This window comes from Carcharhinus amblyrhynchos, chromosome 3 (genome assembly GCF_965287045.1).
Source record: "Carcharhinus amblyrhynchos chromosome 3, sCarAmb.v2.hapA, whole genome shotgun sequence".
Lineage (NCBI taxonomy): Eukaryota > Metazoa > Chordata > Chondrichthyes > Carcharhiniformes > Carcharhinidae > Carcharhinus > Carcharhinus amblyrhynchos.
This window is the reverse complement of record NC_137326.1, coordinates 60,701,590-60,753,084: the sequence shown is the minus strand read 5'-3', so window position 1 is coordinate 60,753,084 and position 51,495 is coordinate 60,701,590. Positions and strand designations below refer to the sequence as shown.

Sequence of the window (51,495 nt, the reverse complement as noted above, 5' to 3'; positions counted from 1 at the left end):
GAATTCCAGAGATTCACCACCCTCAAATGATGGAGAAATATTGGGAAGGTCTCAGAGCTGCAAATGATCAACTCTGACTAAATGGAGGTTTCCTCACACTCCAGCCAGTCTTAGGAGCGCTGCCTTCCTAACCCCACCTGTAAAACAACAAAACTATTTACCCTGTTGCAAAAACAGAAAATGCTGGAAAATCTCAGAAGTCTGACAGCACCTGTGGAGAGAGAACAGAACCAACATTTCAAATCAGGATGACCCTATGTCAGAGCTGTTTTTGTTTCAAATTCCAGCATCCGCAGTATTTTGCTTCTATCTTTACCCAATTGGATGGTGCTAGGCTGTCAGCCAAACAGCCTCTTTTCCCCATTTTCAGGACTTTTATATCCTTGAAAGAGAAATGGTTAAAGAAAATGATAACATAAGCATTGTCCGTTAATGTCCTGATGAGTTTTTTCCAGGTCGCCTTCGATTCCTGTAGACTCCAGGCTAATCCTGGAGGGTTGGCAACACTACATTGTATTCAATCTGGAGAAGGTGCAAAAGGAGGAAGTCTGGAGAAGTGCTAGAATCTGTGGTGACTCCAATCTGTATCAAGAGTAAGAAAGAGTGTGGGGGAGAGTGTGATTGTAAGTAATAGGAGCAGTGATAGCCATTCAATTCCTCAAACCTGTTCTGCCATTCAATAAGATCGGATTTGGCTTCAACTTGGGAGAGGAGGGAGGGTCAACAATGTGTGGAACAAGGTAGGGTTAACACTGTGCAAGGAGCGAGGGGGGGTTAACACTGCAGGGACTGAGGGAGGGTTAACACTGTGTGGGAGCGAGGGAGGGTTAACACTGTGTAGGGGCTGAGAGAGGGTTAACACTGTAGGGAGCAAGGGAGGGTTAACACTGTAGGGAGCGAGGGACCGTTAACACTGTGCAGGGACTGAGGGAGGGTTAACACTGCGGGAGGGTTAACACTGTGTAGGGACTGAGGGAGGGTTAACACTGTGCAGGGAGCGAGGGAGGGTTAACACTGTGCAGGGACTGAGAGAGGGTTAACACTGCAGGGACTGAGGGAGGGTTAACACTGTGCAGGGACAGAGAGGGTTAACACTGCAGGGATTGAGGGAGGGTTAACACTGTGCAGGGAGCGAGGGAGGGTTAACACTGTGCAGGGACTGAGAGAGGGTTAACACTGCAGGGACTGAGGGAGGGTTAACACTGCAGGGACTGAGGGAGCGTTAACACTGTAGGGACTGAGGGAGGGTTAACACTGCAGGGACTGAGGGAGGGTTAACACTGCAGGGACTGAGGGAGGGTTAACACTGCAGGGACTGAGGGAGCGTTAACACTGTGTAGGGACTGAGGGAGGGTTAACACTGTAGGGACTGAGAGAGGGTTAACACTGTGTAGGGACTGAGAGGGGGTTAACACTGTGCAGGGACTGAGAGAGGGTTAACACTGTGCAGGGACTGAGAGAGGGTTAACACTGTGCAGGGACTGATAGAGGGTTAACACTGCAGGGACTGAGGGAGGGTTAACACTGTGCAGGGACTGAGAGAGGGTTAACACTGTGCAGGGACTGAGAGAGGGTTAACACTGCAGAGACTGAGCGAGGGTTAACACTGCAGGGACTGAGGGAGGGTTAACACTGCAGGGACTGAGGGAGGGTTAACACTGCAGGGACTGAGGGAGGGTTAACACTGCGTAGGGACTGAGGGAGGGTTAACACTGCAGGGACTGAGGGAGGGTTAACACTGTGCAGGGACTGAGAGAGGGTTAACACTGTGCAGGGACTGAGAGAGGGTTAACACTGTGCAGGGACTGATAGAGGGTTAACACTGTGCAGGGACTGATAGAGGGTTAACACTGCAGGGACTGAGGGAGGGTTAACACTGTGCAGGGACTGATAGAGGGTTAACACTGCAGGGACTGAGGGAGGGTTAACACTGTGTAGGGAGCGAGGAAGGGCTAACATTGTGTAGGGAGTGAGGGAGGGTTAACACTGTGTAGGGAGCGAGGGAGGGTTAACACTGTGCAGGGACTGAGGGAGGGTTAACACTGTGTAGGGAGCGAGGGAGGGTTAACACTGTGCAGGGAGGGAGGGAAGGAATGACCGAGGGAGGGTTAACACTGTGTAGGGAGGGAGGGAGGGTTAACACTGTGTAGGGACTGAGGGAGGGTTAACACTGTGCAGGGACTGAGGGAGGGTTAACACTGTGTAGGGAGCGAGGGAGGGTTAACACTGTGCAGGGAGGGAGGGAAGGAATGACCGAGGGAGGGTTAACACTGTGTAGGGAGGGAGGGAGGGTTAACACTGTGTAGGGAGCAACAGAGGGTTAACACTGTGTAGGGAGCGAGGGAGGGTTAACACTGCAGGGAGGGAGGGAAGGAATGAGTGAGAGAGGGTTAACACTGTGTCGGAAAGGAAGGAACGAGTGGGGGAGGGTTAACACTGCAGGGAAGGAGGGGGAGTTAATACTGTGGGCTGGCTGTGAGAAGGTAGCTGTTTCCATTTCTGATTGGATCAGTGTTTTTTGTGGGTGAGGCTATTTCCCCTAGCAACTGATCCTACTTGTACAGACTTGTTCAGCCTGTTTCTGAGGAGTTCTCCCAGCCAGCAGCTTTCATTCCAGACTGCAGACCAGATCCTTCAGTAAGTACCCGGCAGACTCTCTCAAGCTGTGGGTGTTGCAGATAATGCTGATATTCCTTATCCATTCCCAGTTTTTCCTGTCGTGTGTACTTTAGATCACAGTTAGCAAAGAGTGATGTATCTCGGCCAGATTGGTAACAAAGGCAACTTCCCTTCCCTGAAGGATACGAGTAAACTATTTGAAAAGAAAGACTTGCATTTATATATGATCTTTCATAGTGCCCAAAGCTTTTTAACAGTGTGTGAAGTACTTCTGAAAAATAGTTAGTCATTGTAAATTTTAATGGAAGTCTAACTGCTTCCTGTTGATTTTTACAGATTCCTGTTTTTTAATGAGTTCAGTTTCTCCACAATCAGGGCGGTGGGATTTGAAGTTTTCTGGATTACTAGACTAGGCCTCTGCTTGAGTGTTGTGAGTTAAAAGGTGCATTCACCCTCGATTTCTAAATACCTCCAGTGTGACCAACATTGGCTGAAATGTGGCTGTGCCATTGCTTTCTAATTTAATCACTGTGCTCCCAGTCCAACAACATCTTGATTTTGAAATTCTTACCTTTTTTTCAATCCATCCCTCCCTATCCCTCTCATTGCTTCTATCCCGAGAACCCTCTGAGATACCTGCACCCTGAATTCTGCCCTCTGATTTTAATCCCCCCACTATTGACGGCTGTGCCTTCAGCTGCCATAAACTACCTGCCTGCCTCTTCACTTCCCGTGTTAACCAGGGCTCGGTTGGTGGCTGAGTCACCTGGTTCTGGGTTCAAGTCCCACTCGAAGCCTGAGCACAAAAATCAAAGCTAGAACCCGAGTTACAGAGGGAATGCTGTACCATCACAGGAGCTATCTTTCAGATGAAACGTTAAAGTGAGTAACCAGCCTGTCTGTCCAATTGGGTGAATGCAAACGATTTACTGACACTATTTCGAAGAAAAGCAGGGGAGATCTCCCTGATGTTTTGTCCAATAAACCTCTCAATTAACAGCAGATTTTCTATTCATTATCACGTTGCTATTTGTGGGAGCTTGTTGCCTACAAATTGGCTGCTGTGTTTCCTACATTTCTATAGTGACTGCACTTCTGGAATGATTGTGAAACATTTTGAAATATTAAGTGGTGATTAAAAACTGTTATGAATACAAGTCTTGATATACTTAAAAGCTACATCTTTATCGATGCTATAGACGCCCCGTCCTAATATCTCCTTATGTGGTACAGTACCAAATTTTGTTTACTAACACTCCGGCAAAGTGCCTTTGGCTGTTTTAAACTGTTAAAGAGGCTGTGTACGTGTAACTGTGGATAGGCCCAGTCCTCTCTCCTCCAGCCAAGGCAGCAGTCTTTCCAATAGCTACAGTATTATCAGAAGCTGGTCTCGAGTGTGGGGGATGCGGAATTCTGGTTGCAGTTATCAGGAGAGGGGGGGGGTCTCAGGCTGAGTGGGGGTGGGGGGGGAGGTGGGTGCGGTAGTCTCGGGCTGTGGGGGGGTGTGGTTGCGGTTGGGATGAGTGAAATTGCAACGTTCTGATCTCGAGGTGATTGGGGGAAGTGCGGGGAGTCTGATCTCAGTTGGCGGGTGCAGGGTCTGGTCTAGGTGAGTGGTGGGAGGGGGGAGAGTTCTGACCTTAGGGTGAATGGAGGGGGTTTCTGGTCTCAAGGTAAGTGCAGGATGGTTCTGGTCTCAGGGTGAGTCGGGGAGGAGGGGGCCTGGCCTCGGGGTGAGTCGGGGGGGAGGGGGCCTGGCCTCGGGGCGAGTCGGGGGGGAGGGGGCCTGGCCTCGGGGCGAGTCGGGGGGGAGGGGGCCTGGCCTCGGGGCGAGTCGGGGGGGGGGAGGGGGCTTGGCTTTGGAGAATGGTCTTTCCCCAACTGTTGCTCAAAGATTTTTGGGACGGGAATGTCAGCTGGGATTCGGGACAATAGAATTTCAAACTCATCCACAGCAATCAGTGACTTTTAAGTTCAATGATATTGGTCGCAAGGAGATGGCTGGGGAAGGATTTAAAGGGACATTGTAATGTTGGTCATTAAACTGTGTTGAAAAGGAAGCAGCAAAAATCATCTTTTTTATAATGATGTGGCATACGAACGATATGGTGATGCCATTTACACCCACAGAGCAGTGCTGAGGGCGTGTTTCACCTTTGGAGTTGCTGTCTTTCAGATGAGATGTTAAACTGTCGGTTCAGTTTAATTGGATTAAAAGTAATCTTTAAAAATACTTCCTTGTCTGTAAAGTGCTTTGGGGTTTTTCAAGGTTGCAGAAAGCCTTAACAAACTGCCATTACTTTCATGTTTATATCGCCATGTGTTCAAGCAACAAACAAGCTGATATTCTTTAGGCAACTCTGCCTGTTTCAGATTTTGTAAAGAAGTTTATTAATGCTGTTTACCGATAGAGTTAAATTGAAGATTTGTTTCTGCTTCATGGCGCAAGAAGTGCTCTCTACTGGGGTGGGGCAGCTGCACTGTCAAGGGCTCCACCTGTTTGTTGTCATCAAGGCCTGGTGTGATTCCCTGTATTAAACATCTTGTTCGTTTCTTTATAGAATTTGGGCACTGTGGCGTATTTATAATTCAAAATAAAAGCCCAGAACCATTAGTTGCTGGGATTCATCTATCTGGTGAGCAAGTTGAGGAAGCACATATGTCACCCTGAGGCTGTGAGGGGTATCCTTGGAACCATATATCAGCCAGGGGAAGGGGAATTGTGTGACAACAGGAGTTGTCGTAGCTTTGAGCCCACAGGGTTCAGTGAACAGTGGGCCTAAGCGACAAGGCTGTTTTGATTAACTCTTTTGAGGGTCGACCACTAGGATGAGCAATCTCATTTTTTTCCCTGGAAACTTCAGGAAATGAACGTTAATCCCCAGGGCATTGTGTGGTTAAAAATAATCAGGCAAGACATCACTAGGGCGTTAAAAATATGATGTGTCCTTGTTTATTATTTATAAGAAAGGTATAGGGGGAAAGAGAATTAGAGGCAGGTAATCAGCTGGCAAAGTCCTCCAGGAGTAGGTCCAACTTTCTCGTTTGGTAAGCTGGCATTCACTAAAAAGCATGGAAAACCAAGGTCTGTGTTAATGGGAGACCTCCTCTGGCTGCTATTGAATTGAAGTCAACCTTAAAAGTGTTGAAATAGGCTAACCTCTCAAAATAGTGACAGCGAGAAATGCCGGGGCTCATTAATCGTTAAGAATAATTAATTAATGATCAGAACTGAATTGTAGTGAAGTGTAAGAGGCAACAATGATTCTGCTTTGTAAACAAGCTGATTATGAAACCGCTGAGGGATTTGATTTTCTCTACTCCTTTTATTTAGAAAGTAACGCTACCTGATGGGCGGAATCTTCCACGCCCACCAGCAGCGGGAAGCTTGCCGCACAGGGAGACACGATTTGATGTGAAGCCAAAGATTCGTTTCCCAGTGGAATGAACTGGAGCCATTTTGTTCTGGGGACCTTATAAGCAATGCCAGGAAGCCCACTTGGGTGCATTAGCAAGTCATGCATGGTCATTAAACAGCCAGCTTGCCAGGACTAAGTTCTCTCTCCAAATTAGTTTACTTATCAGCAAAAAATTGGAAGGTTCACATTACCGACTGCATTTAAGTGGTGTGACCTGATGAGGTCTTCCATGATTAGCAGCGTTAATGCTCTGTCCCCTTTGGGAGAATGTGTAAATGCCAGCCCATGCTTGAGCCCAGATGGTAGAGTAGAGCAAGTTGTGTGGGAAATAACAAGGGAGGGAAGGGTGAAACAGTAGCCAGGCAAAGGTGGTTGTCTGGGTGACCTTTAAATATAGCACCTGGACCTACAACCCCCAAGGTAACAGAAGGGAATGCGACTTCTGCCCAAACTCGTCATGAGATTCACCATGCTCCTCACAGATGCATTGGTAATGAGCCAAACAGTGCAAGATGGCACGTGACCAGCTGTGCAAGGGAAGAGCAGAAAAGGGCAAGCTGCAAGAAGGTGGATGAAGAAGATGAACAGTGGAAAGCAGGGGAAAGACCGAAGGGAGGGAAGCTAGACCATGATAAGGCTCATGGAAGGGTGAAATCGAAGTGATGGACACAAAATGGTTACCTGGCACACACAACGGACTCTGGGAAGGGACATTAAGAGGCACTGATTTTGGGCACAGACGTTTACACAAAGAGATAAAACCTGTAGTGTTTAAATTGCTGCAGGAAACTGGTCAGATCTTGATGCACCTTAAAACTTGAGATAAAAGCAGACCCGGAACAATGAGTTTGATAACAAGATCAGCCACTGATGGGGGGACATAAATGCATAAATGTGCATGATAAAATGAGTCATTAATAGAGGACATAACTGCATAAATGTATCTACTCTATGTACAATGATGTGTTAACTATCAATGTCTGTATCTGTCTGTTTATAACAATGTGTTAACTGTCAATGTCCGTACTGTCTACTGAACTTGTAACGAAGTGCCAACAGCTAATGTACATACTGTCTATTATCTAAAAAGTATAAAAGATGCTCAACTGCCATTGTGTAGTTGAGAAGGTAGCTGCCAGTATTGCAGAATGCCAGCACTTCTCCCAAAGCTTTGTCCGAGTAAAACTGTTTTGTTGAACCTTTAAGTCTGACTCCGAAGTGGTGAATTTCCCACAACAAATTGGCGTAGTCAGCAGGGTCTCACTACTGGCGGTAAGTTTGATCGATTGGCCATGATTGGCAAACCAGGGTAGAGATCATTGAATCTGTTAGACGGGGTCACAATATAGTTTAAAAGGGGTAAAATTAAGGAGTATTATAGCGATAAGTGCTGATTGTTGATGGTATAGTGATAAATATTGATTGACTATTACTTGTGCTGACCGACTAGAGGACAAGGAAGTGCCTGTCTCAAACGTGCAGCCTTAGACCGTTTGTTAAGAGGGGATATCCCCCATGCGAAGGTCAGATCCCTGAAGTGGGCTTAGAGGCACCAAGGGCACTTTGCCACGTGCTTCACGATCCTAAGGTCGGTTAACATCAAACTCTAGTGGCAAACAAAATAAGAAGTCTCACAACACCAAGTTAACGTCCAACAGGTTTATTTTTTAGCAAAAGCCACTAGTTTTCAGAGCGCTGGCTGCCCCTTCTTCAGGTGAGAACTCTGACCTAGAGCTAGATTCCGATAGAGAAACACATTGCTAGGAAGTAATCGTGGCCATACGATGCATAAAACACATTGCCAAGGAGGCAGTTGTGACTGGGGATAGTGAAGTCTGTGAGATGGCAGATAAAGAAGTTACGAGAGGATCTGCAGGATCTCTTATTTGAAGTACACATGACAGACAGGCGAGTGTTAATAAAGAGGATGCAAAAGGATGATGGGATACTTCTCAGACCTTAGAACAGCAGAGAAAGTGCATAGATGGGAAAAGAGAGACAAGGCAAAGAATGTATTATTAGTACATCAATTAGCGGGACTAATTGAATAGTCGCTTCCACCAAAAAGTGGAGTGAAGATAAAGAGAAGATTAGAGAGAATCCAGAGTGAGGGAACTGGAGAAATGAAACCAAGTGTTAGAGGAGAATCAATGGGGAGGGGAAACTGTTCCTCTACTCACTTATGAGTCCACACAATAGGGACCAACCACCCCTCCAGAGGAATGGGAAGCGCTAGAAAATAACTTTGCGCCGGTAACCCGAGGGAGGACAGACACGCAGCCAACAGCAAATTATAAACCCTTCACCCCAGGTGAAAGACAGCAGATAATGGCTTCCCTGGGTAAATTACAACCTAGAAGCGCAAACACTAAATTCTGGGAAGAATTAGATACAGTTTGGGTAGGAAACCAATTACACCTGAGAGACATACACCAACTGGTCAGGGCAGTCTGACCCGCCATTCCTTCAGCACAATGTTATAGTGGGGGATGTTGGACACAAGTAGTCACCCTAACAGCAGAAATAGATGCCCAACAAGCACCCTTCATCCAGTCTAAGACTGAAGTCCAGAGAGTTTCAGGAAATGCTCCTACTAACCGGAGCAGAATTACAATGACCAAGTGCTAAAGTGGGAAGGAACTGACTATGGGGAACGGTTGTTCCAGGTATACCAGGAATGCTCAGGGCAGCGAAACCCAGGCCGTGGGGATCGAGTGTTCATCCAGGCTTTCAAGGATGGGCTCTAGTGCTCACCAAACCATCCAAAAAATGGGAGTGATTATGTCCCAGGATTATGATGAACTAATGGAATGGGCTAGGGGCATACTGGGAGGAGGAGAGGAGAAATCCCAGACAAGAGTAAGGCAGGAAAGAGTAGCCATTTACAGTAATGGGGACGGGATTAAATCCAAACTGACTTGCCACAATTGTGGCCAAAAAGGGCACTTTGCAAGGGATTGCAGGGTCCCAAGGAGAGGAAACAAGTTTGGAAGCAGTGGCAAACACTGTAGTCACGGTAATAAAAATGAACACACAGAAGCAGTGTGTTGAAACAAACCCCCAACCCGATCCATGACCATAGCAGAACTGGAGGAACCAAGAAACCTCCAAGGTCAGCAAGACTGACGGTCTGCAGCCCCCATTTATAACGGTAAGAAGGAGGGAAGGACTTACGTGTCTGCACTGTTCGGTGGCAGGCAACGTGTGATGCCGGTGGACACAGGAGCATCCATATCTGTCACCGACCTACCCTTACCCACTACAAGTAAAATGATTTACCTAACCGGGATAGGAGGGAACAAAACACTTGCCTACCTGAGCGAGACCACGTTAGTAGAAATAAATAATTTGTATATACCAATGAGGTTTTGTGTGTGTAAAAATAATGAGGGTACAATAACGGGAAATGATTTAATGAAAGAATATGAGATTTTGATAGACCGTGGAAAGGGAGAATTAATCTGGCCAAGACAGGATGGTCAGAAAATTAGAATAGGGAAACTCAAGTCACCTTGAAACTATTAAGATGGCCACAGCCACCACCAGAGATTGGGAATTAGAGGCGGGAGGGTTCGGAGTCATCTGTGCCTCCGTCCCCAGAGGTATGGGCTAAAACAAAATTAGATACCGGCTTAACTAAAACAGACCCAATAAAGGTACCTGGACCAGAGCATAAGCCCCACCGACAATACCCAATAAAATCAGAAGCAGAGAAAGCTGCAGTGGAGGTAGTTAAAGGGTTAGTGGAAAAAGGAATTCTGAGGGAAACCACGAGTACCACTAACTCCCCAACCTGGCCAGTGAGCAAACCTGACGGAAGCTATAGGCTCACGATAGATTACACCAGACTCAACAAAGTCACGTTCCATATTCTAGTTTTCTGACTGTCCTGTCTTGCACCCCATTGTAGCAAGCCCCTCAACAATCCTGAATGGACTGTCATAGGAGCACAAAATATTCACAGTATTAGATACAGTCAACAGATTTTGGTCCCTCCCTTGGATCCCGAATCCCAGGACAAATTCGCCTTTACAGTGGGAGACAAACAGTATACTTGGACTCGCCCACTGCAGGAATTCCACAACAGCCCTGCTATTTTCCTTCGAGTAATGAGGGACATCCTGAACAGGGTAGAACTGCCAGAGGATAGCACAACCCTACAGCATGTAGATGATATCTTAATAGCTTCAGAGTTTGGACTTTAGTAAGTTTGGACTTCATATGAACTTTAGTAAGGCGTTTGATAAGGTTCACCATGGAAGGCTTCTGCAGAAAATGCAGATGTATGGGATTGAGGGTGATTTAGGTAATTGGATCAGGAATTGGCTGGAGGATAGGAGACAGAGGGTGGTGGTTGATGGTAAGTATTCGTCATGGAGTTCAGTTACGAGTGGTGTGCCTCAGGGATCTGTTTTGGGGCCACTGCTGTTTGTAATTTTTATAAATGATCTGGATGAGGGTATAGTTGGGTGGATTAGTAAATTTGCTGATGACACCAAAGTCAGAGGTGTGGTAGATAGTGAGGAAGGGTGTCTTAGTTTACAGGGAGACTTGGACAAGTTGCAGAGCTGGGCCGAGAGGTGGCGGATGGAGTTTAATGTGGAAAAGTGTGAGGTAATTCACTTTGGCAGGAATAACAGATGTGTAGAGTATAGGGCTAACGGTAGGACTCTGAATAGTGTGGATGAACAGAGGGATCTAGGTGCATGTGTACAAAGATCCCTGAAAGTTGGGAATCAAGTAGATAGGGTTGTTAGGAAGGCATACGGTGTCTTGGCGTTTATTGGTAGGGGGATTGAATTAAGGAGCCGCAGCGTCATGTTGCAACTGTACAAAACTCTGGTGCGGCCGCACTTGGAGTATTGTGTGCAGTTCTGGTCCCCACATTATAGGAAGGATGTGGAGGCTTTGGAGAGGGTGCAGAGGAGGTTTACCAGGATGTTGCCTGGTATGGAGGGGAGGTCCTTTGAGGAGAGACTGAGGGATTTGGGGTTGTTTTCGTTAGAAAGAAGGCGGCTAAGAGGGGACCTTATTGAAACATATAAGATGATTAGAGGTTTAGATAGGGTGGACAGTGATAGCCTTTTTCCTCGGATGGAGAAAGCTAGCACGAGGGGGCATAGCTTTAAATTAAGGGGTGGTAGTTATAGGACGGATGTCAGGGGTAGGTTCTTTACCCAGAGGGTGGTGAGGGATTGGAATGCCCTGTCTGCTGCAGTTGTAAATGCGCCTAGTTTGGGGGCGTTTAAGAGATCCGTGGATAGGTTTATGGATGGAAAGGGTTTGGTTTAGGTAGAGGGTCATTGCTTTTTGACTGGTCGGCGCAACATCGTGGGCCGAAGGGCCTGTTCTGTGCTGTTATGTTCTATGAGTTCAAGTCAGGAAGCACTATACCTAGTATTAAATGAGCTAATAACGGCAGAGTTAAAAGTGAGCCCCAAAAAGGCACAAATTGGGAAAGCACAAGTCCTGTACCTAGGACACTTAATATCCCAAGGGCTTAAAGAAATGCCAACAGACCGAAAGGCAGCGGTACAACAAATGCCGCGACCCGTCACCATAAGAGGAGTTAGGAAGGTAGTGGGACTGTTTAACTATAGCCGGAGTTTTATCCCAGAATTCACAAAATTGGCAGAACCTATACAAAAACTAGTTAAAGGGGGAAACCTAGCTTTAAATGCATAGAATGGGGGCCTGAGCAGGAAGAGGCTTACAACAAATTAAAAACAGGACTGATATCAGCCCCTGGACTAGGATTACCAGATTCCAATAACGAGTTCCACATACATTGTAGTAATGAGGGAGGGTTCTATTCCTCAGTGGTAACACAGGAGCATGGCAACAAAAAGAGACCCATAGGTTACTATTCATCTGCAGAAGGGCCGGTAGTCACCGGACTGCCAAAGTGCGTAGCCGCCTTGGATTGCGCCGCCTGGACCGTAAAGGTTAGCAAGCCAATAATAACGACAGGGAATATAATCCTCCACACCAAACACACTTTGGTGGAAATGCTGAATATGGGAAAGCTAAGGTCCGCCTCAAACGTGAGAAGGGCTAAATAGGAAGCTGTCCTTCTACCTCCAAGGAAATCCATAATAAAAATAAGGGACACAGGAAATAATCCAGCAGAAGGGATTTTAGACACAGGAGAGCCACACAATTGTGGGCATATAGATATGGATGTAGAAGGTGGTAGGATAAAGGATGTACCCTTAACAATAGCTGAGGAGACCCTTTTTGTAGATGGTTTACGTAAATATGTGGAAGGACCACCCCAGACAGGGTGGGAAGTAATAAATGACAAACTAGAAACAGTAAGGTCAGAAAGAATTGATAGAGGTCTATCCATGCAAGTGGCAGAACTAGTGGCACTCACAAAGGCGCTAGTTATCTGAAGGCAAGACAGTAAACATATATATAGATAGCCAGTACACATTTGGGATAATACACGACTGCACGACAGCATGGGGTAGAAAGGGGGTTTGTAACCACAGGAGGAACTCCTATTAAACACCAACAACGAATTGAGGCATTGCTAAAAGTTAGTGAGAAACCTCAAGAAGCTGCTGTAATAAAAATTAAAGCGCATCAGAAAGAACCAGGAAGAGATAATCCAGACTGGTTTAATTTCAAAGGGAATCAAGTCATAGATAGAGCAGCGCAATTAGCCTTCGAGCAGGAGACAGTTGGTGAGCTGCCAATAGCAGTAATGGGACAGACAGGAGATGAAATAGATATTCAGGACTTACATGAGGACACCTCAAAAGAGGAAAAGGAGAAGTGGGAAGCATAGGGAGCGAAGAAAGAGCCTGATAATGTTTGGAAATGAAATAAAATAGTGGCACCAGAGTGCATGCAAAACACCCTATTGGAACTACACCATGGACTCTCACACGTGGGAAGAAAGGCTATGATAACTAGTATAGGAAAGGAATGGGAAGAGACATAGCCCGACATTGTCACCAATGTGTGACGTGCGCACAACACAACCCTGGTCGACCCATAAAAATTAAGATGGGACACCAGCCCCGACCAAAGGGACCCTGGGAACACCTGCAAATGGATATCATAGGGCCACTGGGAATACAGATGCATAATTCCCTAAAAGTGGTGTCACAGGTAGATAGGATCGTAAAGAGTGCTTTGGGGATATTGGCCTTTATAAATCAAAGTATTGAGTATAAGAGTTGGAATGTTATGATGAGGTTGTATAAGACATTGGTGAGGCCAAATTTAGAGTATTGTGTGCAGTTTTGGTCACCTAATTACAGGAAGGATATTAATAAGGTTGAAAGAGTGCAGAGAAGGTTTACAAGGATGTTGCCAGGACTTGAGAAACTGAGTTATAAAGAAAGGTTGAATAGGTTAGGACTTTATTCCCTGGAGCGTAGAAGAATGAAGGGAGATTTGATAGAGGTGTATAAAATTATAAAGGGTATAGATAGAGTGAATACAAGCAGACTTTTTCCACTGAGGCTAGGGGAGAAAAAAACTAGAGGACGTGGGTTAAGGGTGAAGGGGGAAAAGTTTAAAGGGAATATTGTGGGGGGGGGGGGGGTTCTTCACACAGAGAGTGGTGGGCGTGTGGAATGAGCTACCAGATGAAGTGGTAAATGAGGGCTCACTTTTAACATTTAAGAAAAACTTGGACAGGTACATGGATGAGAGGGGTGTGGAGGGATATGGTCCAAGTGCAGGTCAGTGGGACTAGGCAAAAAAATGGTTCAGCACAGACAAGAAGGGCCAAAAGGCCTGTTTCTGAGCTGTAATGTTCTATGGTTCTATGGTAAGTATTTCCCATTATATTGAGGCTAAGAGCTACCACAAACTGAACAACTGGATTAACCCCTTATGAACTGATGACAGGAAGGGGATGCAATTACCAGGAAGTATCATAACAGGTGGGGCCGATGTAGGCCCACTAAAAGACAAAATCAAAAGATATGTTTTGGAACTAAGCGCCCAACTAAAAGGGTTGCATAAATTAGTAAAAGATAATCAGGAAGAAAGAGATGCACAGAGAGAGCTCGAAATGCTCACTGATGTCCCAACAGTGGGAAGTCACGTCCTAGTAAAAACATTACCCGAAAAACCAGGGTTTGCACCAAAATGGAATGGGCCGTATGAAGTTATAATTAGTGGAGATACCTTTGCCTGTGTAGACATAAGAGGGAAAAGTGTATGGAAACATTGGACCCAGCTGAAACTACATAAAGAAATGAATGAATGAATTAAAGTGACCAGAGTGCTTTCCCCAAAACAGGTGATGACTGCAAGCAAGAGTAACTGATGCGTTCTGATTAACAATAAAGTTTTTGGAAAATTGTATAATTTTAAGTAATAAGATTGATACTTGCCTGTTGCAGACACGTGTAAGATCACGTATATAATTGTATTATTCTGTGTTGTCGCAACTGTAACCCTGACTGGGCTCAAGGATAACCTAATTTACAAGGCTCATTTACATTTACATGGAAATTGAACTGGATGTTACCCATTAGCCCAATCTGTAGAAGCCTTATTTGTGACCACCCCTGGGTGGACCTCCCATAATTTATATATAGTAGATACCTCAGACGCACCCTTTAAGAGACAAATTGGCAAATATAAAAGGGGTATACAGGGAAGATGTATACAGATCCTGTGTGCAGGGGGCTCCAGGGGTAAGAGGAAGAATCGTAGAATCCTACACTGCAGAAAGAGGCCCTTCGGCCCATCGAGTCTGCACCGACCACAGTCCCACCCAGGCCCTACCCCCACATATTTTACCTGCTAATCCCTCTAACCTAAGCATCCCAGTACACTAAGGGGCAATTTTAGCATGGCCAATCAACCTAACCTGCACATCTTTGGACTGTGGGAGGAAACTGGGGCACCCAGAGGAAACCCACGCAGACAAGAGGAGAATGTGCAAACTCCATACAGACAGTGACCCAAGCCGGGAATCGAACCCAGGTCCCTGGAGCTGTGAAGCAGCAGTGCTAACCACTGTGCTACTGCGCAAGCGTGCTTGGACAATGCAAGCTATCCGCTTTGTTTTTTGGGGTAGGGATGGGGATGTGCGTACGCCTTGGTCCCCAAGAATGTTCCCTGCATACAGATGCAGTGTGTCCGTCAGCACTGTCGGGTAAATAGGGGTCAGTTTACTTGTACCTGTGAAGAGCAGAGATGCCTGAATGTAACCGCGGGGAGGCAGCTCATTTATAGACTGTGTAATGGGACTCATGTCAGCTCAGCTGAATGGACATACCCATTTGATACTTACCAGGTGGTGGGATCAAACAGGGAATCAAGTAAATGGAGCAATTGGCAGAGTACACAAACCAATAATCAGGGCACTAAATGCTACCCGGCTAAGAAAGGATTTGTATTCCTCTTCAACGGCACCTACACAACAGCAACACGAACCCTCCTGATCCTTTCTGCAGTAGGGACAATAGGACCACTCACTGTTCCATGCCCTCAGAAGAGGCATATCCGGAGAAAGATAGTAACCCAAGCCACCAGCAAGGAATTCTGTGCTGATTGGGAAATCCTGGGCACATTGGGACCATCACTGGGATACGGGTTCCTTGGAGCCCTATCTCTGGGGAGGGGCAGCAGGAGTAATTAGTGCCAAAAGTAGAAACCATATTATCTGTGGACTAACAGTCCTGGGAAACAGCACTTCAAAAGCACTGGAGGCTGTTAACCAAGAAACGGCTGAATTGAGATTATACGCACAGCAGGCCTGATATGCAGTAGGCTACCAGTTAGCCCAATGGGGGCAAGTATGCACAATCATAGGAGACAAATTCATTACACATGTTACAGATGAGTCTTACAATATCACCCAAGTCATTAATAACTTCAGACAAGGACCCAAGAAAGGGAGTAGCTGCCTAGAAAGGCTGATGGGGAGATCCTGGGAATCCTAGTTAACACAGTAAAAAGTCTGACAACACCAGGTTTTAGTCCAACCTATTTATTTGATAATATACTCACAAGCTTTCGAGGGGACTGCCTCTTCGTCAGGTGAATGGAGAGTTCTGGCCTCATACAGAGCATATAAAGCACAGACAGTTTAGAGATTACTGATTAAAATGCGAATCCTTACACCTAACCTGCTGTTCAAGACCTGAAGTGGCTGATAATGTGAGTGGAAGGAGCACTGATCACAGTTTAAAGAGATCAGTGCTCCTTCCACTCACATTATCAGCCACTTCAGGTCTTGAACAGCAGGTTAGGTGTAAGGATTCGCATTTTAATCAGTAATCTCTAAACTGTCTGTGCTTTATATGCTCTGTATGAGGCAAGAACTCTCCATTCACCTGACGAAGAGGCAGTCCCCTCGAAAGCTTGTGAGTATATTATCAAATAAATAGGTTGGACTAAAACCTGGTGTTGTCAGACTTTTTACTGTGTTTACGCCAGTCCAATGCCGGCATACCCACATCATGAATCCTAGTTAATGCATGGACTGATCATTCTCATTGCAATAGTAATTGTCTGTTGCCTAATTGTTGGATGTCTTAATGTCTGTTGCAAAGTATTGGTGACATGAATTGTGCCAGGAGCCAGCGTAACCATCGAGGAAGAATAAATGATGGAACCCCCAGAGATAGCAAGAGCTACGAGGAAGGAAAGGAAAAGGTGGACATCTACCTGTGAAGATGCTGCTGTTATTGATCTGTGAATTATTGAATAATAATTCTAACCAAAAGGGGGAGTTGTTAGGGTGAAATCGAAATGATGGACACAAAATGGTTATCTGGCACATACAAAATGGATTCTGGGAAGGGACATTAAGAGGCACTGACTTCGGGCACAGACATTTACACAAAGAGATAAAACCTGTAGTGTTTAAATTGCTGCAGGAAACTGGTCAGACCTGATACACCTTAAAACTTGAGATAAAAGCAGACCCAGAACCATGAGTTTGATAACGAGAACAGCCACTGCTGGTGACATAAATGTATATAACAAAACCAGTCATTGATAGAGGACATAACTGCATAAATATCTACTCCATGAGCAGTGACGTGTTAACTATCAAGGTCCATTCCTGTCTGCTTATAACAATGTGTTAACTGTCAATGTCCGTACTGTCTACTCAACTTATAACAATGTGCTAATGGCTAATGTCCGTATTGTCTATTATCTAAAAAGTATCAAAGATGCTCAACTGCCATTGTGTAGTTGAGAAGGTGGCTACCAGTATTGTGGAGCGCCAGCACTTCTCCCAAAGCTTTGTCCAAATAAAACTGTCTTGTTGAACCTTTAAGTCTGACTCCGAAGTGGTGAATTTCTCACAACACTCACAAACAAGGGGGTCAAAGGAATACCATATTATTTACTGGAAGGAGATGCATAAAGACTCCAGAGGTAGTGAGTAGAAGTCCACATGGGCATGGGCGCTTGCAGATGATGGACTCTGGGGAAGGGTGGCTGAATCAAGGAACAGACTTCTTCCTGAAGCAGCTAGCCTTTTCCCTCTGGGTTGCTGACATAGTGTACGGTCTGGTGAAGACAGGTGGACTGGAGACTGTGCTATAAGTATGCTGGAATGCAATTTAAACATGACGCTGGGACCTTCAATCCCGCCAGCTGACAGTGGACAGGCACATCAGCTGAGGGAACTTGCTTGTGCATAATTAATGAGTTTCTAAATGCAGAATCTGATGTGGGATCCTGTCATGCTTGTTAGTAGGAAAGGTGCTACCAGAACTGCCCGCTATTGCACTTAGTCTCAAAAATGAAGAATTCCATCTGGCCCCCTTCTCTCTCTCTCTCTCTCTCTCCCTCTCTCCCTTTAACTTGCTTTTATTTCCAATTTTCAGCTTGATTCAGCAATGCCACCAAAGAGGAAATCAGCTGCCACCAAATCAGATGCCAAGCAAAAGAAGGTCAAAGTTGAGCCAGAGGAGGACAATGTCAAGTCAACCATTGAAGCTTTAAAAGCTGCTCCGAAAGACCAGATCAGGGCCAAGATTGATGAGCATTGCCAGCTGAGTAGGAATGCATTGGCAACGGTATGTGGCTCCAGTGTTAGTATTCCTGCATACTCATCTATTACTTTGATTTGATCTATTATTGTCACATGTATTAGTATACAGTGAAAAATATTGTTTCTTGCGTGCTACCATTCATTAAGAAGGAAAGGAAAGAGGGCAGAATGTAGTGTTAGAGAGAACGATTAACAATGCGAAGTAGGTCCATTCAAAAGTCTGATGGCAGCAGGGAAGAAGCTGTTCTTGAGTCAGTTGCTACATGTCCTCAGACTTTTGTATCTTTTTCCCAACAGAAGAAGGCTGTCTATATCAAAGTGCCAACATCTCCCACTGCGGCAGAGTTACAAAAATCAGAATATTCCTCCAGAGTTCTGAGTTTTCTGTTGCAATTAAAAGATTTTTTAAAACATCAACTTTTTTAAAAGCACAGTTCCGCAACACCAGCTGCCTACCTGTGTGTAAGAGACTGGCCTGCAAACCCTGACAGCGAGTGCCAGAGATGACATCATGGCCAAACCCAATCCTATCTCTACACTCACACAGGAGTCACAGACCAGTTGAATAGTCTCATGCTGTGATGTGGAAGGCAATGATCGGTGTTGCAGCCAGGCTACACCAGAGATCAGGCAGTAAGGTCAATGGTGAACATATCCATCCGCAGCCTCCTTGTTAATAAAAAATAGGAATTGGTGTAGGGCATTCAGTCCTTTCAGCCTGCTCCACGTGGCTGATCCTCTCTTTTAATATCCCATTCCAGCACTCTCCTTATATCCCTTGGCAACCTTTAGAGTCTAGAAATCTCTTTCTTTCTTAAATATATTCAGTGATTTGACCTCCATAGCCGTCGGTGACAGAGAAGTCCACAGGTTCATCACCCTCTCAGTGAAGAGCGAGTGCCTTATCTCAGTCCTAAGTGGCCTACCAAGTATCCTGAGACTGTGATATCTTGTTCTCAACCCTTCAGTCGGGGGAACAACATTCCTGTATCTAGTCTGTCCAGCATTGTTAGAATTTTATATCCTTCAGTTAAATCCCCTATTAAGTCCCAGTGAATTTAGACCCAGTCAACTCAATTTCTTCTCATACGACAGTGCTGCCATCCCAGGAATCAGTCTGGTGAATTTTCACTGCAGTCCCTCCATGGCAACTATATCCTTCCTTAGATAAGGAGACCAAAACTGCAGACAACACTCAAGGCCCTGTTGAGGCAGCCTAACTCACCACAGATCAATGGTTGAAATATTAGCTGTTAGGTTCACATTTTAGAAATTTCCAAACATTGCCCTCATCAAGGAAACTGAAATAAAAGTACAAGATGTCAGAAACACACCAGTCAACATTAGTGAAGAGGAAAGATGGGCCCTGACATTCAGGATATATACACTGCCTCAAAACTGAATTGACAGCATTTCAGAGAAATTGTACAGCGCAGGAGAAGACCATTTGCCCAGTGTGAATCTGTTGGCTTTGTGAAAGGGCAATTAGTTGGCAGCATGTTTGCCTCCAAGGCAGAGGCTGTGGGTTCAATTCCCACACAGAGACTTGACCAGAAAACCTGGGCTGGGCTGACATTCCAGTGTGGTATTGTGAGAGTGCTGCACTGTCTGAAGTACAGCCCTTATTATGAAACATTAAAATAAGGCCCCATCTGCTCTGTTTGAAGATAAACAGGGGCGTTATTCCTAGTATCCTGGCCATTATTTTTCCATCAGTCAGCATCACATTGCTGTTGTGGGAACATTACAACAGTGACCACACTTCAAAAAAAAGGTATTTGTCCAATTTCCCTACTCTGTAGAACTTCAATTCTTTTTCCTATCAAATATTTTCCTTTCATCTATCTATGAAATAGATTCTCCCTATATCACTGCATAGCACTGCTACCTCGCAGCACCAGGGACCTGGGTTCAACTTTAGCCTAGGGTCACTGTCTGTGTGGAGTTTTTACATTCACCCTGTGTCTGCGTGTGTTTCCTCCCACCGTCCAAAGACATACAGATCAAGTGGATTGGCCATGGTAAATTGCCCCAAGATGTGAAGGTTAGGGGGATTTGCACAGCAAATACCTGGGGTTACAGAAATAGGTTCTGCTTGGGATGCTCTGTCAAAGAGTCAGTACAGACTCGATGGGCCAAATGGCCTCCATCTGCACAGTAGAGATTCTCTGATTCTGTCCATTCTATCAAATTCTCTCCTAATTTTGTAAAGCACTATTAGAACCTTGATTAGGCTGCACTTGGAATATAGTGTTCAATTCTGGTCACCACACTACCAGAAGGATGTGGAGGCTTTGGAGAGGGTACAGAAAAGATTTACCAGGATGTTGCCTGGTATGGAGGGCATTAGCTATGAGGAGAGGTTGGAGAAATGTGGTTTGCTGTCACTGGAGTGACGGAGGTTGAGGGACACCCTGATAGAAGTTTACACGATTAAGAAGGGCATGGATGGAATGGATAGTCAGAAGCTTTTTCCTAGAGTGGAGGAGTCAATTACCAAGGGGCATAGGTTTAAGGTGTGAGGGCAAGGTTTAAAGGAGATGTACAAGACAAGTTTTGGTGGGTGCCTCGCTGCAGGGAGAGGTATTGGAAGCAGATAGTTTTAAGGGGCTTCTTGACACATACACGAATAGGATGGGAATAGAGGGATATTCCAGAAGTGTAGGAATCCTTTGATCAGGCTGTAAAAACCAACCTGATTCACTAATGTCCTTTAGGAAGAGAAATCTGCCATCCTTCCTAGTCTGGCCTACATTCTTCCTAGTCCAGACCCACAACAATGTAGTTTTCAGGGGCTTTTAACTGCCCCTCTGAAATGGCCTAGCAAGCTACTTAATTTTAGGGCAATTAGGGATGGGCAATAAATGTTTGCTGGTGATACTCACTTCCCATGAAAGAATAGATAAAGAACTATTGTGGTAAAGCTCCCCTGAGCCATCCCCATGGTTGGAAAATATGGAGGAATATCAGCCATTGAGCTGAATGTTTCCAAACTTTTGAATTGAGAGGTAATCTGATCAAGTTGTTTAAAATGATGAGTGGATTTGTTAGTGTAGATAGACGGGATAGGGGTGAGGAGGAAAACAGCCTGAGGAAAAAACCTATTTGACCTCATCTTTGCTAGTTTACCTCTTGCAGTTCTCTCCGACCATGACGATATCTGTAGGAGCAGTCCTCATGGATTCAAAGTCCCATCTTCACATTGAGGATACACTCCATCATGTTTAGTGGTCTAGCAACTCAAGACTGGGTGTCCATGAGGTGTTGTGGGCCATCAGCAGCAGCAGAACTGTACTGAACCACAATCTGTAACCTCATGGCCTGGCATATCCCCCACTCTACCATCACCACCAAACCTGGGGATCAACCCTGGTTCCGTGAAGAGGGCAGGAGACCATGCCTTCCATACCCATGACCTCTAACACTTAGAAGGACAAGGGCAGCAGATACCTGGGAACACCACCACCTGCAACTTCCCCTCCAAGCTACTCCTGACTTGGAAATATATAACTGTTCCTTCACTGCCACTCTGTCAAAATCCTGGAATTCCCTTCCTAACAACACTGTGGGTGTACATATGGCCGTTCAAGAAGGTGGCTCATCACTATCTTTTCTTAAGGGCAATTAGGGATGGGCAATAAATGCTGACCCTAGCCAGCAATGTCCACATCCTATGAAAAAATAAAAAGAAGTGGGTTAAGGAGACAATGAGGAGATAGGCTGCAACGGCAGCAAATCTGAAATGGGCAAAGCACAAGACGTTTCAAACAGTGGATAGGGTCACAGTGATGCGCATCCTGGGTAGTTCACTTGCTGTGCCAAGACTAGCTTTCATAGGCCTTAGTTCACACTGACAGGCTTTTCTCATATATATCCACAGGAACGTGGTGTTTCACATTGCACACATCAAGACAGATTGCTTTTGTTACAGGTTCATGAGGACTATGATTGCATGTTGAACCAAACCAACATTGGAAACAACAACAATAAATTCTACATCATCCAGCTGATCAAACTGAATAACTCGTATTACTGCTGGAATCGGTGGGGCCGGGTGGTAAGTAGCAGAGGCAACAAGATCTTTCTTTTAACTTCAACTTTCCCCCACCTCCTTAACTAGTAGAGTGAGGGGGTTGGTGTCATTCTGTTTACCCCGGGGTGGGGTATGGGAGAACTAGGCTGGATGTGGGGGGAGGAGATTCTGGTCCATTATTGGGTCTCAGGGTAGGTTTAGGTGCTCAGTTCAGTTATCAGGGATAATGGTCAGGAGAGACTCTGGGTTGAGATGGGGACCAGGGGGTAAGACTCTAGGCAGTCATTTGTCTTGGCAAGGTGGCCAAAGGTTTCTCCGTGAGGCCTGTGGCTGTACGAGAGAAGCTCAAGCCTCAGGTTAGACTCCAGGGAGTTCGGCTCTCCCACTGTCAGATTTCCAGCCAAATTTCAGTCATGGCACTGATGATGTCATCAAGCCACGATTTTGGACTGATAATAAGGGTCTGCTGTTGATGGAAACCTTGTCATTGGCCTAATTTCTGAGGAGGGAATAGGATCAGAATACCTGGCCCTGAAATTTTAATCCTAATCTGACCCTTTTGAACCCATCAATTGTGGGAGATAACCATTTTTAGATTGATATATGGGCTAATAGAGTGGTTAGTGGTGGGTTTCGTGGAGTCCCACACCCACTGCAATGAGTATCCCAATTAACGCAAAACTCAGAGCTGAAACGGTGGCCTCTGCTCACTGGAACTGTCTGGAGTGGGATTCAAACCTTCTACCTTCTGACTTGGCAGGAATGATTACCCATTTTGGGAATTCAAGAAATTCCGAGAAATGTTGAAATGTGATGACTTGAAGTCCTCTGGGAACCTCTGGTGGATCTCTAAGGTCCAGGGGGCTGAGATCAAAAACCACTGGTTTAGGGAAGCAGTGGTCTTGGTCAGTCCAATCCTGCAGACCTCTGAAAGCACTCTGCTGACTCCCGGGAACCAAACTGCAAATGTGTTACATGCCAGAACCTTCATCATTTATCTTCACAAACGTCAAAATATAACTGCAAATATTTTTTAGCAGTATTTTTTATGGGCTAGAGATCTTAATGAAATCTGATAATTTGGCATTATTCCTTCCTCTGTTGGTCTCTTATGTTCTCTATATTCTGGTTCACAGGACAACAATTTTTTTCACATCCATCTCAGTTTCCTGGAAAATTTTCCAAGCTAGACCTCTGCTCCTTCTCCTGATTCCCATCCGGTAATGCAAAAGAGAAATAACTGAATGCGCTGGAATTGTATAATTAAAATAGAAATGACTGGAAACTCAGCAGATGAAGATTGTCCTGAAAGTTTTAAAGGCAGATTTTTCCAGTTTCCAGTTACCAGGTGAACATTTGACCTTCTTTGTTTTCCCTATCCCCTCCCACTTCACTCTCTCTCTCTCTCTTCCGGTTAGGGGGAACCTGGCCAAAGTAAACTGGGTCCTGCAGTTTCCCTGAATGTTGCTGTGAAGGATTTTGAAAAAAAATTCAAAGACAAGACAAAGAATGACTGGGCGAACAGGGATTCCTTTGTAGCACATCCTGGAAAATACACAATGATTGAAGTTCAGCAAGGCTACGAAGAAGCGACGGTTATTAAGGTTAGTCAAACTTAGATTTTGTCCAATTTTAACTTGCTTTTATGTGGTGTGTGGAGATGAAGGGGGCGGAGGGGGATGTTGGGGAGGAATGTGGGGAGGGGGTATTTTGGACACTGAGTGGGAATGACCCAGAACACGCTGCCTACAGTGGTGATTTTACAAGGAAATTGGATGAGCACTTGAAGGAAATAAACTCACAAGGCTACAGGGGTAGAGTGGGGGAATGGGACCAACTGGATCATTCTTCGGAGAGCTGACATGGACTCCTTCGGTGCCATACTGACACAATGGCAGCTTTGCCGGGGAGAGAATAAATGGCGGATATGGGGTGGATTTTTGTGTTAACCACTGGACAGTAATCTGACTGAGCCGATAGTCCACCAGTGACAGGCTCCCAAACTGGGAAGACAAAAAGCTGTTTATTTTTAATTGGGGATGTTTGGATGAAAGCTTGAAGTCTCCTAGTGCTGGTAGAGAACATAGCTTACAAGAGATGAAGTAATTCAAGAGGCTCTAGCTTTAAAAAAAAACTGTCGGATTGTGTGAGGGTTGGGGGGATGTTTGATGCCCATGGAAAGAATGGGTTGATGTCATGAAGAATCTCAGTTTCAACATGGTGAGGATGCTGGCAAGCAATAATATTTGGGAGTTTAACCAGGTAAGGATGTTTAGAGGAGAAGGGAGGATATAATAAAAAATACAGAGATATGTAAATGTTGTGGTAGTGAGTTTAAAGATTAGAGATAAGAGAGAAATGACTTACATGGAGTTACAGGGTGAAAATGTTCCAGAAGCAGGACTGACCATGGAGAGCGATGGTTGTATGGGAGAATTCTCATGCCATGTATTGTTTGTAGACTGACACAGTGGACGGAGGCTTTGTGGTGAACAAGAAGGTCCAACCTTGCACTTTAGACAAACCAACCCAAGAGCTAGTCACTCTCCTGTTCAGCCACGATATGTTCAACGAGCAGATGCAAACCATGAACCTTGGTAAGTTCTTCAGCCGGTTTCACTGAATTGTTCCAGCATTGAAGGAGACAACTTGCCCATTGTGTTGGCACCAGCTGTCCGAATGAGCAGTTCTCCCTGGTGCCTTATCCCTGCCTTTTTGCCATAAGCCTGCACATTCTGCCTTTTGTACAGTAATCCTTGTAGGAACTCAGACAGTAACTTGCTTTGTAAACTTTGTGGAAAGCACTTAAATGAAACAGCCTGCATGTCTTGCCATGGGCTGAAGTATTCTGGGTCAGTTAGTGCACGAGTCAGGTTTTATTTAAATGTCAGGTGTGGTTTACTAGAAAAGGGAGGAATGACAACACGAGATACAAATCAATATTAGAAAATAGTTTGATATTTGGCTAATTTCCACATTCCAGCAAGGAAACTGAAGTTCAATAAGACAAGTACAGTAAGCTGATTGACCTGAATCTTGATCTTCAGATTCAAGTTGAGCCAGAGATTTGGAACACTGAACTGATTCCCTGCTCCTAAAGTTCATGTAGAGTTGTCCAGATGTCTCCTGCTTGGTGTCTGCAGGTACATGGTAAATTCCCTGGCTCCTTGCTTTGACTTGGTAACTTTGTACAGTGGGTTACCCGCACTCACCAAAGTTTCCATTGACAGCCTTGACACACTGAATGTAAATGCTGTTCCTTCAACACCCTGCTACAAGGAAACGATCTGGACATTATCCCCATTGTTACAGTGCCTTGCCCTGACAACTGTAAGAATCCCATCTACAAAATCATAGAATCCTACAGTGCAGAAAGAGGCCATTCAGCCCATCGAGTCTGCACCAACTCTCTGACACAAGTACCCAGGCCCCCTCCTTATCCCCATAACCCCACTCATTTACCATGGCTAATCCACCTAACCTACCCATCTTGGGACACTAAAGAGCATCTTTACTCTGGCCAATTCACCTAACTTTGGAATCACTGGCAATAATATCTGTTTATCCACCTTAGGACTTTACAAGTATAAGGATCTATTGCAGCAATTCTACAATGCTGCAGTCCTATTGCTGGCATGGAGCTATCCTATAGTTACTTTGAGCATGAGGAAGCTTCTCATTTACAGCAATGGGAGGTTGGGTCACAGTTGTGGCTCAGTCACCTCTGACTCAGAGGTTGTGGGTTCTTAACACACCCCAGAGACTTGAACACAAAATATCGGCTAAAACCCCAGTGAGTGCTGAGGGAATGCTGCACTGTTGGAGGTGCTGCCTTTTGGATGAGAGGTTCAACTGAGGCCCCATCTGCCTTTTCAGGTTAATGTGAAAGATCCCACTATTTCAGTGGGGAAGTTCTCTCCTCTGAGCTGAGCCAACATTTATCCCTAACCAATGGCACTAAATCAGATGATGTAGTGATTATCACATTCTGTTAGTAGGAACATGTGGACAAACTGGCTACTCTATTTCTTGCATTATAACAGGGACTAATTTCATTGGCTGTGGTTTGTAGATACCATATGAATGCAAATTCTTTCTATCTTTTTGTTTAAAATTGCAAGTTAATATACCAAGGGAGTGGCTGATGTATTGGTTTGGACATTGACCTCCATCCCTTTGACCTAAGTTGATGAATGAACTCTTTGTGTTCAGGCTGAAGGGTGTTAACTCCCACATTAAATAAGTTTGGGCAGCTTCTTGTGGCCAAATGCCTCCAATACATAATTGTCCTAATCTCAACACCATTTGATTTTTGGACAAGAAATTACACTGCAAGTTTGTTTGCCCTCTTGGTTGTGTATGAAAGATCCCGTGGCATTATTCTGAAGAAGACAAGGGAGTTAGTTCTCCCTCGTGCTACGGCCAATTTTTATTCTTCAACCAATATCACAAAAACAGTTGATTTGTTTATTATTACCTTTTCACATTAAATGCTGGAAATTTGAAATAAAAAACAGAAAATGATGGACACACAGTCAGTCAAGCAGTATCTGGAGAGAGAAAGAGAAAAACGATCTCAATGACCATTTACCAGAACCTTGTTTTTTTTGTGAATACTGTAGCTTTATGCCCTCCAATTACTGACTGGCCAGTAGAATAGTTTATCCTGCTTAACTTTATCATAAGTCCTCATATTTTGGAACCCATCAACTAAATCTCCTCTTAACCTTTGATAAGAGGAAACATTTATCCTGCCTGATTGTTTTTATCCAAATGCTTGGAACTGGTAAAGTTTGCCATAGTTCCAGGTGACCATAGGCTGCACTCCCCTTTGAGAGGGAGGGCTGACTGGTGGTGACTTAATCTGACGACCAGGTGAGGGGCAAGATTGAGTAGGCAGGGCCTTGTGTATAACCTTGGAACAGCATCTTTGCTGATTGGCAAAGCTGACTAAAGGATTGAGCTTTAAGGCCTCAGGTTTGTTTCCTATTCAAAGCTAATCTTAGCTGAGAGCATTTGGTCTCAGTGCTCCAGATTAGAGAAAGAACAGTTTAGAGAAAGACAGTTAGAGTTCCTGTCCACTCACCCCAGTTTTGTTATTGGACAAGGGTAGAATTTCTGTGCAAGCATTTCTGTGTTCATGTGTAGAGAGGCCAATTGGAAAGTTACTGTGCAGGCTAGTGAATCCTGGTGAAAGCAGTCAGGAGGGGAATGGGGAGACAGCTACTGCTCTGCATTAATGATCATTCTCTTTGCTATTGGCCTGATTAGATGTGAAGAAGATGCCTCTTGGAAAGTTGAGTAAGCAGCAAATTGCCAAGGGTTTTGATGCGTTGGATGAGATTGAGGGAGCCTTGAATCAACGTCAGAACAAAAAGAAGCTGGAAGATCTGTCCTCAAAGTTCTACACTATCATTCCTCACTACTTTGGGCGCAATAGACCCCCTGTGATCGATACAGCTGAAGTGATCCAGGCCAAAAGAGACATGCTGCTGGTATTTGTCATTGAAAGAAGGCCAAAGATTTTTTGTAGGACCATGATTAATGGTAATATCAGTGTGGACTCTAAGCAGGCATCAGACAGAGATAGGGTATTCCATATAACAGGTACCTATTGAGTTGGTAGGTTTTACAAGCCAGTGTTACTTGGCATTCATCTTTTTCTTGTGCCTGTGTTGTCCTCCAGTAACCTACAAAAATACAAATCCAGCAAATCTAACTTGATTAATCTTAACCTTGCCTCATCTTCCCATCAGGAATGTCCTTTAGGGAAGGAAATCTACTGTCCTTACCTGTCTGGCCTACGTGAACCACAGCAATGTGGTTGACTCTCAACTGTCCTCTGAAATGACGTAGCAAGTTACTATTCAAGGGCAATGAGGAATGGCCAACAAATGCTGGTCAGCCAACAACGTACATGTCCCACAAAAAAAAATGCATTCTTCAGTCAGTACGCCATCATAATCTGAAAACTTACCCAGAAACTGTTCAAACTGCCAATTTAGCTGCACGTCACGGAAATTGTTCACCTTCCCAGTGAGATTGTGATGACAACTCTGAGTGGCTAGATCAGATAAGGGCAAAACCAACAGAGAAGGTCCATACCTTATAGCCATAACAAGAAGTCAATCCTGATCACCTCATGTTCTCTGTAATATTTTATTTGTTGCTTGCTTTTTATTGTCAATAGGATGTGTGTAGAGAGATAGAATCATAGAAACGCTGCAGTGCAGAAAGAGGCCATTTAGCCCATCGAGTCTGCACTGACCATAACCCCATCCAGGCCCTACCCCCATATCCCTACATATTTACCCACCAATCCCTCTAACCTACACATCTCAGGACACTAAGGGGCAATTTCTTAGCATGGCCAATCAGCCTAACCTGCACATCTTTGGACTGTGGGAGGAAACCAGAGCATCTGGAGGAAACCCACGCAGACACGAGGAGAATGTGCAAACTCCGCACTGACAGTGACCCAAGCTGGGAATCGAACCCAGGTCCCTGGAGCTGTGAAGCAGTAGTGCTAATCACTGTGCTACCGTGCTGCCCCGGTAGATGGTTATCTCTGATCCAAAGGGTCATCATGCCAGACACCACACCAGATATTTAGAATCATAGAATCTCTACAGTGCAGAAGAAGGCCATTCGGCCCATCAATTGACCACAATCCCACCCAGGCTCTTTTCCCAAAACCCCACATGCTTACCCTGCTAATCCCCTGACAGTAGAGTCAATTTAGCATGGCCAGTCAACCTAACTTGCACATCTTTGGACTGTGGGAAGAAATCAGAGCATCTGAGGGAAACCCACGCAGACACTAGGAGAATGTGCAAACTCCACACAAATAGAAACCCAAGGCTGAAATTGAGCCGGGTCCCTGGTGCTGTGAGGCAATAGTGCTAACCACTGTGCCAGTGTGCCATCCCTGTTGGTGTGAGGGTTCTGGACATGCAGCCTACTGTCAATCTGGAAATCACAAGATAAAATTAAGCTGTCTCTGGCTGGTTTGATTAGTCAGTGTCAGGACTCACTCTTCAGACACACATGTAGTATTGCCACTCGATGCCAGTTCATTGGAACCAAAAGTCATCAGGAGTTGGTTTCTGAAGGGTAGGGGTGTGGGGGTGCTAAGGGTGATGGGGAAGGTGAAGAGAACTAACGTAGATTTCTAAGAAATCATTCGCTCTCTGAGTGTAATTATAAACTTCTGTCTGATTGGCCAGGTGCTTGCTGATATTGAAATAGCTCAGAGCCTTCAAGCTGAGAAGGAGCAGAAAAGCAAGGCTGAAGTTATTGAGGAGGTACCACATCCTCTGGATGAAGATTATAACCTGCTGAAGTGTGAGCTCTCACTCCTTGCGACCAATTCTGAAGAATTCAAGGTAAAACTAGGACTACATCTTACCTGTAGTAAATCTCCCCTCGAATAAATCCTCCAGACCAAACCGAATCTCTAATCAGTTCCCCTGAAACGGCCCACTTCATCTCCAGTCAAAATCCTCCCCCCCACCCCACCCTGAACCAAACCTCTTCTCTAGTAAGTACCCCTGAAATCCCAGCTCCCCCTGCCTCCAGCGTAAACCTCTAAGTCCTACCCTCACCTCAGTAAATACTCCCAAAGTCTCTTTAAACTTAAAATATGATATCAACAGAAGAGGAACCAGAGCAGCCAATCAAATTCATCAGGTAATTGGGTAGCAACCTAAGATACAATAGTGCTGGATCAGTGATTGAATATGTGAGATCTCTGACCATGACCTAGAATTAAAATGATCCTGGTTTCCTAGTTTGAAATAAAGTCCTCAGGACTAGCATGGAACTAACATGTGCCCAGTGCTAACAGAATGCTGATCGTGATCCTGTTTGGTAGAAAGTTTAACATGAGACAAGTAAGCAACTTGCTCACAGGGCTCTTTAGCTTTAAGTCCTTTCTGGCCTCAATGACAATTAGCTAATCTAATGAGACTTTACTTTTAACCACTCAGTTTCTTTGAATAAGGGATGCAAAATTTGAAAAATTTCAAATCCCACTCCAGGATTTGAGCACAAAAATCAGGGCAGGCATTCCGGTGCAATACTGTGGGAGTGCTACACTGTCAGCAATCCTGTAGTATTATTTCAAAGAAGAAGCATGAGGAGGTCTCAGGTTTGTTACAGCTGCTCTGGGAGTGCCTGATGCTGCCACTAGCCGGACTTTCAGAGCACCCTCCATGCTCTCATCCCACGTACTCCCCGCATTGGAGATTTCAACTGCTTCCCGAAGACACGCAAGGCAAACACACCCAGCCGTCTCGTTGTATTGGGCAATGGGACCCTGTGCGAGAACCTGTCCGGCTACGTTGAGGGCATCCTGAAACCCATTGTACAAAGAGCCCCCAGCTTTTGTCGCGACACTACGGATGTCCTACAGAAACTCAGCACACGTGCAGTAGTTGAACCAGGAGCACTCCTCGTCACAATGGATGTCTCGGCACTCTACACCAGCATCCCCCATGACGGTGGTATTGCTGCGACTGCCTCAGTACTCAATGCTGACAACTGCCAGTTTCCAGATGCAATTTTACAACTCATCTGCTTTATCCTGGACCACAATGTCTTCACCTTCAACAACCAGTTCTTCATCCAGACACATGGTACAGCCATGGGGACCAAATTCACACCTCAGTATGCCAACATCTTCATGCACAGGTTCAAACAAGACTTCTTCACTGCACAGAATCTTCAACCGATGCTATACACTAGATACATCGATGACATTTTCTTCCTTTGGACTCATGGTGAACAATCACTGAAACAATTATATGATGACATCAACAAGTTCCATCCCACCATCAGAGTCACCATGGACTATTCTCTGGAAGCGGTTACGTTCTTGAACACATGCATCTCCATCAAGGACAGTCACTTCAGCACCTCACTGTCCCACAAGCCCACAGGTAACCTCACGATGCTCCACTTCTCCAGCTTCCACTCTAAACATGTTAAAGAAACCATCCCCTATGGACAAGCCCTCTGTATACACAGGATCTGCTCAGACGAGGAGGATTGCAACAGACACCTCCAGACCCTGAAAAATGCCCTTAAGAACAGGATATGGCGCTCGACTCACAGATCGACAGTTCCGATGCGCCACAGCCAAAAACCGCACCAACCTCCTCAGAAGACAAACATGGGACACAGTGGATAGCGTACCCTTTGTCGCCCAGTACTTCCCCAGAGCGGAGAGGCTACGATATCTTCTCCGAGCTTTCAACATGTCATTGGTGAAGACGAACATCTCTCCAAGGCCATCCCCACACCCCCACTTCTTGCCTTCAAACAACCGCACAACCTCAAACAGACCACTGTCCGCAGCAAACTACCCAGCCTTCAGGAGAACAGTAACCACAACACCACACAACCCTGTCACAGCAACCTCTGCAAGACATGCCGGATCATCAACATGGATGCCATCATCTCACATGAGAACACCATCCATCAGGTACACGGCACATACTCTTGTAACTCGGCCAACATTGTCTACCTGATGCTCTGCAAGAAAGGATGTCCCGAGGCATGGTACATTAGGGAGACGATGCAGACACTACGACAACGGATGAATGAACATCACTCGACAATCATCAGGCAAGACTGTTCTCTTCCTGTTGGGGAACACTTCAGCAGTCATGGGCGTTCAGCCTCTGATCTTCGGGTAAGCATTCTCCAAGACGGCCTTCAGGACACACGACAGCGCAGAGTCGCTGAGCAGAGACTGATAGCCAAGTTCCGCACACATGAGGACAGCCTCAAGCGGGATCTTGGGTTCATGTCACACTATCTGTAACGCCCACAACTTGCCTGGACTTGCAAACTCTCACTAACTGTCCTGTCTGGAAACACTACACATCCTTTTAACCTGTACTTAATGCTCTCTCCACAAATTGTCTGTACCTTTAAGACTTGATTAGCTATAAGGACTCACATCCCAATCATTATTCATGTAAATTGGGTTTGTGTCTTTATATGCCCTGTTTGTGATCAGACCTTCCACCCACCTGACAAAGAGACAGCCAGTTCCAAAAGCTTGTGGCGTTTGCTACAAATAAACCTATTGGACTTTAAGCTGGTGTTATGAGACTTCTTTCTGTTTTTACCCCTGTCCAACGCCGACATCTCCACATCATGCCTGCCCTGGGAGTACAGGGGATTGATTCTGTTAGTATTATTTTCATTCACGTCATTAATCCCAACCACCTTCCAAAATTCTATTTGGCCTTTAGTGCAAGAGCAGTAAGGATATCTTGCTACAATTATATAGAACCTTAGTGAGCCCGCATTTGGAGTATTGAGTACTGTTTCAATCTTTATACCAGAGAGAGAGTGCATCAAACATTCACCAGATGGGTTCCTGGGATGCCAGGATTGTTATATGAGGAGAGATTAAGGAAACTGAGCCCTTATTCTCTGAAGTTTAAAGGAACAAGAGGTGATCTCATTGAAACAAACTAAATTCTTACAAGCCTTGACAAGGTAGATGAAGCAAGGATGTTTTTACTGGCTGGAAGGTCCCACTCATCTAATGAAAGGGCAGTGCTCCGAAAGCTTGTGCCAACAAATAAACCTGTTGGACTTTAACCTGGTGTTGTGAGACTTCTTACTGTGCTTACCCCAATCCAATGCCACATCTTCACATCATGGAGGGTCGAAAACCAGGGGACACCATTTCAGAATAAGAGCTAGGCAGTTTAGGACCACGATAAAGAGGTAAATCTTTGGAATACCTCACCCTGGAGGGTTGTGGAAGTTCAACCACTGAATCTGTTCAAGAGAGACTGATAGGCTTTGGATAATAAAAACATTAAGGGATATGAAGATAGTAGGAAAAGAGGCATTGAAATACAAGATCACCGATGATCAGGTTGAGTGGTGGTGCAAGATCAAGGGGCTGTGTCCCTAATAATTCTCTGCAGCCTCCTTGTTTAAGTTCTGTTGATGGAGAAGAAGGGTAATTGCGTTCATTGTCAGGTGAAGTGCGAGGGTGGAGCTGACAACACCCCGCTTACTCCAGCCTTTTCTATTGGGGCCCATCCAATGTTTTGTTTCATTGCAGATTATTAAGAAATATGTGGATGCGACTGGCGGTGACTACAGACAAATCAAAATTCTCAACGTTTGGAAGCTGGACAGAGAACAAGAGGTGAGCTTGCAAGCAGTGTTAGAGCTCCACACAGGTTTAGGGCAGGGGCAATATTTGTGTTGTGACTGTCAGCGCCAACACACAGAGAGTAAAGATCAACTGAGATAAGTGTCGCCAGCACCTCTGTGGTCACAACTTGGCCCTTCCTCTCCTCACAGGGCTGCGGAAAGCAATTCCCACTGGAGAGTACCAGGTGACACTGGGGACAAGTTTAATCAATGAGGCAGAAAGGAAAGACAAATCCATAAAAGAATCTCCAGAACAAAGCTAAACTAAAATCAGTTCAATGCTGACTAACAGGATAGGACATGAGGGATTCAGTAATAAAAAGTGAAAATGCTGAAAAAATTCCACACACCTGGCAGCACCTGTGGAGAGAGAAACTGCATTAAATCTTCAGTATGATTTATTCAGAACAGGGTTGAATGAAGGTGAATAGATAAGGTATACTCTGGAGTGCTGCTTTGAACTGCAGGAGAGCACTGAAGTTTGGGGACTGAGGGAATTTAAGGGTTTAATTAAGTATTCATTTTGATTTGAAGGCTAGTCTTCTTTTAATCTGGTGATTGTGATGTGGTGAAAGTTGTTGTTTGGACTGGAAAAGGCTGAGATTTAGACCTGCTTTAAGACAGGGCTTATACGGGCTCTGCTTGTAGCTGCAACTAGTTAGTTAGATAAATGAGGGGTCTAATGGCCACAGTTGTGCCCCTTGTACGTATGTATACATGATTAGGAAATGGAAGGAGATATGTCTGTCGCATGACCTTAGAACTTGTAGGATACTCCCTTTCTCTTGTATCTTTCTTGAATAGTGCTTAGTTCATACCCTGAGAAAAGCATGGAGTATATATCAGTTCTGTTTGTGCAACTAGAACGGAATTAAATCCAAAAATGTTCAGTCTGGAATCTGTTTGAGATTGGATTGAATTTTCGGAGTGTTTGATGGGGAGCTTTACTCTGTATCTAACCCCATGCTACACCCGTCCTAGGAGGTTTTGATGGGGACAGTGGAGATAGTTTTACTCTGTATCTAACCCCGTGCTATACCTGCTGATGGTCATACTGGGAAGAAAAATTTGTAATGATGATCCATTACTCAGGAGAATATGTAAAGGTGGTGAGAGCATGGCGGCGCATCGCACTGCTTTCTCACAGCACCAGGGACCCGGGTTCGATTCCCAGCTTAGATCACTGTCTGTGAAGTTTGCACATTCTCCCCGTATTTGCGTGGGTTTCCTCCGGGTGCTCCGGTTTCCTCCCGCAGTCCAAAGATGTGCAGGTTAGATTGATTGGCCGTGCTAAATTGCCCCTTAGTGTCAGGGGGACTAGCTAGGGTAAAATGCATGGGGTTATGGAGATAGGGCCTAGGTGGGATTGTGGTCAGTGCAGACTTGATGGGCCAAATGGCCTCCTTCTGCACTGTAGGATTCCATGATTTCAAAGAACAAAGAACAACACAGCATGGGAAACAGGCCCTTCGGCCCAACGAGCCCGTGCCGCCATCTTAACAATGTGTTTTTCCTCCTCCACCCTTGTCCCATGTCTATGCTTATGGTACCCCCATTGGAAACCAGATTAAGGGGAGAATAATTTAGGGTCAATTTGTTACACCAATCAGCCTAAGAGCACGGTACTGAAGGAGCTGAGGCTTAAGTGTCACCAGGTGGAGACATTTTCCAGACACTAATCCGAACTATTCCTGTTTCTAGGGAGAGCGTTTCAAGATTCACAATAACATCGAGAACCGGCGCCTTCTCTGGCATGGCACCAACATTGCAGTTGTGGCTGCCATTCTGAAAACCGGGCTGCGGATCATGCCACACTCCGGGGGCCGTGTAGGATGTGGAATTTATTTTGCATCTGAAAACAGCAAGTCAGCCGGATATGGTAATTCAAAGCATTCTAGCTATATGCAGTCCTGATCATCAACACAAAACTCCAAAATCAGGAGGATAGTGACAAATCTCAGGACAATGTAGACAGGCTGATGAAATGGACAGGCACGTGGCAAATGTAATTTCACCAGAGGGGTGAAGTGATATGTTTTGACAGGGAGAGTGAGGGGCAAACTAAAACAAAGAGTCCAATTTGAAGGGGATTATTACAGAGAAAGCTATAGATGTATGTACACCAGGAATATTAATACCTATCTAGTAAATCAAGAAACAAACTCTTTAAGAATCAAGAGATTTGGTATAACAATCGTGATTTTGTTTTCAAACTTAAACCAATGAAGACTGACAGATTGTAGACTTCATTAGTGATTTATTTAATCTCTAACAGATCAGATAAAGCTGCATTTTATATTATAAATGGTTATAAAAGTAGACCTAAAGTGTGGTGCTCAGAAATTCTTTATCTTCATGTATCACTTTTTCATTGAATCTATTTTTGCTTCAGTCCAAATTAAAGCTGATTGACTTGCCCAAAAAGAAGAAGACTGAATTTTGTACTTTTATATTGGTTGGTTCTGTAGTTTTGGTTGTCAGAGAATGAATTCTGCGTGTTAAAATTATCTTCTTTATCAGGTTGACTGATTTCTAGACTCTGGTTTTCTTGGGCCCATATGCTGAAATATATTGGTATAATTTAAAGTTTAAACCCAGGAAGCCAAGGTCACTCTCCTATCACAAGAACTGCAAAATCATCAAATATAAAAGTGGTTTGAGTTGTAAGTGGAAGTCTTATGACTATATCAGGACTCTGTGTGAAGTAGATCTCCATCACCATTGAATCTTCAGCCTGTGGGTCACAGTGGAGGCAAGTTCAATTGGGAATTGGGTCTGAAAAGAGAGAATGTGTAGCAATGGTGGTGAATTGCTTCTTTAGACAGCCAGCACATACAAGATGGACCGAATGGCCTTTTGTGCTGTAATGTAACCATTTGGTGATACAAAATGCCATCCTGGTAACACAAGCCCATTTAAGTAGATAGAAATAGCATTAACGTCATCATGAGACAACACTTAATCATCCAGACTGTAAAATCATTAATTTTCTTGTGTTTAGATGAATATTTAGGTATAAAAATTATATTTTGTATTTTACCATTTTAAATGCACTTCATAAAAATAGATTGTAAAATCAATACTATGAAACTTTTATGAGTGCAACATTATGCATCATACATGTTGGGTGTAGGAAAATATATGAATCATTCAGTAATTGTAACACTGCAATTCTGATGAGTGTGCACTTTCCCTTTCACAATAGCAGGATACTTACATCTTTGGAGGTGTGGGTGGGAAGCAGTGCTGTGCAGAATATATCAAATAAACAGCCAGCAGCAGATTTAGAGACCTGCGGTGTTGGGGGGCAATTTTCACCCAAAAATTCAACGGGCAGGAGAATGGGAGATTTTCCACATGTTTTTTGGGCGTACTTAGTGAGATGGATATTCGGCACTCTGCGTCTCACAAAGTGCCATGGAGGATTCATGCCGGTAAGGGGGCGAGGCCTAATGCTGCACCGGTGTGCCGAGCAGCCACAGCACACGTGCCGATCTGTCAGTGGGAAGATCGGTGCATGTGCACAGACAACTCCCTCCCCCCACCATCACCGTCCCCATTTCCAGTCTCTTCCACCCCACGCCGCTCCGCCCCCCACCCCCCACGTCCCTCACTGGACACCAGTCACGAATCCTGCTACAGGTCCCCACTGATATTTCCCGGCCCATAGGCTTGTTATTCAAGCAAGCTTGAAAAACCATGCCCATGTTCTCTGTAACTATGTTGGTGAGCAACTGATAGAAAGTCAGTAACCCAGTCCTGATAGGGCTTCCCAAATAACAGTCAAAAACAAAATACTGGGAAATAAATCATAGCAGCTGCAGCTTGTTTTGCTTCAATTTTAACCCAGTATAAAGACTGGGCTGGAGTTAATTGAACAGAACAAGATTTAGCAGCTTCAACATATTTCTTGAATTTTGCAGAAGGTAAGTAAAGATTTTCTAAAGCGTCTCCTATCTGAAAGTGATATTCATTGTGTAGAAAACATGTTTCCTGTGGCAAATGTGAGGCTTCAAGATTGCAAAAGAGAGCTAATTGTACTGAAGAACTGGATCCCTTGCATCATGAGAGTTGTCCTGTCTGGGATACTATTCTATAGAGGTGATAAGACAAGTTGGAGAGGCTGTTTAAAAAGTTTAACTGTGTTTAAAAAGACACATGGGTTCCTTGGGTACAAAAGCAAGAAAATTATGTTAAATTAATATAAAACACAGATTAGGGCCCAATTTGATTGTGTTCAATCTTGGGCTTTAGAAAGGATGTCAAAGGCTTGGACAGAATATGGACAGGATTTACTCTGCTGGCACTGGGAATGACAAACGAAGGTTCTCTTTCGAGCTGAGAAAGTTATGCACAGGTTTGATAGAGTTGTTCAAAATCTTAAAGTTGTGATAGAGTACATAGTTCTCAGGCAGCAGAAAGACACAAATTTAAGCAAATTGATAAAAGTTGTAACATGAGGAGAAAAGTGTTACGTGCTGTTGTAGTCTACAATACACTGGTGGAAAAAAATTAAATTATAACTTTCAGAAAGAAATTGGATAAATATTTGAGAGGGTCAAATTTGCAGGACTATTGATAAAGAACTGGGGGGTAGACTAATTGGATTGCTCTCTTACTGACACCATGGGCCAAATGGCCTCCCTTCATGCTGAATCAGTCTATAGCAAAATGAAATAGTCATAGGCCCATCTTTGCCTTACTTTCACTTATTTGTTTTTCAGTATCAGGACTGCCATTTCAGTAGGTGATACCTGGTTTTTTCAGGACCAACCATATAGATATTGGCAGAATATGGATATTAATCTGATACCAGTCAAAGCAGAAGCATAAAATACTATTCTGAAAGGAACGGCTTTTCCAAATGGAACAGAAGATGCTGATTTTCTGTGGGGTATGCTGTGCTAGCACCATGCTCAATGATCAATTCATAATAAAAGAGCCAGGACAATGAATATTGGCAGGATATTTGACTGTGTGAGACATCACAATTGAACCAATTCCTATTCTCATTCACTCTCTGCACATGTGGTTTACAGCAAGCGTCCCTCACTGATGATTAGGAACACAGATCCTGGCTGAAAGCTCTCTTCCTTAGGTGCATATGTGGAAGAATTCTAACAGATGTCTGTTGAAATTGATTTGATTTATTATTGTCACATGTATTAGCACACAGTGAAAAGTATTGTTACTTGCACACTATATAGACAAAACATGCCATTCTTAGGGAAGAGAACAAGACAGTGCAGAATGTAGTGTTACAGTCATAGCTAGGGTGTAGAATAAAATCAACTTAATGCAAGGTAGGTCTGTTCAAAAGTCTGACAGCAGCAGGGAAGAAGCTGTTATTGAGTCAGCTGGTATGTGACCTCAGATATTTGTATCTTTTTCCTGTTGGAAGAAGGTGAAAGAGAGAATGTCTGGGGTGCGTGGCATCTTTAATTATGCTGACTGCTTTTCCGAGGCAGCGGGAATTGTAGCCAGAGTCAATGGATAGGAGGCAGGTTTGTGTGATGGACTGGGCTACATTCAGGACCTTGTGTAGTTCCTTGCAGTCTTGGGCAGAGCAGGAGCCATACTAAGCTGTGATACAACCAGAAAGAATGCTTTCGGTGGTGCATCCATAAAAGTTGGAGAGAGTCGTAGCTGACATGCCAAATTTCCTTAGTCTTCTGAGAAAGTAGAGGCATTGGTGGGCTTTCTTAACAATAATGTCAGCATGGGGGGATCAGGACAGGTTGTTGGTGATCTGGACACCTAAAAACTTGAAACTCTTGACCCTTTCTACTTTGTCCCCATTGATGTAGACAAGGGCAAGTTCTCCTTTATGCTTCCTGAAGTCGTTTTGTTGACATTGAGGAAGAGGTTCACCAGATTCTCTATTTCATTCCTGAAATCTGTCTTATCATTGTTTGAGAGCCGAACTACTGCAGTGGTTTCATCAGCAAACTTGAAAATCAAATTGGAGGGGAATTTGGCCGCACAGTCATAGGTGTATAAGGAGTATAGTAGGGGGCTGAGAATATGGCCTTATGAGACACCAGTGTTGAGGATGATCGTGGAGGAGGTGTTGTTATCTATCCTTACTGAGTGTAGCCTGTGAGTTAAGAAGTTCAGGATCCAGTCACAGAGGGAGGTGCCGAGGCCCAGGCCTCGGAGTTTGGAGATGAGTTTCGTGGGAATAATGGTGTCTGACATAAATATCCTTGTTATCTAGGTGTTCCAGGGCTGCGTGCAGCACCAGGGAAATGGCATCTGCTGTGGACCTGTTGCAGCGGTAGGCAAACTGTAGTGGATCCAGGCAGTCCGGGAGGCTGGAATTGATTCATGCCATGACTAACCTTTTGAAGAACTTCATCATAATGATGGATGTCAGAGCCACCAGCCAATAGTCTTTAAGGCACACTGTTTGGCTTTTCGTAGGTACCAGGATGACAGTCGTCTTCTTGAAACAGATAGATCCATGATCTAGAGGGAGATTTTGGGAAAGTTGACTCTTTCAGAGCTGTAGTCTCGCTCATGGTTTCAAGAATTTAGTTCTGGCTTGGGTGGCGTCTTTGTCCTTAGTCAGATGCTAATTGGTTTGAATCCCAGTGCAGTGACTTAAGTACAGAGGGACTCTTCTACAGATGGACAAGACTTTATACCAAGGGTGCCTATGAGAGGGTGTAAAAGACCCACAGCACTATTTCACAAATGAACAGGGGCATTCTCTTCTGGTTTACCTTTATCCTATACTCATTGTCACTAAAATCAGATGCTTTGGCCATTTATTTTTTATCTCATAATTGGATAATGGTGAACCAGAGCTAATATTGCACTAATATTTCACTGTTCTCTCTTGTAGTTGGGTTTACATCCAAGCAGGTTGGTGTCATGTTCCTGACTGAAGTGGCTTTGGGGAAAGAATATTCCATTTTCCAAGATAACTGCCGCTTGAAATCCGCTCCCAAAGGCTTTGACAGTGTGGTTGCTCGTGGCACAACTGAGCCAGGTATGGACAGTCTACCATCCCATTAATACATCTTGTTTTCCATTCTTCCCCCATCCTCCCCACACCCAGTTTTACCCCTTCCTCATCTTGGGCCTTGCTTGTGACAGTTTCTGATAGCGCCCTGGCTGATCAGTTTGAGTAGACAGTGATTGTTAAGTTATTTAACTACATTCAAACTGAGTCTGGCTGGCAATCCCTTGGGTCTGCAGTGACCAATGAAACATGATTGGGAGATTAGACCAAACTGATGATCTCCTTCCTGAATTCAAGGATCAGTACATCCTGAGATAGATTACACCTGGAACCTTCTAGGTCTCCATGGCCGAACTAGTGCTTTTCATCAAGAGACAGAGCACAGCATCATCTAATCTGGTTATGCCCTGTAACACGCACTGAATTGCCAGAATGTGGTGGATGTGGATTCAGTTATATCTTTCACAAGAAAATTGATTATCAAACAGGAAAACTTTGCAGAGCAATGGGGAAAAAGCAGGGGAATGGCATTTGGTGAGTCGTTTTGCAGACAGCCAGCAGAGACACGATGGCCCAAATGTTCTCCTTCCTGTGTTGATGCCATATCCATGAACTTCAATTGAAGTGTTAGAGATATGAAAGTCTCAGCTGGCACAAGGGTCAAGTATTGGATAAGTAAAAGGAGAAAATACATGCTTTTTTCTTTTCTCTGTCTTGTTCTTTGAAGATTGTTCTCAGGACACGGAGGTAATTCTCGAAGGGAAGAAAGTTATCGTTCCCCAGGGGATGCCAATGCAGATGAAGCTGCAGAAGGACAGCTCCTTTTCTCAGAGTGAATATGTAATCTACAAAGAGAGCCAGGCTCGCCTTCGCTACTTGCTGCAGGTGAAGATCTGAGTGGCCTTCACTCACTGCCAGCGTGAGATCCACACATGATCATTTACCAGGAAGGCTCCAGGTGCCTTTTACCAAAGGAGCAAAATGATGTTTACTTTCTGCTGCAGTTTGGTTAGTGCCACTGTACAGGCGTGGAATTGGCTGCTTTAATTGTTCTTGCTACTTCACACTACAGACACTTACAATGTAAAAGAGCTTTTTCTGGGATGATGAAACTGGTCAGAAATATTCAGGGTTCCCCTTCCATTGATGAGTTTCAGGCAGGTTAACTTCAATCGCATCTCAAGCTACAGCCAAACGATACTGACTGAATCCGTCATCATAATGGTAGTGTTGAGATTAAACAAATTCTGACCATCAGGGACATTTGAAGCCATTGGAATATTAGTCCTTCACTAGCAACTCTGTGGCTATCTGAGAAATGGGAGAACTGACAGGCCTTTCGACCTCTACTCAACCTCTTCCCAGACCCCACAGTAATAACTGAAGTCTGTCCCACTGACCACACTGAGTGACCTTTACTGAACTGATTGGCTCTGCCCCAGGCTTTCCTCACTGACCATATCACTCAGTATGGTCATTCTGGCTCAAGGTCTTCCCCAGACATGCTGCACTAAATTATTTGTAAAATCACTTTTGCTCACTGAGTATTGCCAACTGCAGATTGACGATCCAAGAGCTGTATACGTCCCTCATCAATATAAGCACCTTGACTCTCATACAGCCATCAATAACACTTTCACATGCCTTTCACCTACCCCTGGTGCCTGGCTATGCTGTATTTCCTGAGGAACCAGTCTTTGTGTTCCCTAGCAACCTCCCACAGGCCTACAGTACACCTGCAGCAGATTAGAATATAGAAACAGAATTGCTGGTCAGCCATATTTGGCTGCAAAACTGGACATTCTCCATGACTAATCCTTAATCACACATCTTCCCAAGGATGCACTAGGTAACTCTAACTGAACAAATAGTCTGTCTCTACTACCCCACCAACCAGACATGCTGACATGCTATATTGATGCCTTGAACCTGGTAGATTTGTCCTTCTCATTGTAATCTTGCAAAGAATGGTGCAGGTAGACCTTTGAACTGCAGTTTGCGCTGTTGAGTTGGCAATTGAGATGGCCAGCAGCTTGCCTCCTCTGCTTATGGTTCATTTGGAGGTTGGGGCAGGTATGGCTGATAGCCTGATTCTATGGTAGGTTCACACACAGTAACTGCAAACCCTCTGTCTCCAAACAGCCACCATTAGCTGGGATTTCCCTTGACATTCTGGGTAAAATCCATTGTGAAAGGTACTATAGATGCACACAGGTGTTTGGAAATAGACCTGACTGCAGATTATAACTGTGAAAGGCACCCATCTGAGATTATTTCACTGGAAGGCGTGTGGCCAGATCAAGTGCCTTATCTGTGTACTTTGCATTGTTAATCTGTTGGAAACTGTGATTCCCCTCAGACTGTGGAAGAATTCCTATGCGATTAGATTGTACCCTGATGATCAGTAATTGTAATCATTGTCCCAATTAGATGGGTCTTCTAATGTTTGCACTATTAAAACATTCTCTTATTTTGCACACCACTCTGAACTTGGTGAATTGGTATTCTTTATACAATCCTTTTGCTTCCTTTGGGAGGCATTGGCCTAGACTATTAATCCAGAAACTCAGGTAATGTTTTGGGCACCCAGATTCAAATCCTGCCAATGGAAGATGGTGGAATTAAAAATATTTGGAATTAAGAATCTACTGATGACCATAAAACCATTATCGATTGTCAGGAAAACCCATCTGGTTCACTAATGTCCTTTAGAGGAGAAGTCTGCTGTTCTTGCCTGATCTGGCCTACGTGTGACTCCAGAGTTACAATAACTCTCAACTGTCCTCTGAAATAACCTAGCAAGCAATTCAGTTGTATCAATGATTCAAGAAGGCAGCTCACCGCCACCTTCTCAAGGGCAACTAGGGATGTGCAATAAATGCTGGCCAGCCAGTGACCCCTATGTCCCACGAATGAATTAAAGAAAAAACTGTCTCTCATCCTCCCACACACACCTCTGAGGGGATTATTTTGCAAATCACTCCCCCACATCACATCGAAGCCACCTCAGGCCAACCACCTTTCTTCATGTGACCTAGATAATGAAGGTCAGTAACTTGCTAGATGATAGGAAAAGGAATGTTACAACAGAGTCCAGGCTTGTCTTCACCCTTCCCCTGCTCAAAGGCTCCTGGCCAGGTTAGGAGTTCCCCAACTCAGCTCAGAACCTTAATGTCTCTGCTATGCAGTTCCACAGAAGCACAGTGCCCACTCTGAATTCACTTTCATTCTTTCCTCTCCTTGCACTCACTATCTAGTAGTGAGTAACACTGTCACCTCTAAACTAGGCCAGAAGTTCAGGTCCACAGCAAGATTTGAGCATATAATCCAGGCTGTCACTCCAGAGCTGTGTCGAGGGGCTGCTGCAGTGCCAGAACTGCAACCTTTTCAATTAAATGTTAAGCCAAGGCCCTGTTCATTTTATTCAGAGCATAAATAAGACCCCATAGGGTGCCTGGTTTCCTGGTGGATATTTATCCTTCAAACAGTAATAGTTTTAACAATCATTTCCTCATTCTGGGATTTTGCTGTGTTCTAATTGCCATATAGAGCCATAGAGGTTTACAGCATGGAAACAGGCCCTTCAGCCTAACTTGTCCATGCTGTCCTTTTTTTTTAAAACCCCTAAGCTAATCCCAATTGCCCACATATGGCCCATATCCCTCTACACTCATTGTACCCATATAACTATCTAAATGCTTTTTACAAGATAAAATTGTATCTGCCTCTATTACTACCTGTGGCAGCTTGTTCCAGACAATCACCACCCTCTGTGTGAAAAAATTGCCCCTCTGGACACTTTTGTATCTCTCCCCTCTCAGCTTAAACCTATGCCCTCTAGATTTAGATTCCCCAATCTTTGGGAAAAGATACTGACTATCTAGCTGACCTGTGCCCCTCATTATTTTATAGACCTCTATAAGATCACCCCTCAGCCTCCCATGCTCCAGAGAAAAATGTTTCAGTCAAACCTACCTCTCCTTATAGCTCAATCCATCAAGTTCTGGTAACATCTTAGTAAATAATATCTTACTAAATAACATCTTACTAAATAATATCCTTTCTATAATAGGGTGACCAGAATTGCACATAATATTCCAAGTGTGGCCTTACCAATGTCTTGTACAACTTCAACAAGACATTCCAACTCCTGTATTCAATGTTCTGACTGATGAAACCAAGCATGCTGAATGCCTTCTTCACCACTCTGTCCATCTGTGACTCCACTTTCAAGGAGCTATGAACATGTACCTCTAGATCTTTTTGTTCTGTAACCCTCCCCAACACCTACCATTAGCTGAGCAAGTCCTGCCCTGGTTCAATCTACCAAAATGCATCACCTCACGTTTGCCTAAATTCAACTCCATCTGCCATTCGTCAGCTCACTGGCCCAATTGATCAAGATCCTGTTGCAATTGGAGATAACTTTCTTCACTGTCCACTATGCCACCAATCTTGGTGTCATCTGCAAACTTACTAACCATGCCTCCTATATTCTCATCCAAATCATTAATATAAATGACAAATAACAGTGGACCCAGCACTGAGCCCTGAGGCACACCGCTAGCCACAGGCCACCAGGTTGAAAAACAACTGTCCCCAACCACCCTCTGGCTACTGTCAAGAAGCCAATTTTGTATCCATTTAGATACCTCACCCTGGATCCTTATGTAAGGACCTACCATGCGGTACCTTATCAAAGGCCTTGCTAAAGTCCATGTAGACTGCAACTGCACTGCCCTCATCTACCCTCTTGGTTACCCCTTCAAAAAACTGTCAAATTTGTGAGATATGATTTTCCACTCACAAAGCTATGCTGACTGTCCCTAATCAGTACTTACGTCTCTATATGGCTGTAAATCCTGTCTCTCAAAATACCTTCCATCAATTTATCCACCACAGATGTGAGGCTCACTGGCCTGTAGTTCCCAGGCTTTTCCTTGCAGCCCTTTTTAAACAAAGGCACAACATTTGCCACTCTGCAATCTTCAGGTACCTCACTTGTGACTATCGATGATTCACATATCTCGGCTAGAGGACCTGCAATTTCCTCCCTAGCCTCCCACAATGTCTTGAGATACACTTCATCAGGTCCCAGGGATTTATCTACCTTGATACACTATAAGATTTCCAGCACCTCGTTCTCTGTAATATGTACTCTCCTCAAGACATCATTATTTATTTCCCCAAGTTCCCTAACATCCATGCTTTTCTCAATAGTAAATACTGATGAGAAATATTCATTTAGGATCTCACCATCTCTTGCGGATCCGCACATAGATGGCCTTGTTGATCCTTAAGAGGCCCTACTCTCTCCCTTGTTACTCTTTTGCTCCTTATGTATTTGTAGAAGCTCTTTGGATTCTCCTTTACCTTATCTACCAAAACAATCATTTCATACATTATAACAGAGACTAAGCTTCAGGAGTAGTTTATTGGGTGTGAGATGCTTTTGGACGTCCCAGACATCATATAAATACAAAATACTTTCATTTTTACCTTTGACTAGATGTTGCCACTAATCACGTATATTGCAGTGTCTGAATCCAGAACTGTGTATGTTGCTGGAAAGCCTGTGTAGTTTTTGTTGTGGTGCAGGCTAGTTAGACGGTAATGTTGTAGATGATATATTTTATATGTAGTGACAGGTAACACTGGGAGCCCTGGTCCTCTGTTGAGGAAACATTTGTAGGAAAAATCACGCATTACTGGAGGGGTGCAGGGGTCCGCCCCCATGGGCTGCTGGCAATTAAGTGAGTCTGAATATTCCCCTGCCCTGCTGTTTCATACCTGACGTGAATCAGGCTGTCTCTGAGAACTGAAATACAGTTGTTGCAGGAATTGCAAAGATTCCTCTTGTGTGGGATAATGTAGTCTCTGATGCTTCATCTAAAAGCATACTCAGCCTCTACAAGTTTATGATAATGCAACAGGCTAAAAGAACTCTTCCTCAATTGAGTCAAAGCTATTAACATTTAAGTAATATAAGGCAGCACCTAAGATTCTCATTTAATCAAACTGCTTTGAAAAAGAAAACTGTGTATGTTGTGAACCACTTAGTTACTGAACAAATAGGAACTGTAAAGAGTCGTACAGTGGTTAATCTGAAACAGGAACTGTAAAGAGTTATACAGTGGTTAATCTGAAACAGGAACTGTAAAGAGTTATACAATGGTTAATCTGAAACAGGAACTGTAAAGAGTTATACAGTGGTTAATCTGAAACAGGAACTGTAAAGAGTTATACAGTGGTTAATCTGAAACAGGAACTGTAAAGAGTTATACAATGGTTAATCTGAAACAGGAACTGTAAAGAGTTATACAGTGGTTAATCTGAAACAGGAACTGTAAAGAGTTATACAGTGGTTAATCTGAAACAGGAACTGTAAAGAGTCGTACAGTAATTAATCCTTACTCTAACGTACAGGGACTGCAAAGACCCAGATTCCCCGGGTGATTAAACATTGAACACAGACCCACACTCCCCTGTGATTGCACACAACACAGACCCACATTCCCCGGGTGAGTTTACACTGACAGACCCACATTTCCCAGTGATTATACCTTGCACACAGATGTTAATTCACCAGGTGATCGATCATACACTGACCACAGACCCAAATTCCCCAGTGATTACCCATTGAAAACAGACCCCCATTTCCCAGTGATTATACACTGAACACAGACCACATTTCCCAGTGAGTACACATTGAACACAGACCCACATTTCCCAGTGATTACATCCACCATGCAGACCAACAATCACAAGGTGATTATACACTGAACACAGACTTGCGTTCCCCAAGGATTATACACTGAGCACAGACCCACATTCCCCAGGGATTACACACTAAACACAGACCCATATTCCCCAGGGATTATACACTAAACACAGACCCAATTCCTTAGGAATTATACACTGAACACAGACCCACATTCCTCAGGAATTATACACTAAACAGAGACCCACATTCCCCGGTGATTATACAGTGAACACAGACCCACATTGTCCAGGGATTATACACTGAACACAGACCCACATTGTCCAGGGATTACACACTAAACACAGACCCAATTCCTTAGGAATTATACAGTGAACACAGACCCACATTGTCCAGGGATTATACACTGAGCACAGACCCACATTGTCCAGTGCGTAAATACTAAACACAGACCCACGTTCCCCAGGGATTATACGACGAACACAGACCCACATTGTCCAGGAATTATACACTGAGCACAGATCCACGTTCCCCAGGGATTATACGCTGAGCACAGACCTACATTCCCCAGGGATTATACACTGAGCACAGACTCACATTGTCCAGATAATTATAAATTGAACACTGACCCACATTCCCAGAGTGATTATACACCAAACACAGGCCCAAATTTCCTGGATGATTATACGATCAACATAGATCCATGTACCCCAGAGGATACTAAACACAGACATACACCAAACAAAGACTCACAGTGTCTGGCAATTATATATCAAACACAGACCCAAATTTCCCAGGTGATTACGTGCTGAACACAGACCCATATTCTCCAGTGAACGCAGGCCACATTACCCAAATAATTTTACACTGAATAAAGACGCACATTCCCAGATATTACACACTGAACACAGACCCAGATATTAAATACAGACCCACATTCCATGGGTGATTACACACTGAACACAAATTCATATTCCCTGGGTGATTCTACAGTGAGCATGGATGCACATTTCTTGGTTTGTTATACACTGAACACAACCCACATTCCCCATCTGATTATACACTGAACACAGCCCTACATTTTCCTGTGATTACAAACCCACATTTCCCAGTGATTACACACCGAATACAGATGCACACACCCCGGGTGATTACGCACTGAAGACAGACCCACATAGCCCAGGTGATTACACACTGAAGACACACCCATCTTTTGATTTGATTTATTATTGTCACATAATGAAAAGTATTTTTTATTTTGCATGCTATACAGACAAAGCATACTGCTCGTAGAGAAGGGAAAGAGAGAGTGCAGAATGTAGTGTTAGTCATAGCTAGGACGTAGAGAAAGATCAACTTAATGTGAGGAAAGTCCACTTTCCTCGTGTTCAGGGTTTCTCTAGGACCCTGCAGACTCGATTAACTTGACTAAGACATGTGAAACAATTTTACCCAAGTTCCACTGCTCTGCGTGTACCAAGCAAAATGGACTACACACATGAGCCAGTGAAAATGTTGCAATTTTATTTTAAGACAACAGCAGTAAGAATTAAACTTTAAAATTTTATCTTTAACAACTCCACTTCTAATTCTTTTACAAATTTTAATACTTCCCAGATACTCATAACTTTCAGTGGTTCTTCAAATTCTTTGGTCTGTATCTGTGTCTCTCTCTCTCTCTTTTGCTCTCCTTTCATGGGTTGATTCTTTATCTCTTTTTCTCTTCTATCTGAGGGTAAGTTGCTGTAGTCTGTGCCAAGTCCTAATGTGCCTTTTGATACGCTGGGAACGGGGTTCAGGTTGAGCCTTGTCAGCGTAGGATTCTTATACCTTTCTGGCTACTTCCTGGAATTTTCCAAGTACTTGATTGTCAGGGTCATCGAGTTAATTGGTTTTATTTTCTTGTCATGTCGTTAATGGTTTTTTAATGACTTGCTAACAGTGAACCCTTTTATGTGTCTGCTTTGGATCTGCATGTCAGGTTTTTGGCCCCTGTTATTGTGCACTGAACACAGACACACATTCCTGGGTGATTATACACTGAACACAGACCCAGATACGTTCAGTGATTACATAGCCCCAGATTTCCCACTGATCATATACTGAACTCAGACCCACATTCCCTGGGTGATTATATACACTAAACACAGACCCACATTCCCTGGGTGATTATGTACACTAAACACAGACCCACATTCCCTGGGTGATTATGTACACTAAACACAGACCCACATTCCCTGGGTGATTATACTCTGAATGCAAATCGACATTCCCCAGTGATTATATACTGAACAAAGAACAAAGAAAATTACAGCATAGGAACAGGCCCTTTGGCCCTCCAAGCCTGCATTGACCATGCTGCTTGTCTGAACCAAAATCCCCTCTCCTTCTGGGAACCATATCCTTCTATTCTCATCGTATTCATGTATTTGTCAAGTTGCCCCTTAAAAGTCACTATTGTATCTCCTTCCACTACCTGCCCTGGCAGTGAGTTCCAGACTCCCACCACTCTCAGTGTGAAAAACATGCTTCATACAGCTCCTTTAAACCTATGCCCCTTGGTAATTGGCTCTTCCAACCTAGGAAAAAGCTTCTGACTATCCACTCTGTCCAGGTCCCTCATAATCTTGTGGAATTCTATCAGGTCGCCCCTCAACCTCCGTTGTTCCAGTGCGAACAAACCAACTTTCTCCAACTTCTCCTTATAGCTAATGCCCTCCATAGAGGGCAGCATTCTGGTAAATCTTTTCTGTTCCCTCTCCAAAGCTTCCACATCCTTCTGGTAGTGTGGCAATCAGAATTGAACACTATACAAGTGGGACCTAACTAAGGTTCTATAAAGTGGCAACATAAAATGCCAATTTTTAAATTCAATGCCCTGGCCGATGAAGGCAGATGTGCAGTATGCCTTCTTGGCTACCTTCTCCACCTGCATTGCCACTTTCAGTACACCCAGATCCCTCTACCTATCAATACTCTTAAGCGTTTTGCCAGTTACTGTACACTTCTCATCTAGACCACTAGACCTTCCAAAATGCATTACCTCACATTTGTCCAGATTAAACTCCACCTGCCATTCCCCATGTGAATACAAACTGGACACAGACACACATTTCCCGGGTGATCATATAGTTAACACAGACACACGTTTCCCAATGATTACACACTGAACGCAGATCTCTAACTTTGCAAGTAAAAATGTTCTTGTTTTTGTCTATTGTAGCAGTTGTGGTACTCAGTGTTCCCCTAACTTTGACCCTTACTCTTCTAACTCCTTTACTGAGAGAGAGAGATACATAGATGGCTAGAAGGATAGACAGACAGACAGATAAATAGAGAACTGTTCCTGGGGAAGCAATTGTTGATGTTGCAGATAACCATCCATTCAACAGCTTCAGCTGATGTAGTGTGAATGGTTGTGATGCTACTAATGTGGTGAAATCACACCTTATTGTTCCATCTCCTGCTCTGATTCTTTGTCTTATATCTCACAGCACGTGGACATTGCTGGCTAGGCCAACATTTATTGCCTAGCACTAATTGACTTTGAGAAGGTGGTGATGAGTGTTTTCTTGAACCACTCACTGTTAGGGATGAATTCAAGGATTTTGATCCAGTGACAGTGAGGAGACAGCAATATATTTCCAAATCAGGATATTGAGTGACTTGGAGGGGAATGGGTAGATGATTGTGTTCCTGGGTATCTGCTGCCCTTGTCTTTCTGGGTCATAGAGGTTTGAAAGGTGAGTTGTGTAGTGTATCTTGTAAATGGTACATATTATTGCCACTGTGTATTGGTGATGCTGGAAGCGAATGTTGAAGGTAACTCTGGTTTGATTTGTTTTGAATGGGAAACAGGTTGCTTTGTCCTGGATGGTGTCAAGCTTCTTAAGAGTTGTGGAGCTGCATTCATCCAGGCAAGTGGGGACTATTCCATCACAGTCTTGATTTGTGCCTTGTAGATGATGGACAGACTTTGGAAAATGAGGAAGTGAGTTACTCATTGCAGAATACTCAGTCTCTGATTTATTTTTGTAGTTATAGTATTCATATGGTTAGTCCAGTTCAGTTTCTGGTCAATGGGAACCCCCAGGATCTTGATATTTTACGATCCTTCAAGCATTTCAAACCCAACTTTGATGTGAATCAGTCACTAAGCCAATCTCTCCTACCCTCTCCAATTCTGCTGCTGTTTTAAACCATGAACCCTTAGCCTGACGGTGATTACATTTCAGAAGTAATTCCATGAATAGAGAGTGCCCTGGCACACTCTGAGGGGTAGTAAAATGTGAGGGAGAGAAATACACATTTTTCTTCCTTTCTCTATTTCTTTCTTTCTGTAAAATTCATGCCGTTAATATGTATTTTGAAATGTTGAGTATCCCCACATTCAGACATCCCTCAACTGTGGACAGGCTGCAGGCAAATAAATTTAAAAATAGAATAATGGAAAATATTCCAGCAAAGTTTTCATATTTTCAGGAACACAGAGTGGATGATCAGTAAAACAGTGCGACAGATGAGTAAAGGAACTAATTGTGCCTTGACAACCAAAGATCAGGG

The 51,495-nt window shown here is 44.2% G+C and overlaps 1 protein-coding gene across 3 annotated transcripts; it reads left to right on the top strand.

The window, feature by feature from the left end:
* Positions 1-2,509: 2,509 nt before the first annotated feature.
* parp3 (poly (ADP-ribose) polymerase family, member 3) lies at positions 2,510-42,693 on the top strand. Of its 3 annotated transcripts, none has more exons than XM_080184519.1 (11): positions 2,510-2,637; positions 17,858-18,049; positions 21,956-22,081; positions 23,476-23,661; positions 24,519-24,654; positions 27,329-27,552; positions 29,284-29,442; positions 33,150-33,236; positions 34,946-35,123; positions 40,092-40,238; positions 40,939-42,693. In XM_080184519.1, the coding sequence occupies exons 2-11, from the start codon at positions 17,870-17,872 to the stop codon at positions 41,106-41,108; spliced, it is 1,593 nt and encodes a 530-aa protein (XP_080040645.1). In that variant the 5' UTR covers positions 2,510-2,637; positions 17,858-17,869; the 3' UTR covers positions 41,109-42,693. The 3 variants fall into 3 exon arrangements, with proteins under 3 accessions (XP_080040645.1, XP_080040651.1, XP_080040658.1); XM_080184525.1 differs by lacking the exon at positions 2,510-2,637 and adding an exon at positions 2,680-2,807; XM_080184532.1 differs by lacking the exon at positions 2,510-2,637 and adding an exon at positions 3,356-3,501.
* The last annotated feature ends 8,802 nt before the right edge of the window (positions 42,694-51,495 follow it).

Coding starts and splice junctions, on each gene's coding strand:
- parp3 (XM_080184519.1), top strand. CDS start 17,870: ATGCCACCAAAGAGGAAATCAGCTGCCACCAAATCAGATGCCAAGCAA. Junction 18,050..21,955: donor GTAGGAATGCATTGGCAACG/GTATGTGGCTCC, acceptor CTTTTGTTACAG/GTTCATGAGGACTATGATTG. Junction 22,082..23,475: donor GGAATCGGTGGGGCCGGGTG/GTAAGTAGCAGA, acceptor TCTTCCGGTTAG/GGGGAACCTGGCCAAAGTAA.